A 71,917-nucleotide genomic window follows, 5' to 3' on the forward strand; every position below is an offset into this window, starting at 1 on the left:
GGAAGTTTCAATAATGTGACTTCTCATGGTGTGAGACTTTAGAGAATACAGGCCCAATCTCCTCACTGTCCCACACAGAGACACAAATAAAGCTGCATCAAGGAATGTCTCTCCACAGACTAATCTCTTCAAACTCAGCGAACAAGAGGTCGCGACTTGGCCTAGGGAACTTGTATTTACTGAATCAATAAGCCAGCCAACATAATTATCAAGGAAGATGTCAGAGAGCAGAGCAGAGTGACCTGAGCTCTGTAAATGTCTGCTTTTCATAACTCCACCCATACACCAAGCCCACATGAGATCTGACCCACAAAGGACTTACAACATTCACATTGAATTTTATTTAAAATCTCAGGTGGTTCAAATCCCCTCAGTAAAAAGGTATTTTGAGAGAGACACGTCAAACTCTGTATTGTACTAATTCTTTCTATAATTTCCAGGGAGAATCTGTCTCCAAATCTTTTAATTCCCCTATAACTTTGATCCTTGCTCCATCCCATCAGGAATTATAATACTCACATTCTATACAAAGTTCCTTTCTATGGTCTTAATGAATGTCTTAAATAAGCAACAACGCCCAATTCTATGGGTCTTAGCAGGTGCAATGTTTAACTTTTCCCTGCGCCTCCTTTCTAGCCCAGGGGCACCGAGATCAATGAAAGAAACCTCTTACCAGCTTTTTATATTTACTGAAAGCAGAGATACTTCCTTTGAACCTGGATTAGATTGTACTGATGATTGCGTTGATGTAAAGCTCACTGTAATCTGTTACACTCAGTGAATGTATTCATTAACTGAGAAGCAGTTATTGGGTGGATTTTTATCAGAGAATTCTAGCATTATAAAACACAGAAAAAGGCCATTCGGCCTATCATATCTATGTCAGCCTTTTAGCAGAGCTGTGAAATTAAACTCACTCACTGATCTTTCCCCACAGGCCCTGCACATGTTTCCCTTAAAATATTGATTGAATTCTCTCTTGAAAGATACTAATTAATCTGTTTCCACTGCCCTTCCAGGCACAACAACATAGTACGATAAAAAAAAGGGACTTCCTGTCATCTTGTTTTTTTTGTGTCAGTCAGCTTAAATTTCCATCATCTCCTTAATGACCCATCCAGGCACCAGGAAAACACTCTCTGAAACACACTCTTTCTCTGTTAAGGGGGTCAGTTTGCTGGACAGTTGGTTCGCTGATGCAGAGTGATGCCAACAGAGTGGGTTCGGTTCTTGCACTGACTGAGGTTATAGAGTCATAGAGATGTACAGCATGGAAACAGACCCTTTGGTCCAACCCGTCCATACCGACCAGATATCCCAACCCAATCTAGTCCCACCTGCCAGCACCCGGCCCATATCCCTCCAAACCCTTCCTATTCATATACCCATCCAAATGCCTCTTAAATGTTGCAATTGTACCAGCCTCCACCACATCCTTTGGCAGCTCATTCCATACACGTACCACCCTCTGCGTGAAAAAGTTGCCCCTTAGGTCTCTTTTATATCTTTCCCCTCTCACCCTAAACCTATGCCCTCTAGTTCTGGACTCCCCAACCCCAGGGAAAAGACTTTGCCTATTTATCCTATCCATGCCCCTCATGATTTTATAAACCTCTATAAGGTCACCCCTCAGCCTCTGATGCTCCAGGGAAAACAGCCCCAGCCTGTTCAGCCTCTCCCTGTAGCTCAGATCCTCCAATCCTGGCAACATCCTTGTAAATCTTTTCTGAACCCTTTCAAGTTTCACAACTTCTTTCCGATAGGAAGGAGACCAGAATTGCACGCAATATTCCAACAGTGGCCTAACCAATGTCCTGTACAGCTGCAACATAACCTCCCAACTCCTGTACTCAATAATATGACCAATAAAGGAAAGCATACCAAACACCTTCTTCACTATCCTATCTACCTATGACTCCACTTTCAAGGAGCTATGAACCTGCACTCCAAGGTCTCTTTGTTCAACAACACTCCCTAGGACCTTACCATTAAGTGTATAAGTCCTGCTAAAATTTGCCTTCCCAAAATGCAGCACCTCACATTTATCTGAATTAAATTCCATCTGCCACTTCTCAGCCCATTGACCCATCTGGTCCAGATCCTGTTGTAATCTGAGGTAACCCTCTTCGCTGTCCACTACACCTCCAATTTTGGTGTCATCTGCAAATTTACTAACAGTCCCTCTTATGCTCGCATCCAAATCATTTATGTAAATGACAAAAAGTAGAGGGCCCAGCACCAATCCTTGTGGCACTCCACTGGTCACAGGCCTCCAGTCTGAAAAGCAACCCTCCACTACCACCCTCTGTCTTCTACCTTTGAGCAAGTTCTGTATCCAAATGGCTAGTTCCCCCTGTATTCCACGAGATCTAACCTTGATAATCAGTCTCCCATGGGGAACCTTGTCGAATGCCTTACTGAAGTCCATATAAATCACATCTACTGCTCTGCCCTCATCAATCTTCTTTGTTACTTCTTCAAAAAACTCAATCAAGTTTGTGAGACATGATTTCCCACGCACCATGTTGACTATCCTGAATCAGTCCTTGCCTTTCCAAATACATGTACATCCTGTCCCTCAGGATTCCCTCCAACAACTTGCCCATCACCGAGGTCAGGCTCACTGGTCTATAGTTCCCTGACTTGTCTTTACCGCCCTTCTTAAACAGTGGCACCACGATTGCCAACCTCCAGTCTTCTGGCACCTCACCTGTGACTATCGATGACACAAATATCTCAGCAAGACGCCCAGCAATCACTTCTCTAGCTTCCCACAGAGTTCTTGGGTACACCTGATCAGGTCCTGGGGATTTATCCTCCTTCTCCTCCTCAACCTTTCAGCTTCAACCACCACCAGTCACCCCTCTCTCTCTCTCTTTTTGTAATGAGTTTGGTATGCTTGCCTTCATTGGTCAGAGCATTGAGTAAAGGAGTTGGGATGTCATGTTGCGGATGTGTAGGACATTAGTGAGGCCATATTTGTAGTACTACATACAATTCTGGTGGCCCTGCTATAGGAAGGATTTTATTAAACTGGAAAAGGTGCAAAAAAAGATTTACAAGATTGTTACTGAGTCTAGAAAATTTGAGTTATAAGGACAGGCTGGATAGGCTGGGACTCTCTTCCGTGGAGTGTTGGAGGCTGCAGGGTGACCTTATCAAGGCTTATAAATCATTAGGGGCATAGGTAAGGTGACTGGCCAAGATCTTTTGCATAGGGTAGGAGAGTCCAAAGCTAGAGGGCATAATTTTAAAGTGAGAGAGTAAAAAATGTAAAAGGGGCCAGAGGGTCAACATTTTCACACAGAGGATGGTTTGTAAATGGAATGAATTACCAGAACAAGTGCTGGAGATGGGTACAATCACAACATTTAAAAGACATTTGGATAGATACATAGATAGGAAAGATTTGGGGAGATACGGGCCTAACACAGGCAAATGGGACGAGTTCAGTTTAGGAAACCTGGTTGGCATGGAAGGGTTGGGCTGAAGGACCTGATTATGACTGTATGAGAGTAGCCCTGTGATCTTGTGTGATTATGATGACTTTACCTTTTCTCTCAAAACTAGTCATTTGCTTGCACAGAGCCTGTGTATTGCTGAAAGAAAGGTCACATTTTGTCAAAGATTTGCATCTTGCACTCATCAGGACATTCACAAGAAATACAAACACCGAAATGTTTGACAAAATGTGTCCAAAAAAACCATTCACAATTCTAAATATCTGTTAAAATTCTCAACCTTTTCTGCTCCAAGGGAAACAATTCCAGTTTCTCCAGTGTTCCCACATTCACTGAAATCCCACAGCCCAGAGACCATTCCTATAAACCTAGCTCGGTTTGACTCTGTTAATCTTGCACTTTATTCCTCGGATTATAAAATCAAGGATCCCATCCATTTATTTACCTATCCTGTCAACCTACCCTTCCACCTCCAATGATTTCTGATACATTCACTAAGACCATGGATCATTTTCTACATCATGGGAATTTGTCTATTCTATATCTGAGCCATCTTTTCTTTGAAGGGGCCTAGTTGTTTTGATTAGATTAGATTTCTTACAGTGTGGAAACAGGCCCTTTGGCCCAACAAGTCCACACCGACCCTCCGAAGAGCAACCCACCCAGACCCATTCCCCTACATTTATCACTTCACCTTACACTACGGGCAATTTAGCACGGCCAATTCACCTGACCTGCACATTTTTGGACTGTGGGAGGAAACTGGAGCACCCGGAGGAAACCCACGCAGACACGGGGAGAATGTGCAAACTCTACACAGAAAGTTGCCTGAGGCTGGAATTGAACCCGGGTCCCTGGCTCTGTGAGGCAGCAGTGCTAAATTACAGTTAAATTGTTAAATTACAGTTTGGCCCATATCAACTTTTGACCCCAATCCCATTGAAATTATCTGTTTTCCAGTTAATTATTTTTATGATTATAATTACTATTTCTTAATGCCACCCCAACGAAATACTTATCCCAATTTATTCCCAATAGCTAGATCCAATACTGCTTCCTTCTATACTAAGGAAAGTACTGCTAAAGAGAGATACTTATTTCAGGAATACCTGTCCTTCTCTGCTGTTACTACTCCAGCCTAGACTGGGATCATGTTAGGTAAAAACAATGACTGCAGATGCTGGAAACCAGATTCTGGATTAGTGGTGCTGGAAGAGCACAGCAGTTCAGGCAGCATCCAACGAGCAGCGAAATCAACGTTTCGGGCAAAAGCCCTTCATCAGGAATAAAAGCAGTGAGCCTGAAGCATGGAGATCATGTTAATTTGATCTCTGAAGTACACTATTGTTCTCAGTTATTGAGGTAGTTTATTTGATTAGTACTACTACCCTAGGCCTCCTTTTCCTTATCATTCTTTCCTGAACATTTCATGCCCAGGAATATGAAGTCTCCAGTAATCTCCTCCTTTGAGCCAGATCTCCATTATTGCTGTTATGTCATACCCCAAAGTGGTGACTTGTGTCTGCAGCTCATTAACCTATTTGCTGATCAGTGCCTTTACATACGAGGTAAAAACAATGACTGCAGATGCTGGAAACCAGATTCTGGATTAGTGGTGCTGGAAGAGCACAGCAGTTCAGGCAGCATCCAAGGAGCTTTGAAATCAACGTTTCGGGCAAAAGCTCTTCATCAGGAATAAAGGCAGTGAGCCTGAAGCGTGCCTTTACATACATTGACTCCAAATCAAACTTCAACTGAATTGAATTGAATTGTTTTGAATTGAATTGAATTGATTGTCACGTGTACTGAGGCACAGTGAAAAGCTTTATCTTGCGAGCAATACAGGAGGATCCCAGAGTTAAGTAACATAAGCTGCTTTACATTTCCTCCTGATGACCCTTCCTATTTCTGAACTGTACTTTTGCACTATTTACCTCTCCCAGCCCTGGCATTTCTTATCTCCCTTCTCTCTAAGTTCTTTAACCTCCCTCACTGCATGAGTGAACCTTTATTTAACTCTAGAGTTGATGGAGTCATAGGGTCATAATCACGGAAACAGACCTTTTGGTCCATCTCATCCATGCTGACCGTGTTGAGAGAAAGTGAGGACTGCAGATGCTGGAGAGTCAGGGTTGAAAAGTGTGGCTCTAGAAAAGCACAGCAGGTCAGGCAGTGCCTGAGGAGCATCTGAAGCCAATGTTGATGCTGTGCGCTTGAAGATGAGGTGTTCTTCCTGCAGGCGTTGGGTGGCTTGGATTTGGTGGTGGAAGAGGCCCAGGATTTTCATGTCCTTGGTGGAGTCGGGGTGTGGGGTTTAGAATGGTCAGCCACAGGGCGCTGGGGTTGTTTGGTGTGTGTGTCTCAGAAATGTTCCTGGAAATGCCGTATGAGTTGGTTTCCTGTCTCCGCGATGTAGAGGAGACTTGATGCTGCCTGACCTGCTGTGCTTTTCCAGTGCCACACTTTTCCACACTGACCATGTTCCCAAATAAACTAGTTCCACTTGCTTACATTTGGCTTTTATCTCTCCAATGTTTTCGTATTCATGTACCTGTCCAAAAGTCTTTTAAATGTTGTAACTGTACCTGCATCTACCACTTCCTCTGGCAGTTTATTCCATACATGAATCATCCTCTGTGTGAAAACGTTGCCCCTCATGTATTTTCAAAATCTTTCTTCCCTCACCTTTAAAAGATCCTTTAAAAGTTTTGAACTCCCTCACGCTAGGAAATAAATCTTTGCCAGTTACCTTCTCTATACCCCTTGTGATTTTATTAACCTCTATAAGGTCACCTATCAACCTCCTACACTCCAGGGAACAATGTTCCAGCCTATCCAGCCTTTCTTTATAACTCAAACTCTCCATCCTCAACAACATCCAATAAATCATTTCTGAACCCTCTCTACAGAACCTAATCCCGATGAAACCTGCCTGTACACGGTGTTCCCCAAGGTTCTCCTTCTAGGAGCACTATCATTCTCAATCTTTCAGCACAAATCCCAGTTTGAGGGTTACCTTGTCTTCCTTGCACTAATTCTCTGGATAGTTGGTTGTAGAATCATAGAATGGAATCCCTACAGAATGGAAGCAAGCCATTTGACCATCGAGTCTACACCAACCCTCAGAAAAAGCATCCTGTCCCACCAGGTCCCCCCCTCCTCCCCCCCCCCCGGCCCCCCCCCTCTCCTCCCCCACCCCGGCCCCCCTCCTCTCCACCCCCCCCCGGCCCCCCCTCCTCTCCACCCCCCCCCGGCCCCCCCTCCTCTCCTCCCTCCCCCCGGCCCCCCCTCCTCTCCTCCCCCCCCCCCCCGGCCCCCCCTCCTCCCCCCTGGCCCCCCCTCCTCCTCCCCCCCCCACCCGGTCCCCCCTCCCGGTCCCCCCTCCTCCCCGCCCGGTCCCCCCTCCTTCCCCCCCCCCGCCCGGTCCCCCCTCTTCCCTCCTCCCTCCTCCCCCCCCATTGCCCATGTCTAATCTACCTAACTTGTACATCTCTGTAACTGTGGAAGGAAACCAGAGTCCCCAGACAACTGGGATCCAACGTGGCTCCCCAACTCTGAGGTGGTAGTGCTAACCACTGAGCCACCATGCTCCTTATCATCTCCTCACCTCCCCGATTCTCTGTACCTATTGGCTGATCAGTTCCTGGAATGTATGGTCCAAGAAATTCACTGATGGAGAAATGTGTTCTCCCCAGCTTAGTCTGAGAAATCTGCTGAGAGGTATACTGAATGTACTCATGTATTCACCTGGGTGTGGCATTGATATGACTGTCAGTGTTCAATTCATTTTCAAACCTGATTTTCAAAAAAAAATTAGGGGACTAAAAGGAACAGGAATCCTCAGAAGTTTAGCAGTTTTTTCCATTTTCTGATCCTTTACTGAAACGAAGAAAAAAAAAATTCTGGGATTTCATTAGCGGTTTGATGCGATTCTTTCTGATGAAACATGAGAACGTGGGATTGAGCGAATCTCACTTTATCTCCAAATCAGACACTTTGATGTTCAAATCGAGCGAGTGTTGATAAAGAACGTGGAAATAAACCCTTCTTTTAATCACTGGATTCCCAGTGGTATTTGAGAGCGTGGTGCTGGAAAAGCACAGCAGGTCAGGCAGCATCCGAGGAGCAGGAGAGTCGACCTTTCAGGGATAATCCCTGATTAACCTGATGAAGGGCTCCAGCCCGAAACATCGATTCTCCTGCCCCGCTGAGCTTTTCCAGCACCAGACTCTCCCCAGTCTGATCTGCAGACCTCACTCTCTCCCGGTGATATTCCCAACATCCGTTTCCCGGTGGGAAATGCTGCGGGTTTTGTCTTTGGGGTGGGGAAGACAGAGCGAGTTCTCTAAACCTGGGCCAGAGGGTGGGGGAGTCTCGGTGTTAAACACAGCAGCTTCCAGGTTGCACCCCCCCCCCCCCCCCCCCCGCTCCTGGAATGGGGTGGGGGGGGCAACATTGAGGGATGGGGGTGAGGGCAGCGGTTCAAGGCGGGAGTCAGTGCCAGGGTCAGGAGAGACTCACCCCCACCCCCGGGGGAGGGGAGTGTCGGGGCCAGCCCCAGGGTCAGGAGAGACTCACCCCCACCCCCGGGGGAGGGGAGTGTCGGGGCCAGCCCCAGGGTCAGGAGGTTCCTCTCCCCCTCCCCCGGCAGCCCCAGGGTGGGGAGGCTGTGTCCCTCCCCGGGCAGGAGGCGTGTCTCCGGCCGGTTATAAAGCTGCAGCCGGCGGCTGCTCCGCGGACACCGAGCTCCCCCCCCCCCCCAGCCCCCGGTCCCGGAGATCCCCCTCCTCTCCCCCCCGGTGCCCATGGCCCGGTGCCCGGTGCTGCTGCTGGCGGCCGCCGGCTGGGCTCTGCTGACGGTGACCGTGTGTGAGGCTCCTGTCCTGGAGCGGCCTGTCCGCTGTGCCCCGTGCTCCGAGGAGAGGCGGGCTGGCTGTAAGGTCCCTGCCGGCTGCCAGGAGCTGGTCCGGGAGCCGGGCTGCGGCTGTTGTGGGACCTGTGCCCTGGCCAAGGGTCGCCGCTGTGGGGTATATACCCCCCGCTGTGGCTCCGGGCTCCGCTGCTTCCCCCGGAGGGGCTGCGAGAGACCCCTGCACTCCCTCCTGCACGGTGACGGAGTGTGTATGGAACCGGCAGAGATCGAGAAAATCCAGGGCAGCCTCCCCCGCACAGGTACGTACCCCCTCCCCCCGGGGGGTGGGGGTGAAGGTGGGGGGTCTCTGGGAGGGGGAGAGAACGGTCAGTGTCTGGGGTCTGGATGGGGCAGGTGGTAGAGGGAGGGGGGTCTGGGAGGGAAGGGTTCCGTGGGGGATTGGGGAGAGGGGGCTGCGGAGAACATGGGGCGTTGGGGAGGGGTCTGCGATCTTAAGGTGGTTGGGGGGGGGAATGGTGGTGGGTGTTGTGGAGAAATGGGTCCAGGCTTAATGGATCTGTGAGGGTTAGAGACACCTCCAAGAATTTGATGGAGGTGTTTGAGTGTGAATGGTATTTGAGATTTCCTTGTTTGTCTTCAGTGATTTTTCATGTGGATTTTCGCAGACTGACTGAAATGTGAGTGCACTGTTTCGGGTTTATTTTGGAGTCGATGAAGTCTGGCTATTTGAGAGTGGATCAGGGTGGGGTTGTACAGTGTCTGTCATTAGGAGTATGCCCCGAGGGTCCCAATTTTGAGATTAATGGAACTCACTGAATCAAATTCCTTGCATAATATTTAACTCCACACCTCATCCATTTGGAAAGTTTTACAATTTATTTAAATTGTGAAGAGAGTTAATCATTGAAATGCTTATTTTGGTGCAACCTCAGCACCAGAGCTCTGATTCCAATCTTCTGTTTCCCTTATCAGAACCTTGTTAATATTTTCTTCCACTTCAAATATTTATCTAATTTCCCCTCGTCCAAACAAACTCAATTTCATAATCGCTGTGTGTCCCTTTCCAAGCAGGTACACCTGTCATCCAGCTTGCCCCATGTGAGCAATTTACACTTGGAGGGGAAATGATCTGGAGTGAGCTGATGTCTCTTCCAGATTCCAAGACCTACACTCAGGGTGATGTGCTGTGCCAGGTGTCAAACTTCCCAATAGAATCACTGGTATTTCACAGATCTGTCTCTCTGATGGTGCAAATGTTAGTCCTCAGTTAGTGAGCTCACCACAGAGGCACTGTGACAGGGTAGGGACTGCAGAGCCCAGTAGTAAGCTCAGATCCTATTACACCTGAGGACAGAGTGCTGATCATTGTTTGGAGGTGTTTGCAAAGGTACAGTTCAAGCAAAATCTCCAGCAGATGTCAATTGCACCACCTCCATCCTGAAGGGGAGTTGAGAAGATTAAGAAATTTTAAAAATATATGGAAAGAAATTCTTCCTTTTTTGTCTGCTGCATTTGAAGCAAAGTGAAGCCTATCTGAAAGTGCATCACACTGTGGGGATTCTGACACTGACTGGTTGTTAAAAATCACACAATGCCAGGTTATAGTCCAACAGGTTTATTTGGAAGCACTGGCTCCTTCATCAGGTACCACAACCACCAACGCTCCGAAAGCTAGTGCTTCCAATTAAACCTGTTGGACTATAACCTGGTCTTGTGTGATTTTTAACTTTGTCCAGCCTAGTCCAACGTGGGCTCCTCCAGATCATGATTGATGTTGGTGCTTGTTACGATTATTAGCTTAGCTTAGTGCAGTCACCAAGGGCAGACATGTGAGGCTGCTGCCCTTGTTAAACTTGCTTCCAGCTACACCCTGTTGCTATGCCAAATAACAGAGAAAAACACAAACCAATGCCAGAATGTTATTGACAATTTAAAATTAATTGGTTGCAAGTTTTAAACTTTATTTTCTCAATCATAGTGTAAGCGGAACTATTCTAGGTCCTATTGAAAGAATGCTTACTTATCATTTGTCATGGTCTTCATATGGAGAGGTGTATGACTAAAATATATGAAAATTATTCAGCATTGTCAATGCAAGCTGGATCATATTAGTAACAGGTGCTGTGTTAGTAACTATCTGGCAGGGTCAGTAATAGTTTGTACTGTATTAGTAATAATTTAGGCAGGGTCAGTAATGGGGTAATGCTGTATTAGTAACAATCTTACAGGTTACTAATTGGTTGTATTGTGTTAGTAACAATATGGACAGGATTGGTAATGGGTCATGATGTTTTAGAGAAATATTTTCATATTCCCTCAACTTTGTATTTTGAAGGAAATAAGTGGAGACTTGGTCAGCGCACACTAATCCTGACTGATCACTCATGCACAGAGCTATAAGCCTTTTGGTTGTGGTCATTTCAGTCTGCATGTTTGAATTCTCTTTTTCAATGCAGCCTCTTTCACTGTGTGACTGTTGACTGCTTGCAGGATGCTGTAAAAATGCCACAAAGGTTTCAAGCCTGTAAGGTAGTTGCCTCCATCCAGCTTGCTCTTCATTCTCTGAAAGGAGACTTCACCAAGATGCTAAACATTCCACATCTCTTCGTGACCTCCACCTTTTCACGTGGCTTCTCATTCCTCTTCCTGGGCTGTTGTTCTACTGCACTTCAATATTGCTGTCAGCAGCCTCCCCCCTCAAAGAAATCATAGTGACCTCTTCCTCCTTGCAGACTGTTGGATCTCCTCCTCTATCTCCAAGCTCTACTATTTATCTATCCATCTCTCTCTGATCTTTCCCTCTATCTCTCACTCTAACTTCACTCTCCAACATGTCTCTCTCTCTCTCTGTCTCTGATATTGAATTATTTGACTCAAATTTGTTTTTGAATGTCTTGCTGCTAACCAAAGTATTTTCTGGAACTCTGAAGCTCTGCAATCAAGTGTTTCTCCTGCTGTGTTACCAATCGGATGTTGTCAGAGTCACTAATCACCTTCTTTGTGACTGTGACGAGGGGAAACTTTCTCACCTTCTTGATCTGTCTGTTCTCTGTCACACTGTAACCACATTGTCCTTTTCCAATGTCTCTCTGAGTTGCGGGGTTCAGCTGCTAACACCTTGTTCCTTTTCTTTCTGTCTAATTATAGTCAGAGAATCCCTGGCATTGGCTTCTCTTGCTGCTCTCACAATATTCCTTCTGCATTCTCTAAGGATCAATCCTTGGCACGTCCTATTGCTCCTCTGAATGCTATCCCTTGCCAACATCAACAACGTCTCCTCCAAGACCAGCATTTCCTGCCCATCTCCAATTGCTTTTGAAAAGATGGGTGACTGCCCTAACCACTTCCCTGGTTGGGGTGAACCGTAATGTTCACAATCTCAGCACTGGATTTGATTGTGAAGCGAGCTTACAACACAGTGACCCTTTCCACCACACCCTGCTGTCCCTTGAGTTTCTACTGGAGTTTAGTGGAGGTCGTGGGTATAGGGGGCAGGCTGAGGTGTTCAGCAAAGCTGGAAAATGTTCTGACTCTCAGCACCATGCGGTTTAGGTGATCTCAGTGTGTACATTATACAGCAGGAAACACAACATCCAGTGGAATACAATTCACAAACACTTCATTGTGAAGTTCACTGGGACAGAGGTTTGCAAAGGGGCTGTAGGATGGAGACCTAGCTGTAACATTGCAAGTTGAAGACGTTATGATGCTGTGACATGGAGGTGGGTAGTGGGGACAGATTGGAACCTGGTGAACAGATGGACTGGCACATGGTCCTCACTGGTGTTGGGGGGAGTGGTTGTGAGTGGGAGGGTCTCTCACTCCCTTTGTGTGTTTGTCATTGTGTGTGAGAGAGAGCTCCGTTGGGTGTAGTCACACTCAGTAACTTCCTCAGACAGAAAGGGTCACCTTAACTGCTTTTGTCAAAACCTGAGCATTAGTCTCAACATCATGTGCCTGAATCTCTGCACGCTGTTTACAAGATGATAAAAGGGTTATTGTTTTATTGTTTTTGTGTTGCATTTCAATATATTTCCTGTTTTAATCTACAATATCAGGCATACACTCCCTGAATGTGATGTAGTTATGTTGGCACAGGGTGACCCAGAGAAATATTAAGTCAGGCAGTTACTGCTGGCTGCCTTGCCTTGTCACTGCCTCCCTGCGTTCCCCCACCCCTCAACCTGCGACGTGAGCCTGTCTCCCTGCTGGCTGTCCGTATTCCTTACAAAGTTGTCTTTGTTTCAAACAAGAGGAAACTATTTCTTCTATTCTTCAGGCCTGACAAGACATTGCAGAGAGTTGGGTAGAAAGCTGGTTGAAGAAGTTAATAATTGTTTCAGCTTTATAAACACAGGATGCATTGAGTGAGAATGATTAATTTACACTGAGCTGCCTTCCCAGTGTGATTTTAATTTTGTAAACTTTGGGGAAAGTAAAATTCTGAAGTTGATCTTTTGATGGTTGTTCCATTTTTGAGGCTTTGTTCGAATTCAGGGTCATGGCCCTTTCTCAAAATAAAAGTTATTTTCCAACAGCTCCCTGACAAGGCCAAGTGTTTGAAGTAACATCGAAAATCACGACATCTGGAGTTTGATATTTTTTGGGTTCAGAGTTGAAAGTCACTGTTATCCCACAGATGTAGCCTCAGACTGGATTCCAGTTTGGGACCTGGATTCTGTTAAATATTTGACACTTGGACACTTGTGTAAACCTGCACAGCATTGCTGATGCTGGTTAGAACAATGCTCAGAGATTTGGGAATACAAGGTGATGCATGATTCAGGGAGGGGATGCTATCAGTGGAGCTGGAAGCTGACTGTGTGGTAGTACAAATAACCATCAGTGTTTTATTAGGTGTATGCTGTGAAAGCCCGTGTCACTGTGTTCCATTGTTGAAGTGAATTTACCCAAAAATGCACTATGTCACAAAATATTTCAACTTGTATATTACGGAATTTGGAATAAGTTTCAACTTATCTCCAGGCAGCATGTTCCACTTAATAAGATTGCAAGTTTTAATGTTTACAATAAGCACACTTCATGTCAGGATACAGACCAGGACAAAACATTTCAAATGAAAAATGACCAACCGTGCAATAAACATTTGCGTATTTGCTGCATTCCATTCTGTGCCTTCATACGTTTTTAATAATTTTGATTTGCATCATACGTTCCTTACTGGGTTTTGCACAGTCTCAGCCTCTCTGTACTCTGGCTGATGGGCCTCAGACAGTGACCTTTCCCCACTGCCCCTCTGAAGCAGATGCCTCAAGCTTTAGAGAGTTCCTCAGCGGGTAATCCTGGACCTTTGGAAGGTGCCAGTCTGTAACACTCGGGTGAGGACAACTGTCTGCACAAGAAGACCAACACGTTTCAGGCAGACCGAGGGACATCTTTCACTGTGTCGATGGTTCTCCAGGCACGGTCACTGGTGGTCTCTGTGTTTCCCAGGGAATAGCCTTTGGAGCAGAGAGTTATATGTCATGGGACTGCTCAGAATGAACTTTGACAAAACCCACTGCATCATATTTTGGAGCTTCATTACAAAAGCACATTCCACAAGGAAGTGGATAATTGTCTCTTCCCCATCACAGTCCCCTCCAGGGCAGGATGTGGAGGCTGAGACTCTGGGCATATAGAAAGAATCTGACGGGTAGTGCCCTTCTCAGGACCAGCCAAGTTCCATCTTGGCGCTTGTTGGAATGTTCTGGTGATGAGACATTCTGCTAAATGACTTTGACAGTCTGCTCAGGGAACCATGTGACAGGACACCCGACACCAAACCCACCCCCAACCCCCCCAACCGAGGATCTCGGTCACTACATGCTGACCACTTCCTGATGGACCTATTCTCAAAGGGGATTTCCTGCAGAAACATCTCTGTGTGGGCCTGATGGTACTGTCCAGTCTAACTCCTGGAGTATATCCTCACAACCTGCAGACCCATCCATCATCATTCCTCACCTGGACATGCAGCAGGGAGTGACACTCAGTGTTTGTGTACTGAGGGTCTAAACACTGTTTAATCCAACAATGCACACACAGGGTGAGGGTGATGTCAAGTACTTCTTAATTCTCCTTGATTGAAAGGGCTGTCCATCATGTCCCCATTAAGACAGGCCATCTTCAACAAGCACACCCCCCACCACCCCCAATCCCTGAGATGGCATAAAATAGTTCAGGTGATTTGCCCCGTGCAGGACTGAGGAATGGGTCAGATCCTTCCCCATGTGCAGGAACACTGAGAGGTCCTCACCCCTGACCAGGACTGTCGCCACAATAGGAGTGAGTGGTGCCTCCAAACACTGTCTTTGTTGGACAACAGCCAGTCCTTCCACATTTAACACACTCCCCAGCCTTTCCAAACCATATTCCCAGCACCTATCCTAATGGTGAAGGGCATAAAGGATCAAGTGGCCCAGTTCCCAATGAATATGGCCTTGATCTTGCCTTCAATTACCTTGGCTCCTGAAGCCAATTTGAACTGGTCACTTGAGGCATATGAGTCAGTGCACTGACAGAGTGTCCACACCGAGCAGCTGCCTCAGTCTCCCCCCGGTCTCCCTGTGTGGCCCTCGCTCTCCTCCTCGGTTTTTGTCGTGTTGTGTTCTGGGGAAGTTTGAGGAACCAGGTTGTTGATTACAATCTGGCAGCTGTCGATTCAGGTGACAAGATCCAGATCCAGGACCTCTTAAAATCAGTTGACGATGAAACGACACAAACAGAGGGGCAGAGCATTCAGCCTGTCTGCCCTCCTGTCTGTTCAGCACGGCCCTGATTGATCACAAGATGCTGAGGACCATCAACATGCGTTAGTTTGACTTTGCACCCATCATTTGTGACCCTGTTAACTTTAACACAGCCTAATTCCATCATCAAAATCTAGACCTTGATTCCATCCCCTGAACTGGCACTGCTATAAAAATGCCATCAGTGAGTCTGCCCTGGTCATTAAGTCACTACAACTGAGTTTGCATTAAACTCTGACTGAAAATGGAACAAAAGTCTAATGTAAACTTAGACAATGAGCATCTCCAACAAGTGAGTATTTAACCAGCTTCCTCTGCGTTTGTAGCTTTACCTTCATTTTACTGATGGGTGGGAGATTACCAAGGCCTGGATCAAACAGACAGACAGACAGGCTGAGGGTGAGATCCTCCTGACCCTGAATGGTGTGTGTGTCTGTGTGTGTGTCTGTGTGTGTGTCTGTGTGTGTGTCTGTGTGTGTGTCTGTGTGTGTCTGTGTGTGTGTGTGTCTGTGTCTGTGTGTGTGTGTGTGTGTGTGTGTGTAGAGTGGAAGGCGGGTATGGGTGGGTTGGGGAAGGGTGTGTGTGGAAGGGGGGATAGTGTGGGTGTATGGGTGGGTGTGGGTGTGGGGGAGGGGGAAGGGTGTATGTTTAGGTGTGTAGATTTTTTTAAATTTCAAAAATATACTTTATTCATAAAATTATTTGGATCTCTATACAATTGGTCATGACATTCTTGTGCACACATCAGATTGCTTTACATACAGACATCGAAATGTATTTTTCCTATATACAAGGCTGTACATTTACTATCCAGCTCCTCTGCTGAGGCATCAGCAGAGCCCAAATGACTGCGTGGGCCCCCTGTTCTTCTTTAGGCAGGCCGATCTTACACGGTAGTCTTTCCCCACCGCGCCTTGGCGGCAGCTGCCCCAAGCTTCGTCGCGTCCCTCAATACGTAGTCCTGGACCTTGGAATGTGCCAGTCTGCAACACTCAGTCGGGGTCAACTCCTTCAGCTGGAAGATCAACAGGTTTCAGACCGCCCAGAGAGCGGTCCTTCACCGAGGTGATGATCCTCCAGGCACAGTTAATGTTCGTCTCGGTGTGAGTCCCGGGGAACAGGTCGTAGAGCACGGAGTCCCGCGTCACGGCGCTGCTTGGGACGAACCTCGACAAGCACCACTGCATTCCTCTCCAGACTTCCTCTGCATAGGCACATTCCAGAAGGAGGTGTGTGACAGTCTCGTTCCCCCCTGCAGCCACTTCGAGGGCAGCGTGCGGTGCGGCAGAGAGTCCGGGCGTGCATAAAGGATCTCACAGGCAGAGCCCTTCTCACCATCAGCTAAGCCACGTCTTGGTGCTTGTTGGAAAGTTCTGGCGATGAGGCATTCTGCCAAATGGCTTTGAGAGTCTGCTCAGGGAACCGCTGGATAGGATCCGCCCTCTCCTTTTCCCAAAGGGTCTCAAGGACGCTATGTGCTGACCACTTCCTGATGGACTTGTGGTCAAAGGTGTTTTTCTTCATAAACTTCTCCACGAAGGACAGGTGATACGGAACGGTCCAACTACTCAGAGCGTTCCGCGGCAGCGAGGCCAGGCCCATCCTTCGCAACACTGAGGACAGGTAGAACCTCAGTACGTAGTGACACTTGGTGTTAGCGTATCGGGGATCCACGCACAACTTGATGCAGCAACACACAAAGGTGGCCATCAGGGTGAGGGTGACATTGGGTGTACTTTTCCCCCCGATGCCCAGATCTTTGTACAGTGAGTCCCTTCAGACCTGGTCCATCTTTGACCTCCATATAAACTAGAAGATGGCCCGGGTGATTGCAGCGGCACAGGTCCTGGGGATAGGCCAGGACCTGTGCCACGTATAACAGCAATGACAGTGCCTCACACCTGATGACCAGGTTTTTTCCCGCGATGGAAAGCGACTGTAGCTTCCATCTGCCCAGTTTCTGCCTCACTTTGCTGATACGCTCCTCCCAAGACTTGGCGCACGCCCCAGCCCCCCCGAACCAAATACCCAGCACCTTCAGGTGGTCAGTCCTGACGGTGAAGGGGATTGAGGATTGGTCAGCCCAGTTCCCGAAGAGCATGGCCTCGCTCTTGCCTCGGTTTACCTTGGCCCCCGAGGCCCGTTCGAACTGGTCACATATGCCCATGAGTCTGTGCACGGACAGCGGATCAGAGCAGAAAACGGTGACGTCATCCACGTACAGGGAGGCCTTAACCTGCAGGCCCCACTGCCAGGAATAGTCACCCCTCTCGGGCTCTCATCCTTCCTGATGGACTCGGCAAATGGCTCTATACAGCACACATACAAGGCAGGAGAGAGAGGGCAGCCCTGTCTGACTCCAGATCTGACTGGGAAGCTCTCTGATTCCCACCCATTGATTGAGACTGCACTGACAATGTTGGTGTGTGGATGGGTGAGGAGAGGGTGGGTGCGTGGGTGGGGTGTGTGGATGGGTGTGGGTATGTGGGTGGGGTGTGTGGATGGGTGTGGGTGGGTGGGTGGGGTGTGTGGATGGGTGTGGGTGGGTGGGTGGGTGGGGTGTGTGGATAGGTGTGGGTATGTGGGTGGGGTGTGTGGATGGGTGTGGGTGTGTGGGTGGGGTGGGGTGTTTGTTTAGGTGTGGGTGTGTGGGTGGGAGGGAGAATTGGGTGGGGTGGGAGTAGATTGTGAAAAGTTAGGTGGAGTTATGTCTCTGAGATTTTCCTCAAGATGGGCTTTGATGATGCAGAAAGCCCAATCAAAATATTTAAAAGCATAATTAGCCCTTAATTATGTGCAACCGAGCAATCCTCCTGATCTGAAACAATGCCAGGAGCTCACTGAGGGCTCCCAGATTGCTGTCTGTCATGTGGCAACATGACCAGCTGCTGCCAAGACCTGTCTTACGCTGGGAATTTCCTGTCTCCATCCAACAGCAACTCATATGGTCACCTTTAAAATTTCACTCACTCCACTCACCGTTCCTTCACTGTCGCTGGGTCAAAATCCTGGAATTCCCTCCCTAAGGGTATTGTGGGTAAACCTACAGCACATGGACTGCAGCGGTTCAAGAGAGCAGCTCACCCCCACCTTCTCAAGGGGCAATAAATGCTGGGGTCAGCCAGTGACACCCATATGCCCCAAGTGAATAAACGATAAGGGAAGTCTTGTATGAGGTCAAAATAATGTGCACTATTACACATTCCTGGGACCTGGAATCCTGACAAATGCAGAGGTTATACCACTTTAACACAACTTGGTGAGTGAATGCAACAAACTGGGAACAGCTGGTGATTTGTTGGTGATAACCAATCTTTGACTTAAACCAACATTTCATCGCCAGGAGATAGACTGTCGTTTCAGAGAAAGATTCAGGAGATGATTTATCATGTTTTCAAAGCCATCTATTTATAATCGGAGAAAGGATTATAAAGGATCGTTAATGTGAAACAATGTCAGGACGTGTGGCACGATTGCAATCTGAAGCCAGAAAAGCAAGTTCAGTTGGACAGAGCGACAATAGCAGGCGAATGGAGTGTGTGTGTGGAGCCTGAGCTCCTGACACTGAATCAAGAGGAACAGAACCAGCAGCCAGCTGCAATCGGAGAGAATGCAGAGCCGAGATGCCAGGAAAGGCAATAGAATTTGAGGATAGCTGAGCTCTGAGCCAAGCCTCCTCACAGTGATATGTTTATCCAGTGTTTTGATGGTTCAATGAACACTCTGTGCTCTCTCCTGTTGGGAAGATCAATTCAAAACCAGGCGCACCCTTCAGTTGCTGACGTTTTCACAATCTTCCTCATCAAATTACCGTTTTTCTATTCCATGACTTTGTCTGCCAGGCCATTGTTTTACTGTTGATCGTTGTATCAAATCATTGTTCCAAAAACTGGCCCTTCAGCCCAATTACTCTGTGCTGCTCCACCTGAGTATTCTCCTTTTCGCACTCACCCAGTCAGTAAATCTGTGTCTCTGTCATGAACCAGCTTTTTCCCAGGAATCTGAGGATGTTGAACACTGGGAACACAGGAAGTTGACTTGAATGCAGTCTTTGTTTCTTATGCTGCCTCTTCCAGGCATTACCTGCTGCTGGTGCAGTGTTGAACCAAGATGACAGGTGTGGGGCTGAGCGAGGTTCGCATCAGATGGCGAAGGACAATATTTCTGTGATTGAACACTGGGTGGAGATCTGATTGGAGTATTCCGAGCCATTAGAAGTCAGGGGAGGGTGAAAAGGAAGAAAATGTTTCCATTTGTGTGAGGGTGGAAAGTGTAAAAGGTACAGGTCAATCGACAGTGAGAAGAGGAACACCTTTTAAAGTAAGAAGTTGGCTCTGGGGGGGGTGAGGCTGCCTGCAAAGGGTAGAGGAAACAGGTTAAACTGCAACACTTGGGCGAATCAGCTAACAATTTGAACAGGAATAATGTGCAGGGATAGAGTTTATAAGAGAGTGGTACCAGGTGAGAAGCTAATGGGAGAGCTGGTGCAGAAGTGATGGGCTCCTTCTGATCTCTAATACTCCAACAACTTGGTGAAACCCTGTGGGATTACTCCCAATCCATGGAGCAAGGCCATTCTCCAGAATTTCTGACTTTATTAATGACTGGCTTGTACCTATGGTCCCCTCATTCTGGATTTGCCAAACCTGAAATATCATCTGAATAGATAACTGCATCAAAAGCCTTTCACAATTTTAAGAATCTTTTAACAGGTCACCCCTGAGTCTTTTCTCTTCCAGAGATAAGTGTTTCAGCCCATTTTATCCTTTCTGATAGTCAGAACCTGTCTGTTTCAATCATCCTCTGTCAGTCTCTCTGTTTTTAAACAACTTCTCCAGTGTTTAGTGCGGTTATCAGTTGGGGCAAAGATAGCATTTTAACAAGAAGAGAATGGATATGAACAGGATCTAAAAGAACCTACAGAACCTCAGGGGTTAAATACAAGATTGCCTAATGAGCTCTCAGTTTCCAATAACATTTTCACATCTGGTTCCCATTTTGTTTTATATTTCCAATTCTGTTTGAGCTGCTGAAGGTCACAGTGGATCCTGGTAATGAACAATGGAACATGCTTCCTCCCAAAACTCAGCAATAATCAGCTCTCCCAGAAGTAGGGCATTCCTGTATATTAATGGGACCCTCGATGCAGACACACATCCTGCAGGTCTCCCTTTGTGAGGAAATGGGACTGTGTTTGTTCTCTTGTCCGTTTTCCTGTGTCCCCCTTCAAGTACTCCAAGGACTGGTACATTGTGGGTTTAGATACAGAGTGTAGCTGCATTTACTCTTTTCAACAGAAAATAAAGTTGTTCTATACTGTCCCTTGCACTCCCCATGATAGGTATAGCACGGGCTTCGATACAGAGTGATCTTTCTACTGATTAATTACATGGACTGTAATAATGAAGGGGGAGAATAATAGTCTGGTCTCATGGAGATTCTGGAAAGATCCATCAGACCTGGGTGAAGATTAAAGACCAAGCAGCTTTTCTTCTCCCATTGGATGGTTGTATGATCGAGTGAGGATGGCGCTACAACCAATCACTGCAATTGATTTCTGATCAGGGGAGGAAACCCCTGGTGATTGAGAGAGTTGGGAGCCTGAGGAACTCCCATGTTTGTCCCACATGCAGGCCACTGAGTGCCCCTTCTATCCCAAATTTCTCAAGCCTTTAGTGAAAAATGTTCAAGAGCTTGACTCTTGAACCATATTCACCAACACCCACTTCCTCCACCATTGACGCTCAGTGGCAACAATGTGTACCGTTTACTCGATGCACTGCAGAAACTCATCAAAAATCCTCAGACAACACCTTCCAAAACCATGACCACTTCCACCGAGAAGGACAAGGGCAGTGGATACATGGAACACCACCCCCTGCAATTTCCCTCCAAGCCCCTCACCATTTTGACTTGGAAGTGTATCATCGTTCCTTCACTGTCACTGGGTCAAAAGTCCAATTCTAATGACATTGTGGGTCAACCTACAGCACATGGACTGCAGCAGGTCAAGAAGGCAGCTCACCCCCACTTTCTCAAGGGGGCAACTAGGGATGGGCAAAAAATGCTGCACCAGCAAGTGATGCCCATATCTCACAACTGAATAATAAAAAAGCAACCAGTTGGACTGCAGACCAGGTGAGGCAGGGTACGACTCTGAGTTCAGCCTCCAGTCCTATTGTTTGTTTCATTGCCCTTCTGCTCCTGACCTAACCAGCAGCACCCACATCCTATGATTTTTTTTTGTTTAGAATTGTGAATAATGGAAGTTTAGGCAAAAGTGGCCTAACCAATGTCCTGTACAGCCACAACATGACCTCCCAACTCCTGTACTCAATACTCTGACCAATAAAGGAAAGCATACCAAACGCCTTCTTCACTATCCTATCGACCTGTGACTCCACTTTCAAGGAGCTATGAACCTGCACTCCAAGGTCTCTTTGTTCAGCAACACTCCTCAGGACCTTACCATTAAGTATATCAGTCCTGCTAAGATTTGCTTTCCCAAAATGCAGCACCTCACATTTATCTGAATTAAAGTCCATCTGCCACTCCTCAGCTGATTGGCTTGTTTGATCAAGATCCTGTTGTAATCTGAGGTAACCCTCTTCGCTGTCCACTACACCTCCAATTTTGGTGTCATCTGTAAACTTACTAACTATATACCTCTTATGTTCACATCCAAATCATTTATATAAACGATGAAAAGTAGTGGACCCATCGCCGATCCTTGTGGCACTCCATTGGTCACAGGTCTCCAGTCTGAAAAACAACCCTTCACCACCACCCTCTGTCTTCTACCTTTTGAGCTAGTTCTGTATCCTAATGGCTAGTTCTCCCTGTATTCCATGAGATCTAACCTTGCTAATCAGTCTCCCATGGGGAACCTTGTCGAACGCCTTACTGAAGTCCATATAGATCATATCTACTGCTCTGCCCTCATCAATCTTCTTTGTTACTTCTTCAAAAAACTCAATCAAGTTTGTGAGACATGATTTCCCACGCACAAAGCCTGTCACTCAGGGGTTTCCTCCAACAACTTGCCCACCACTGAGGTCAGGCTCACCGGTCTATAGTTCCCTGGCTTGTCTTTCCCGCCCTTCTTAAACAGTGGCACCATGTTTGCCAACCTCCAGTCTTCCGGCACCTCACCTGTGACTATTGATGATACAAATATCTCAGCAAGAGGCCCAGCAATCACTTCTCTAGCTTCCCACAGAGTTCTAGGGTACACCTGATCAGATCCTGGGGATTTATCCAATTTTATGCATTTCAAGACATCCAGCACTTCCTCCTCTATAATATGGGCATTTTTCAAGATGTCACCATCTACTTCCCTTCATTCTCTATCTTATATGCTTTTCTACAGTAAACACTGATGCAAAATACTCATTTGATATCTCCCCCATCTCCTGTGACTCCTGCTGACCTTTGAGGGGTCCTATTCTCTCCCTAGTTACCCTTTTGTCCTTAATGTATTTGTAAAAACCCTTTGGATTCTCCTGAACCCTATTTGCCAAAGCTATCTCATGCCCCCTTTCTGCCCTCCTGATTTCCCTCTTAAGTATACACCTACTGTCTTTATACTCTTCTTGGGATTCACTGGATCTCTGCTCTCTGTACCTGACATCTGCTGCCTTCTTTTTCTTCACTAAAACCTCAGTTGCAGAGGGATCTGGGTGAGCAGGTCCACAGATCATTGAAGGTGGCAGTGCAGGTAGATAAGGGAGTAACAAAGGCCTATGGCAAGCTTGCCTTCATTGGAAAGGGGCATTGAGTATAAGGATAGACACGTTATGCTGCAGCTTTATAGAACTTCAGTTAGGCCACATTTGGAATATTGTGTACAGTTCTGGTTACCACATACTAGAAGGATGTGGATGTTTTGGAGAGGGTACAGAAAGGGTTTACCAGGATGTTGCCTGGTCTGGAGGATTTTAGTTATGAAGAAAGGTTGGATAGACTGGGTTTGCTTTCACTGGAATGCAGGAGGTTGTGGGGATGGCCTGACGGAAGTTTATAAGATTGTGAATAGCGAGGATAGAGTGGGAAGTATGAGGCTTTTTCCTTGGGGGGGTGGGACACACGTTTGAGGTGCGGGGGGTGGGGGGGGCGTGGGTAGAGTTTAAAAGAGGTGTGCGAAGCAAGGTTTTCACACAAAGGGTGGGGAGTGCCTGGAACGCACTGCCAGAGGAGGGGGGGGGAGCAGACACAACAGCAGCATTCAAGAAGCACCTGGATAAATACAGGAATAGGAAAGGGAATAGAAGGATATGGATCCTGTAAGTGAAGACAGTTTTAGTACGGACGGGCGACATGTGTCAGCGACATGTGACATCATGAGCACGTCTCTAAGATATGTTGATGTATGGACCCAGAAACCTAAAACAACCCCCTTTTTCCAAAGGTTAAATTTAAACTCAAACAGATATAGACATTTCTCAATTTGATAATGATACAAACAGATGAAGCAGAGTTTGCAATTCAAACATTTTAAGCTTCAGTATAACACTTTGGAATTTTGATAACGTAATGCGATCTCATGATTGGGAGAAAGTGAGGACTGCAGATGCTGGAGACCAGAGTTGACAAATGTGGTGCTGGAAAAACACAACAGGTCAGGCAGCATCCGAGGAGCAGGAGAATTGACGTTTCGGGCATAAGCCCTTCTTCAGGAATGAGGTTGGTGTGCCAAGTGGGCTGAGATAAAAGGTAGGGGGGAGGGGAGTTGGGAATACATCTGATCTGATCTGTATTCCCAGTGCCCCTCCCCCAAATTCCCTCCCCCCTACCTTTTATCTCAGCCCACTTGGCACACCAACCTCATTCCTGGAGAAGGGCTTATGCCCGAAACGTCGATTCTCCTGCTCCTCGGATGCTGCCTGGCCTGCTGTGTTTTTCCAGCACCACATATATCAACTCTGATCTCATGATTGTACAATCATCTTCAGAGAAACACGTTGTTCTCTGCTGCTCTTGTTGACAAGTTGGTTGTCTTGCTGCTGCTTGTGATCACTCAATAGTACTACCTTATCATGATCACTAGAGTGGTCTTTTTCACTCTGTGTGCACGATAAGTGCACTGTAACTGGGTCTGAGCTGGTTTCTGTTCCATGTACTGTCGCCCCATGATCGGTGGTGACTGTATGTAGGCTGGCCCACATGAATGTTTGAGAAATCTTTGCTGTTGGCCATGTTTCTGTAACTGACTTTCTAACTTGTACTCTGTACCCATTACGTGGTGTTTGTTGTTCTCTTCTTGTTAGTTTATCATTTACTTCACTCATTCTTCACTGCCTCTGGAGAAAAGTCTCCTCTATGTAACCTTGCACTTGCCTTCTAGCCATGAGTTGTGCTGGGTGTGGTAATAGGTGGAGCAATACGATGTGAAAAGGGTGTTGCTTGACACTTGCTGAGCATTGATTTGATGGAACGTAGTGTCTGATCTGACCTGCTTCAGCAAGAACCGTGGAATGACAATGTGAAGTGTGTCATTCCCCACTGAATGGATATGTATCACAATGGTTTGCTACTGAGCTGTGATCCATTGTCTGAGAGACTCTGGTCTGTAAAGCATGTTTAGTGCTTATGCTGCTGAGTCAGTGAAGATTGGGGAATTGAGGGAACTGAACTTTTATTGTGCTGCATGAGATGATGAAGGGATGGTTCAGAAGGGTCAGTTACAAGGGGCATAATTTTAAGGTGAGAGGCAGCAGGTTTAGAGGAGATTTGAGAGGGGTGGAGGTCTGGATTTCAGGAAACCTCACCACCTTTAAAGAGGACTTGGATAAGCACTTGGAGTAACATTCTGGGCAAAGTGGAATTAGTGTAGATAGGTTGGTGCAGACTGACTGGGCTGAGGTGCCTTCTCTGTGCTGTCTGATTATAAACCATTACAACGATGGAATCTTCCCCTTACATTGTCAGTAAGTCCACTGCTACTTTCATCCACAGAATGTGGGCACAGGTGCTCCCTCACAAGCAATCACACGTCTTTGAATACTCTGATTCATCTCTGGCCAGGGCACAGATTCACAGACAGCTCCTGGTCAATTCTTGTGTCCCTGATGTAAAATGGACTGAGATCTTGCTGGAATGTTTTCCGGGACTGGTTGCCATTGGCATTTACTTGTCCTGATGTACTGTGTTGTCTCTGCGTGGCCACAGGGAGTTACTTCATAAAACTTAACTGTCTCCACTCTTAACACTGTTAGGCCGTCCCTGGGAAAAGTACCCTTTGTAACTCTGAGATGTCCAACTTTTGGCAGTTACTGACAGTGTCAAAAGGTGTGGTGCTGGAAAAGCACAGCAAGGCAGGCAACATCCGAGGAGCAGGAGAGTCAACATTTCAGGCCAAAGCCCTTCATCAGGAGTGAGGGGGTGGGGAGAAAGGGGCTGAGAGATACACAGGAGGGATTGGGGCTGTGGGCAAGGTAGCTGGGAAGGCGATAGGTGGAGGCAGGTGTGGGGTGATGTTGATTGGTTAGAGTGGAGGGTGGAGCGGATGGGTGGGAAGGAAAATGGACAAGTAGGACAGTTCAAGAGGGTGGTGTTGGGTTGGAGGGTTGGGTCGGGGGTTGGGGGAGATGAGGAAACTGGTGAAGTCAATGTTGATGCCATGTGGTTGGAGGGTGCCAAGGCGGAAGATGAGGCGTTCTTCCTCCAGGCATTGGGTGGCTAGGATTTGGTGGTGGTAAAAACAATGACTGCAGATGCTGAAAACCAGATTCTGGATTAGTGGTGCTAGAAGAGCACAGCAGTTCAGGCAGCATCCAACGAGCTTCGAAATCGATGTTTCGGGCTTTTGCCCGAAACGTCGATTTCAATGCTCCTTGGATGCTGCCTGAACAGCTGTGCTCTTCCAGCATCACTGATCTAGGATTTGGTGGTGGAGGAGGCCCAGGACCTGCATGTCCTTGGTGGGAGGAGGGAGTTGAAGTGTTCAGCCACAGGGCGGTGGGGTTGGTTGGTGCAGAGATGTTTCCTGAAACACTTTGTGAGTTGGCATCCTATCTTCCCAATGTAGAGGTTTCACAAATCAAGCACCTGTTGGTGTATTTGCACAGCAGTCTGATTCTGCCGGTACATGGAATTGAAGATCTGTTATATGCTGTAGATGGTGTCTCATAAAAACTGTAGAAGAAAACAACTAGAAGCAGGAGTATGCCATTCAGCCCATCGCAGTCCTCACTTTCTCCTCCATTCAGCCCATCAAGCCTACTGTCCCATTTCATATGATCCCAGGCTGATCTCATCTCTGCCTCAATTCCACTTTCCTGCCCTTACCCAGAACCCTTCAACTTGTTATTAATTAAAGATCTGTCTATCTCCTCCTTAAATTTACCCAATGTCCCAGCATCCAGTGTTCCCTGGTTGAGCGAATTCCATGGATTTACAACTCTGAGTCATTTCTGCTCATCTGTGTTAAATTTGCTCCCCCTTATCCTAAAATGAGGATAACCACTTATACCACAGGAGACAGAGAGTAGTAATGGAAGGGAGGTCCTCAAAATGGAGACCTGTGACCAGTGGGTGTTCCACAGGGATCCGTGCTGGGACCACTGTTGGTTATGATATACTTAAATGATTTGGAGGAAGGTGTAGATTGCCTCATTAGCAAGTTTGCAGATGACGCTAAGATTTTTGGAGTAGCAGATAGTGAAAAGGACTGTCAGAGAATACAGCAGAATATAGACAGATTGGAGAGGTAGGCAGAGAAATGGCAGATAGAGTTTAGTCCAGACAAATGTGAAGTGATGCATTTTGGAAGATGCAATTCCAGAGCAAACTATACAGTAAATGGAAAGGTCCTGAGGAAAATTGATATACAGAGAGATCTGGGTGTTTAGGTCAATTGTTCCCTGAAGGTGGCAATGCAGGTCAGTAGAATGGTCATGAAGGCATTCAGCATGCTTTCCTCTATCAGACGGGGTATTGAGTACAAGAGTTGGCAGGTCATGTTACAGGTGTATAGGACTTTGGTTCGGCCACATTTGGAACACTGCGGACAGTTCTGGTCACCACATTACCCTTTGGAGAGGGTGCAGGGGAGGTTCACCAGGATGTTGCCTGAGATGGAGGGTGCTAGCTATGAGGAGAGATTGAGTACATCAGGATTATTTTCCTTGGAAAGACTAAGTTGAGGGGGGGGACCTGATGTTAGGCCTGCAAAATCGTGAGAGGTGTAGACAGGGTGGATAGCAAGAACCTTTTTCCCAGAGTGAGGGACTGAATTACTAGGGGGTCATGTGTTCAAAGTGAGATTGGAAAACTTTAGGGGGGATATGCGTGGAAAGTTCTTTACGCAGAGGGTGGTGGGTGCCAGGAACGCGTAGCCAGTGGAGGCAATGGGGGCAGGAACGATAACGTCATTGAAGGTGTATCTAGACAGGGACATGAATGAGCAGGGAGCAGAGGGATACAGATCCTTAAAAAGATAGGCGACAGGTTTAGATCGAGGATCTGGATCAGCGCAGGCTTGGAGGGCCGAAGGGCCTGTTCCTGTCCTGTAAGTTCTTTGTTCTTTTTGTTCTAGACTGGCCCACATGAGGAAACATCCTCTCTGTCTACTTTGTCAATTAGATCTCGTCTCATTCTTCTAAACTCCAGAATGTTTTGGTGCAAATTGCTCAACCTGTCGTTATAAATCAAACCCAAACCTCTGGGATCAATCCTGGGCTGTATCATGGAGTGACACTTGCTGAGCAAAATGTCCTTCAAGATGTGTAAGGATAATATTTGGGCACTAGCTCCCATGTCAATTTTAGCTTTATGAAAATACTACCCTGCCTTTTCAGGACATATGGTGTCAATAGGGTTGAGAGAGTGTGGGATGTGAACAATATGGAAATTCAGAAACTGGCCTTTCACTTGTTTGAGCCAGAATGTGATTGATGTGTCTGTGCCTGTGCACCTTCTCAACCCACTCTCAGCTGTCAGTACTGTAAGGCTTCGTTGGGCTGTTTTGGGATCTGACTTTGCCTTTGAAAACAGGTTTCCTGCACATGAACCAGAGCTGGATAGTGTTGGAGTAGTTGTGACAAACTGCAGCAGTTTCAGATCATGCTGTTTTGCTGCAGTTGCTGACTGTCCCTAAAACATGGGATTGTCATTGGGCTACCCCATACCTTCAAATTTGACTCTGTTTAAGTGTTGCACCAATGGTCTGGCCTTTTTCTTGCCCAAAGATCCTTCCTTAAAGCTTTAATTGGTGGGCCAGTAATGACCAACACATTGAATCTCTCTGACAGTTCCTCCTTGCTCTTTACAGCAATATTTTCTGATAATCTGGTCAATAGACCCTTGGGATTGCTGCCTGTATGATATGAGTTAGAACATCGAACAGTACAGCACAGAGACAGGCCTTTGGGCCCACCATGTTGTACCAAACATGACACCAAATTAAACTAATCCCTTCTGCCTACACTTGGTCCATATCCCTCCATTCCTTACATATTCATGTACTTATCTAAAAGCCCCTAAAATACCCCTTATCATATTTGCCTCCACCACCAGCTCTGGAGTCTGAAGTTTATTTGTACCTTGATCTAGTGTTTGTGAGCTTTCTGGAGCTTTCCTGAACCTTTTCTGATCATCCACAGGAAGAGCAGGTCAGAGACCTCTGTGCCGATGACAAGCAAGAGTTCAAGAGTTTTGTTTTGCTCTGGATCTTAGACCATTTGAATGGAAAATACAACAGTAGTGTCAGTTGTCATTTGTAAGGGTTTTTTACTGACAAAACAGAAATTGCTGGAGAAACTCAGCAGTTTTGGCAGTGTCTATGGAAAGAAAGTTGAGTGAGTGTCTCAGATTCAGTGACCCTTCTCCAGGACATCATTCCATAATGAGGCAGAGGTGAGGATTGCAGATGCTGGAGATTAGACGTCAAGATCAGAGTGGTGCTAAGAAAGCATAGCAGGTCAGGCAGCAGCCAAGGAGCAGGAACATCGATGTTTCGGCAGCTTTTACCTGAAACATTGATTTTCCTGCTCCTCAGATGTTGCCTTACCAGCTATGCTTTTCCAGCACCACTCTGACCTTGACAATATTCTATAACGAGGTTTCTGCTTTCTATGATTCTGCCTTAAAATGTTAGACATAAAGTCAGTGTAAATTCAAAAATAAAGCTCTTTGACTTTGTGTCAATTGTGAAAGAGCTTACATTTCTATCCTAAAATGTTGATAGTTAATGTGCTATCTACAGATCAGTACAGCTGTCTGTATTCCCTGAAACAATGTCCCTTTGTCAGAATTTGCTATGGCTGACGCCACAAATAGTGTCAGTTTGGTTTTTCAATTTAGTTTTCCTTGCACCTACCATCTGGATGTGGAAGAATTTTGTCGATGGTTTCTGTTGATTCCATGAGGTGAACACCCAGCCGTTTCCCTTTCCTCTTGCCCTCTCATTGCCCAGGCACAGGTTCGAGCTGCTCCACCCTGATGTGAACATGACTGCTTTATATCTTACCTCTGTTTATTCACCATGATTCCAGAATCATTGAGATCCCCTGACCAAAAATAAGTTATTCTCAGTCATTGACCCCCACCCTCAGCTGCTGTCTGCTCTCTCTGTGTCTCTTGTAGATACCGTGATCTTTTTCAGCCCTCTCCTTTTTTAGTTTTACTTTAAATACTAAGCCACCCCTCTGTAGATTCTCTACAGTGCAGGTAGCGGCTGTTTGGCCCATCAAATCTGCACAGACTCTCCAAAGAGTATCCCATGCTATCCCTGTAATCCTGCATTTCCCATGGTTAATCCACCTAACCTGCACATCTTTGGACTGTGGGATGAAATCAGAGCACCCACAGGAAACTCACACAGACACTGAGAGAATGTGCAAGATCTACACAGACAGTCCCCCAAGGCTGGGATCGAATCTGGGTCCCTGGCGCTCTGAGGTAACAGTGCTAACCACTGAACCACCATGCTGGTGTGTACAATGAAGCTGATTATTGGGGAGGTGGATGGAGGGAAGGGAGTTGGGGAGTACTGTTTTGTGCTGTTACACTGAGCGGGGTTTCTGTGAAGCCTGAGGTGAGTAGGAATCCTGTGCACGGCAGGTCATAATGACCGAGATTCACAAAGTGTGAGGCAGTTTGCTTCCCCAGACAGTGCAGGTTTGGGGGCAGAGGGAGGGGGAGGAATGCTGCTTGGAATTGCTGCTCTTGCTGATCTGATTGTAGTTTGACTGAGGCTTGAGATTTTCTCGGACTCTCTCCTAAAGCCATGCCAGTGCCTCACACATGAACCCTGACTCAGTGCCTGGTCCTAAGGAGCTGATTTGAAACAGGAGGTTGCTGAAGGTGTGCAGACTGGAACAGGGATCAGTGCACCTTGGGGTGAGTGTGCCTCAGCACCCCAGCAGACCGTGAGACAATGAGAGCTTCTCTCTGTCAGTTCACAGCTGCTGGAAAGGCATCCAACCCATCTGTAGCTCATTAGCTGCAATAACAATGAAGACGCTAAATGTAGCCTGTGAGCCTCAGGATAGGCACAGGAAAGTCAGCCAGGCGCCAATCTGATCATTATCCAGTTAGCCCCTGCTGGAAATGTGCCTCTCTGTGTTTGCAGTCTCTCTCTCTCTCTCTCTCTCTCTCTCTCTCTGTCTCTCTCTCGCTCTCTCGCTCTCTCTCTCTATCTCCTGCTCCCTCCCTCATCCTTCTCTCCCTTCTCCCCTCTCTCTCCTCCTTCCTTCTCTGACTCTCTGTCTGTCTCTGTCTCTCTCTCTCTCATTGGTTTGCTTGCTGTCCAGATACCTACCTTATGTAGGTGCATCAGGGTAATAGAACAGAATGTAGAATAGTGTTACAGCTACAGAGAAAGATCAACTCTAATATACGAAAGATCCATTCATAAGTCTGACAACAGTGGGGAAGAAGCTGTTCTTAAATCTGTTGTTAAAGTTTTCAAACGTTTATATCTTCTACCTGATGGAAGTGGGAGGAAGAGAGTATAACTGGGGTGGGAGGGCTCTTTGATGATGTTGACTGCTTTCCTGAGGCAGCTGGAAGTGTAGACAGAGGTAATGGAAGGAAGGCTGGTTTGTGTGATGGACTGGGCCGCGTTCGCAACTCTCTGTAATTTCTTGTAGTCTCGGGTAGTGGAGTTGCCATACTGAGCTGTGATGCATCCGGAGAGAATGTTTTCTGTGGTGCATCAATAAAAATTGGTCAGAGTCATTGTGGTCATAAGGAATTTCCTTAGCCTCCTGAGGAAGTAGAGATGTCAGTGTACTTTCTGGTTGGTGATGTTTCCTCCCAGGAACTTGAAACTCTTGACCATCTCCAACTGAGCACCACTGATACAGGTAGAGGTGTCCCTTACTCTGCTCCCTGAAGTCAATGATGTTGAGGGAGAGATTGTCTTTCCGCCATGTCACTAAGCTCTGTCTCTTTCCTATACTCTTATCTTGTCGTTGTTTGAGATCCAACTCACTACAGTGGTATCATCAGCAAATTTGTCAATGGAGTTAGAGCTGAATTTGCCCACACAGTCTTGAGTGTATAAGGAGTACAGCAAAAGGATGAGTTTGTGGCCTTGCTGGGGAACCTGTTGAGGATTATCATGGAGGAGGTGCTGTTGCTTATCTTTACTGATTGTGGTCTGTGGGTCATGAAGTCGAGGGTCCAGTAGCAGAGGGGGGAGTAGAGGCGGAGGTCTCGGAGTTTAGAGATCAGTTTGATTGGAATTATGGTGTTGAAGACGGAGCTAAAATGGATTTCCTGATGGCTGTTCAGTTTCATCCAGCAAAAAAACTGGAAGTTCCATTTTGTTCTGGATTTAAAAAATGCTGTGACAAATTACTTAAAGAAATTAAGTGCCATTAATTGGGGCCACGTGGTTTTTCTGAGGGTTAGTGGAGCAGGAGTGACTAGAAACAAAGACCTTCTCCACCTCCCTGTCCCGTGCCCCTCTCTGTCTCACTCACCACACCGGCTGGAGTGAGGATGGAATTGGGTTCAACCGTTCAACAGGCCCAGAGCAGCAGCAGAGCTCCATGTGGAGACAGTGCTGATCTTAAATGGACCCTATTGCTTGGTCTGAGAGGAAATTAAATCTCCGGGAACAAACCTTTTGAAGAGTGACTTTGTAATGGAGAAAGTACAAAGTTTCAACATGAAAAGCCAGTGTTTGAAGGTTGCTTTTTCCTCTCTGCTCTCACTCTCCCAGCGTCTTGGTAACCGATGTGACAGACCCAAACAGCCAGGTCAGTACCAATCCAAAATAAAACTGGACTTGCAACACATGAGGCAGGTTGAAAGTGAAGCGTGTCAAGGCTAACAGAGGCTCTGGGTGGCAGTAGGTAGAGGGTTTCCAGCTATTTCCTTTTGTCTTAGTTACTTCTCCTGATGAGGTTAGTTTAATCACTCCTGCTCCACATGAACAAGCAAAGACATGTATTGACCTCTCAGTAACTGCTTTGTTCAATCTTACTCCCTGCCAGCCAGCTCACTGTTTATCTGTTAATGTTTAACTTGAGAGCAATCTCCAGAGATAAGGGAATTGAAATCCGAGATCCCTGCTAGTGGGAATTACTGGAATTCCATTGTACCTTTGGCTTATTTCCTGATAAAGTGTGAGAACTATAAAGCTGGTTAGGAAGTAAGCTTCCTGACAGACTGAAGCCAGCCTGAACATTTCCTAGATACAGCTGAATTCGACACCATCTGTGATGTAAAGAAGTGACAGTCTTAGAGTGTACATGTCAGGGTGTACCCAATAGGGTGTACGAACATGGTGTAGAATTAGGCCATTCAGCCCATTGAGTCTGCTCCACCATTTGAGCGTGACAAGAAAACCGCAGATGCTGGAATCCAAAATCCACAAGCAGGAGTCTAGAAGAACACAGGGAGCCAGCCAGGAGCAGGAGGTGTGGACGTCGACGCTTCAGGTGTAACCCTTCTTCAGGACCAGTCGGTTACACCCGAGACATCGATGTCTCCACCTCCTGATACTGTCTGGCCCACCATTTGATTGTGGCTTTTACGTTTCTCAACCCCATTCTCCTGCCTTCTCCCTGTAACTCTTGACCCTCTTACTAATCAAGAACCTCCCCTATCTATCTATCTCGGTCTTAAATATACTCAATGACTTGCCGTCCACAGCCCTCTTGGGCATTGAGTTCCACAGATTCACCACTCTCTGGCTGAAAAAATTCCTCCTCATTTCACTACATCAAGGTCATCCCTTCACCCTGAGGCTGCACCCTTGGGTCCTGGTCTCTCCTCCTATTACAAACATAGAAAATAGGTGCAGGAGTAGGCCATTTGGCCCTTGAAGCCCACTGGAAACATTCTCCATGTTCACTCTATCCAGACCCTTCAGTATTTTGCACCACTCCCCACCCCCCTCCCAACACAGATCCCTGTGGAACTCCACTAGTCACCAGCTGCCATCCTGAAAAGACTCTCTTTCTCCCCACTCCCTGCCTTCTGTCAGTCAGCTGATCCTCTGTCCATGCTAGTACTTTGCCCCTAACCCCATCAACTCTTCCTTTATTTTGCAGTCTCCTGTGCAGCAGCTTGCCAAGGCCCTTCTGGAGATCCAAGTAGATCCCATTCACTGGATCTCCTTTGTCGAACTTGCTTGTTACCTCCTCAAATAATTCCAACAGCTTTGTCAGGTATAACTTCTCCATGACAAGCTGCGCTGACTCTATTTTACCGTGCATGTCCTGTTCTTTCAACCCTTTCTCCATGAAAGAGTGTTGATACATTGAATATGGGGAGTGGGGGTGGTGGGGGGAGGGTAGCCGCATAAACACGTGATGGAGAAAGGAATAGAAGGAGATGCTGATTGGTAAGAGGCTGAGTAAACATTCATGTACAGCAGAACGCCCAGCATGGTGCTGAAGGGCCAAATGGCCCACTCCTGCTGGAAATACTCTGCAAAGTACTTTGTCACTGAGTCCCAGTGAACAGCGCCATGTGTAGCTGATCCAGACACTGAATGCATCTTGTCAAGAGAAGTGGAGGGTAATTTTTCTGGTTCCATTGGTACGTGCACTGAAACGTTTTACAAGATAAAGTGTACAAAGTTAAAGATCACACAACACCAGGTTATAGTCCAACAGGTTTAATTGGAAGCACTAGCGTTCGGAGCACTGCTCCTTCATCAGGTGGTTGTCACTATAACCTGGTGTTGTGTGATTTTTAACTTTGTACACCCCAGTCCAACACCAGCATTTCGTGATAAAGTGTGTGTTTGTCAAGGCAATGGGTTATGGTGTGGGGCACCTTCCATCCCAAACCCTGTTCACTGTACCATGCATGCACTGTGCTTTTCACTGTTAAACCCACATCGACACTGTGTTTAAGTGGGGTGTGTTTCTACAGTATGTTATGGCTGGTACAAGAGACCTGTTCTGATAATTGAGCTCCCACAACTCCAGCAGTCAACACTGTTTTATAAACTTGTTGGTGAAATCAGCCAGTGCAGAGGTCAGGACACCTTGCCAGGGCTGGGGAAGGTGAGCTTAGAGTTAGTTGGGGGGAGGACGGTGGGTTGGAATCTAATTGTTGTCATCCACATCGGCAGCAAAGCATTGGGTAGGATGAGAAAGGAGATTTTGTTGAAAGAGTTTGAACAGTTAGAAGCTAAACTAAAACACAGAACCAAGAGGTAATAATCTCTGAACTACTACCTGAGCCATGGACAAACTGACCCAGGGTAAATAATGTCAAGGAGTTAAACATGTGGCACAGTGATTGGGTGGGGCACTGACACCCAAGCTGGAGTCGAAAGGCAGTACCTGGATTCTGGAGGATTTGAACCATACTGGGACCAGTGTCCTCATAAATCAAATAACTAGGGCTGTAGAGACAACTTTAAACTAGGTCGAGGGAGAGTTTCTGGAGAGGGATATATAGGCCTAGAAAGCAAGAAAGTAAGGTGGGATACAAGGCATCCCTGTGGATGATAGTATCCAGTGTGGGACAGGAAGGGACAGCGTCCATAAACAGATAGGGTCAGAGTGGAGAGAAAAAAACTGATTGAATAGCATGCAGAGTTAAAGGGGGACTGTATTGTGGGCATTATGGAAACAAGGACATCAAAGCTGGGAACAAATTATTCAGGGTATGTGATTTTTTTGAAAAACTATGCAGCAAGGAAAGGCTGGTGGGGTAGATCTATCACTGCAGAGCAGATTGAGTATGAAAGCAAGAAATTATCTTGGATTGGAAAATATACAGTTCATAAGGGCGGAGGCAACAAATTCAGCTGTAGATGTACAGCTCCAACAACACTCTTAAGATCAACACCATCCAGGACAAAGCAGCCACTTGACTGGCACCACATCCCCCACCTTCAGCAGCCCCTCCGTCCACCACTCACACTCTGTAGCAGCAGTGATGCTCTGCAGAAATTCACCAAAGATCCTTAGACAGCACCTTCCAAACCCACAACCACTTCCATCCAGAAGGACAAGGGCAGCAGATACATGGGAACACCACCCCCTGCAAGCTCCCCTCCAAGCTACTCACCATCTTGACTTGGAAATATATCGCTGTTCCTTCATTGTCGCTGGGTCAGAATCCTGGAATTCCCTCCCTCAGGGCATTGTGGGTCTACCTACAGCACATGGACTACAGCAGTTCTGGAAGGTAGCTCACCCCCACCTTCTCAAGGGGCACCTAGGGACGGGCAATAAATACTGAGCCCAGTCAGCAACTCCTGGGTCTAATGATTGGATATTAAAAATGAAAAGAGGGGGAGACTCACTGCTGGCAACAACCCCCTCCCCCCTCCCCCCTCCCCAAAACAACAATGCTGTAGGACAGAGAATAAATCAAGAGGTAAGGAGGGCATATAAAAAAGGCAGTACAGTAACCATCATGTAGTTTAGAAAAATCAATTGGCAGAGATATTCATAAAGAAGAATTCATAGAGTGCACTCGGGACAGTTTCCCAGAACTAGTTTGATTAAATCCAACCAGGACTCGGGTGATTTTGATTCTGGGAATGTGTAATGAGTCAAGTTTAATAAATGATCTCGGAGTGAAATTTCACTGGGAAACAGTGACCATATCAAGCTAGCATTTAGCATTCAGAATGAGAGCAGCGGTAGCTGGAATGGACTAGGAAAGGAGTTTATCAAAATCAGGTTGATTAATAATGGCAGATGTGTAGGAAAATAGTTGAAGAATCATAACAAAGATATACCCCAATGAGGATGGATGATCCTAGGAAGGAGTTAAACAGCCAAAGAAGTTAAAGATAATATTAAATTGAAAGAAAAACCACATACAATGTGGTAAATATTAGTGGTAAACCAGAGGTTTGGGTAAGTTTTAAAAGTCAAAATATTCTAAAAAAAGCAAGAAGATAAATAATGCAAATAAACAGAGTTGAGGAGAAACCTCTTCACCCAGAGAGGGGTGGCAGTGTGGGATGCTCTGCCCCAGAGGGCAGTGGAGGCCCAGTCTCTGGATACTTTCAAGAAAGAGTTGGATAGAGCTCTGAAGGATAGTGGAATCAAGGGTTATGGGGATAAGGCAGGAACAAGATACTGATCGAGGATGATCAGCCATGATCATAATGAATGGTGGTGCTGGCTCGAAGGGCAGAATGGCCTACTCCTGCACCTATTGTCCATTGTCTAAACTAGCAAGTGATATAAAAAGACAGTACAAGCTTCTTTCGATACACCAAAAGGAGGCACAAGGCCAAAGTGAACATGAGCTGTTGGAGAATGAGGCTGGGGAATTAATAATGGAGAACCAGGAAATGGTAGAGGAGTTTAATAAATACTTTGCATCAGTCTTTAAGGTAGAGAATGTTACTGGTATTCCAAAATTACTAAATATTCAAGAGAAGGAAATAAATACTATAACTATAGAAATAGTAATAAGGAAACTACTCTGCTACAGACCAATGAGTCCCCAAGATCTGATGGGATCCATCCTTGGAACTTAAAAGAAGTAGCTACCAAGATCAAGGATCCACTGGTAGTAATCTACTTTTCCTTGGTAATAATCTTCCAAGAATTCTTAGATTCAGGAGTTCCAGATTGGAAAACTGCCAATGTAATGCTTTATTCAAAAGTAGAGTCAGACGAAAGCAGGTAACTATAGGTCAGGTAGCTTAATGTTTGTTATTGGGAAATGGTAGCATCTATTCTGAAGGATGTAATAGCAGAACATTTAGAAATGTATAATATGATCAAGCAGGGTTAGCACAGCTTCAGGAAGGGGAAACCATGCCTGGAAAAATATATTGGAATTCTTTGAGGGGGCAACAAGTAGGATGGATAAAGGGGAATCAGCAGATGTAATATATTTGGATTTTCAAAGACATTTAACAAGATACCACATATTAGCTGACTTAACAAGATACAACCCCATGCTTCTGGAGATAGAGGATTGGCTAATTAACAGAAGAGTTTGGATCAAGGGGACATTTTTCCAGATGGCAATGTCCAGTTATATCCCCCTTGTGGGAGAGTCTGGAAGCAGAGGGCATTATCTCAGAATAAGGGGTTGCCCATTTCGGGAAGATGAGTTTTTTTTCCTCTCAGGGTAATGAATTTGTGGAATTCTTTCCCACAGAGGATTGTTGAGGCTGGGTCGTTTAGTATCTTCAAGGCTGAGGTAGATATTGAAACAGTAAAAAGGGAATCAAGGATCCTGGGAAAAAAAACAGGCAAGTGGAGTTGAGGATTATTCACGATCTTATTGAATGATGAAGCGTATTCAATGGGCTGAATGGCCTGTTCTGCCCCTAGGTCCTGAGAAGTGGTTTTGAGAAGCATTGATCAACTCTTGCTGTGTTGACTTTAGATAAATAACTAATGACTAACGCATTGAATGAGTTTTGAGAAGATTTATGGATCAGGTTGAGGTTCTGGATGTAGGTTTGCTCGCTGAGCTGGAAAGGTTCATTTCCAGACCTTTCATCACCCCACTAGGTAACATCTTCAGTGGGCTTCCGAGCAAAGCACTACTGAAAATTCCTGCTTTCTATTTATATGTTTGGGTTTCTTTGGGTTGGTGATGTCATTTCCTGTGGTGACATCATTTCCTGTGGTGATGTCATTTCTTGTTCTTTCTCTCAGGGATGGTAGATGGGGTCTAACTCGATGTGTTTGTTGATAGAGTTCCGGTTGGAATGCCATGCTTCTAGGAATTCTTGTTTGTGTCTCTGTTTGGCTTGTCCTAGAATGGATGTGTTGCCCTAGGATGGATGTGTTGTCCCAGTCGAAGTGGTGTCCTTCCTCCTCCGTGTGTAAGGATACTAGTGAGAGGGTCATGTCTTGTTGTGGCTAGTTGGTGTTCACATATCCTGGTGACCCTCTCTCACTAGTATCCTTATATCTCAGTTAGACCCCATCTACCACCACCTGAGAAAAAGAACAGGAAATGACGTCACCGCCGGAAGTGATGTCACCACAGGAAATGTAATCACCAACCCAAAGAAACCCAAAAACGTCGGAGGCCCACTGAAGATGTTAACAGAAACCTACATCCAGAATTACTGCATTGACTTCAGAGGATGTACTGCATTGGGACTTTGTTACTAATGAGTGTGCCTGTAATCTGCAGCCTGACATTTGCAAGAACAGTGTAACCCCAACAGTTTAGACCATTACGGTGACTTCAATTTACCATTCAGAGCAGTGGCCTGAAAGGGACAGGGTTTCCACTGAACAGTGCGATCTGGACCTGATTCCATGACGATTTGGACCCAATCAAACAAACCTTGACTTTGTTCTGAAGTTGCTATTGGTGGTTTTTCTGTCCCTCTGGGTTTGTTGCTGTCCTGAGCTCTCACTCTCTGATGTTCTGGCAGACACATATTTTGGCCATTCTGAAAGCCAGATAGTGGTGCTGTCAGTGTGTGTCCGGCCATCCCTGTGGGCCATTGATGTCTAGTCAGTCTGATGTTTGTTGGCCTTTCTAATACCGAATACAAATGCAGCCATTCAGGAACCTTTTTAAAGCCAAGGAATTCTGGAGAAACTGTTGAAATGATTGTCTGGTGTAATTAGCTCACCTGGCTGCTTGCATTAGAGGATCAGAAACAGTCTGTCAGCCAACGCAGGGTTCATATTGTTAATTATCCCCTTGTGAGCTGTGTAATGAGAACCGTGTGTTTGAGGCTTTTGAATAATGATTCAGTCTTTGCGGTTGTACCAGAGCTATTAGAATGGTTATAAAAATGCTTTCTTTAACTATCTATTTGATATAAAATTGCCAGTTGGACCCACTGGAGAGAATCAAAATTACTGAAAAGGAAAGTTTTTAAAAACCCAGTCATTTCCTGCTTTCCCCTGACCTCCGGCCAGGATGGGAGGAACGATCTCACACATTGACCTTGGGATCTGAGGCTCTCGGATGCGGACAGTGCTTTCACAGGCAGTGCCTACACATAGAGACAGAGAGGCTTAAGCAAGACAATCCAGTCACTCAGCCACACACGAGACTCCTGAATTGCGCTGCACTGGAGATACACTAGTTTAATAAAATAACCTGTAGGAAGTGGAGAAATTAGCAGGGATAATAGGGAGTTGGAGAAACTCAGCAGGTGTTTCAGCGTCTGTGAAGAGAGAGAGAAACAAGAGTTATTGTTTTAAGCCCATTCACCCTTCTTACACAAACATTGTTACAAATGGATCCATTATGATCTGGGAAACACAACGCTGTCAAAGCTGATCCAATGGCAACTTCTAAAAGGCATGTAGAGAACTGCATAAACAAAACCATTGTATGAATAAGGGCAGAGGAATGGGATTCATTAAATTGATAGCAGGGGCCAACACAGGGAGAATGGATCAAATGGCCACCTCCTCAGTATACTCCCCTGCGATGAGAACAACAGGAGACTCTGCCTCCTTCAGCCTGTTCCTTCCCCTTGGGTCAGGGCTGATGTGGCGTTCTCTGTGGTTCCAAAGCCTGAGAGAGTAGCTCCTTCCATTGTCCCCCCCATCCCCTCCCCTGTCAGCCAGGAGCCTTCACAGAGCAAATGGGATTGATGTTTGTGTGTGGGGGGGGAGGCACAGTTTGGATCATGTGTGAGGGGGTGCTTTTTAATATAAAACCCTTCAGAGTGTGAACCAACAAACAGTTAAATCTTGGTGAGGGACTGTGAGCTGCTGAAGGAGAAAGTGAGGACTGCAGATGCTGGAGATCAGAGCTGAAAATGTGTTGCTGGAAAAGCACAGCAGGTCAGGCAGCATCAAAGGAACAGGAGAATCGACGTTTCGGGGATAAGCCCTTCTTCGGGTTTGTGCCCGAAACATCGATTCTCCTGTTCCTTTGATGCTGCCTGACCTGCTGCGCTTTTCCAGCAACACATTTTTAAGCTGCGAGCTGCTGAAGTCTGTTGACTTGGGCAAGGATAAGAATTGCTTTTGCAAAAGCAATTCCTGAAAGAATTTCCTGGCGAGGGTCGGATGCAGAAGAGATTCCCTCAATGCCTTTAACTCTGTGTATTTTTGGAATTAGAATCTGATTGGCTGCAGTTAGAACTGGCACCAAGGGAAGTGTTTCCTTAACTCTTCAATTCTCTGTAGAATGCAGAACGAGAGAGAAAGAAAGAGGGGGAGAGGAGTGGGGGGGGGGGGGGCGAGGTGATGAAAGGAGGTGAAGGGAAATGGGGGAGAGTTAGAGGGAGGAAAATGAGGGACGGAGGGAGAGGCAGAGAGGGGTGAGAGAGAGAGAGGAATGAGAGAGAGTGGGGGTGGGGGGAGGGAGACTGCGATTTTGGAATCTGGAGATTCTGAAGTGGGAAAAGTGGCAGCAGAGTGGCCCAAGTGAGATTCCATCGCCAAGGTGTGTCTGTATGGTTTGACATTGTGTTACATTTGTCCCAGAGCAATGATGAAGTTACTCCAAAACCAAGTGGCCCCAATCCTAACACTGCAGCAGCTGAATCAGACCACATGTGAAAACGAGTGGTTTAATCATGAGGAAGGGTTCAGCAAGGATTTACAGAGATGTTGCCAGGGTTGGAGGATTTGAGCTGTAGAGAGAGGCTGAACAGGCTGGGACTGTTTTCCCCTGGAGCGTTGGAGGATGAGGGGTGACCTTCTAGGAGAAAGTGAGGACTGCAGATGCTGGAGAGTCAGTGTCAAAAGGTATGGTGCTGGAAAAGCCCAGCAGGTCAGGCAGCGTCCGAGGGGCAGGAGAATTGATGTTTCAGGCATAAGCTCTTCTTCAAGAATCTGCTCCTCGGACGCTGCCTGACCTGCTGGGCTTTTCCAGCACCATGCTTTTTGACGGTGACCATATTGAGGTTTACAAAATCATGAGGGGCATGGATAGGATAACTAGACAAGGTCTTTTCCCTGGGGTCGGGGAGTCCAGAACTAGAGGGTTTAGGGTGAGAGGGGAAAGATATAAAAGGGGCAACCTTTTCACACAGAGGGTGGTACATGTATGGAATGAGCTGCCAGAGGAAGTGGTGGAGGCTGGTACAATTGCAACATTTAAGAGGCATCTGGATGGGTATATGAATTGGAAGGGTTGGAGGGATATGGGCCAAGTGCTGGCAAATGGGACTGGATTACTTTAGTATATCTGGTCGGCATGGACGGGTTGGACCAAAGGGTAAATCTCTCTGACTCTACTACTGAATGACTTACTGAGGAGCTGCTGCTATTTGTCTCCAGATTCCACCCCAGCCTGTAGCATATGGATATACCAGCAAGGAGTGGGAGGAAGCCTTTCAGCCCCTTGAGTCTGCTCTGCCAATCAGTAAGACCATGGCTGTTCCAGGAGGAACCCACCGTCCACATTAACACCTACCCCTGGAAACCTTCCACCTCCTAGCTGAATACAAATCGATTCACCTCCAACATAAAAATATTTCTATTCTGCTTCCACCAGCTTTTCAGGAAGAGAGGCCTAAAGACTCACAATCCTCTGTCAGATAAAGAGTCCCTCTTGTCTGGTGTAAATGGAAGATCTCTGATTCTGAGCAGTGATCCCTCATTCTAGATTCATCCACATCCAGCATAAACGCAGAATACTTCAAAGACTCAGCAGCGTGTGTAGAGAGAGAAGCAGCGCTAACATTTTGAGGCTGATATGACTCTTCCTCAGAATCCTTCAGCAGTCTCCACATCCACCCCATCAAGACCCCTCAAGATTGGATGTCATAGAGTCATGGAGATGTACAGCATGGAAACAGACCCTTCGGTCCAACCCATCCATGCCGACCAGATATCCCAACCCAATCTAGTCCCACCTGCCAGCACCCGGCCCATATCCCCCCAAACCCTTCCTATTCATATACCCATCCAAATGCCTCTTAAATGTTGCAATTGTACCAGCCTCCACCACTTCCTCTGGCAGCTCATTCCATACACGTACCACCCTCTGTGTGAAAAAGTTGCCCCTTAGGTCTCTTTTATATCTTTCCCCTTTCACCCTAAACCTATGTCCTCTAGTTCTGGAATCCCCGACCCCAGGGAAAAGACTTTGCCTATTTATCCTATCCATGCCCCTCATAATTTTGTAAACCTCTATAAGGTCATCCCTCAGCCTCCGACACTCCAGGGAAAACAGCCCCAGCCTGTTCAGCCTCTCCCTATATCTCAGATCCTCCAACCCTAGCAACATCCTTGTAAATCTTTTCTGAACCCTTTCAAGTTTCACAACATCTTTCTGATTGGAAGGAGACCAGAATTGCATGCAATATTCCAACAGTGGCCTAACCAATGTCCTGTACAGCCGTAACATGACCTCCGAACTCCTGTGCTCAATACTCTGACCAATAAAGGAAAGCATACCAAACGTCTTCTTCACTATCCTATCTACCTGCGACTCCACTTTCAAGGAGCTATGAACCTGCACTCCAAGGTCTCTTTGTTCAGCAACACTCTCTAGGACCTTACCATTCAGTGTATAAGTCCTGCTAAGATTTGCTTTCCCAAAATACAGCACCTCGCATTTATCTGAATTAAACTCCATCTGCCACTTCTCAGCCCATTGGCCCATCTGGTCCAGATCCTGTTGTAATCTGAGATAACCCTCTTCACTGTCCACTACACCTCCAATTTTGGTGTCATCTCAAACTTACTAACTGTCCCTCTTATGCTCGCATCCAAATCATTTATGTAAATGACAAAACGTAGAGGGCCCAGCACCAATCCTTGTGGCACTCCACTGGTCACAGGCCTCCAGTTTGAAAAACAACCCTCCACCACCACCCTCTGTCTTCTACCTTTGAGCCAGTTCTGTATCCAAATGGCTAGTTCTCCCTGTATTCCATGAGATCTAACCTTGTTAATCAGTCTCCCATGGGGAACCTTGTCGAACGCCTTACTGAAGTCCATATAGATCACATCTACTGCTCTACCCTCATCAATCCTCTTTGTTGCTTCTTTAAAAAACTCAAATCAAGTTTGTGAGACATGATTTCCCCACGCACAAAGCCATGTTGACTATCCCGAATCAGCCCTTGCCTTTCCAAATACATATACATCCTGTCCCTCAGGATTCCCTCCAACAACTTGCCCACCACTGAGGTCAGGCTCACCGGTCTATAGTTCCCTGGCTTGTCCTTACAACCCTTCTTAAACAGTGGCACTATGTTTGCCAACCTCCAGTCTTCCAGGACCTCACCTGTGACTATCGCTTATTCTTTCAAATCCTTGTCTGAGGGAGTGCCGCACTGTCGGAGGGTCAGTACTGAGGGAGCGCTGCTCTGTTGGAGGGGCAGTGCTGGTGGAGTGCCGCACTGTCGGAAAGTTGGTGCTGAGAGAGTGCCGCACTGTCTGAGGATCAGTGCTGAGGGCGTGTTGCACTGTCGGGGGGTTGTACTGATGGTAAAATACGTCTTACAACTGAAGTGTAGATTTCTTTAGAATGTTCAGCTAGTGTTTCTGTTGTTGTGCCTGTGTGTGTCTGTATTGACGAGTGAGGCACAGAGGTTTGTTACAGACTGCTACCTGTTAACTGGGAGAAAGTGAGGACTGCAGATGCTGGAGATCAGAGTCGAAAAGTGTGGTGCTGGAAAAGCACAGCAGGTCAGGCAGCATCCGAGGAGCAGATTCCTGATGAAGAGTTTATGCCCGAAACATCGACTCTCCTGCTCCTGAGATGCTGCCTGACCTGCTGTGCCTCTCCAGCACCACACTCTTTGACTTCGCCTCCTGTTAACTGTGTGGGTGGCTCCAGGAGTGAAGTGATTTGGCTGTGAGGTTTTGGAAACGTTCGTGTTTTTGCTTTCCCACTGAAGTTTCAAGCTGTCGTTATTGCTGCAGAATTGGAGGATTACTGGGAACTGGAACACCCAGACAGCAGTCACATCCCTTGCCACTCCTATGACAAGAAGTGCATTGCCAAACACTACGCTCGGATTCGCGAGAAAACTCACAACAATGGGAGGTCAAAGAACAACCACATCCGTGATGAACCACGAATAATGGCAAGTTTGGTATCAGTATTGTACCATTTTGGTATCAGTATAGTACCATTTCCACCTTGAGTCTCTGTCTGTGTGTGTGTCTCTGGCACTCTCTCTCTCTCATGTCTAATGTTCACTCACTCTATGTCTATCTGTCTCTCCATGTCACTGTTTGTCTCTCTCTGCCTGTCTCTCACTCATTCTGTCTGTCTTCATTTCTGTTTTTCGCTCCAGCTCTCTCTCCCTCTCCGGCGCTCTCTTTCTCTTTCTCTCTCACCCTTTGTCTCTGTTACACTCGTTGTCTCTCCCTTTTGTCTTTCTCTCCCCCTCTCCTTCTCCCCCGTCTCTCTCACTTTCTTGCTCTCCCCACTGCGTCTCTCTCTCCCCCCATCTATATCTCTATCTCACTTCTCTCTCTCTCTCTCTTCCCCCCTCCCCGTCTCTCTTTCTTTCTCTCTCTCTTTCCCCCTGTGTCTCTCTCTCTCTTTCCCTCTGTTTCGCTCTCTTTCTCTCTCACTCCTATTGTGCTCCTGTCAGAGCAGACGGTGAGAGAGCCCCATGCTCCCTCAATGAGAGTGTTTTTTTGAGTGAGTTGCTAAGTGCAGTGCTGTCTGTCTGTCTGTCTGTCTGCTCTCACAGGCAGCTGGGAATGATCCTGTGGCTACTGTCTTGTAGGTGAACAGGGATTTCTCATTTTTGACATGAACAATATTTATCCCTCAACAAACATCACCGACATAAAGATCTGATGCTTACCATCCTGCTGTTTGTGTGAGCTTGCAGTTTATAAACTACATTACAATAGTGGCTGCTTTGTTTATGACTCTATGATTCTGTAGATGTGAAGTGTTTTGCAAAGTGTTGATAAACCCAGTTGTTTCAGTGTCGCTGGGGAATGGCTGGCTCTGGTGGTGGATCAGTGCAGCATTGACCATGTTTGAAGTTGCTTTAAACTTGGCTTGACATCTGAGGAACCAGGGGAATAATGTACAAACAGCAAGTCAGTCACCACACTGCCTTGTGCAGCTGTCTCTGTTAAATGGCTGAAGCTATTAATGCACTCCATTACTCCTCAGCAAGTTTCACCTCTACTTCTTACCCTCCTCTCAGCTCTTTGTTTAGTAGCAGCCATTTTCTCCTGACTTCAGTGCCTTGGCCATGTGCTTTAGGCCTGGGTGCAGTGCTGCTATGGAGCTGCTCCGTGGCTCCACTCTCTCATTCTCCATGGAGCAGGCTGCCTGAGAACAAACCTGCCCGATGTCCGGGAAGAAAACAAAATAAACTTTGGAAACACAGCCAGTCTGAGCTCCTGCTAGAAAACACTAACTCCTCTTTCACCAGACCCAGCAGAAGCTCAAATCCAAACTGTTTAACTCTTGCTGCTAACTCTCCGAGTGGATTAGTAATTGGGTTGGATCCAATCTAATGGATTGAGTTTCCAACTGAAACATCAATAATGTTCCTTCATTTCGCCACCCGCAGTGTGATTAATATTTTTTGTAAATATTTCTGTGTGAAGAAATTTCATCAATATTATCCCATTGAAGCCCTCCCTCTCACACTTTTAATTTCCTACATCTCACTATATTCTGAAACAGTATAATGTTTTTATTTGTGAACTTAACCTGTCAATTCTTCGGAATATCTCCCCTTCAATTACCAATTTGGTCTTTCTGTTTCAAATTGCTCTCCATCAGTTTGAATTTCTCTGCTTTGGTTCCACTCTCCCAGATTATGATTCTCCAGTATTGTTGATCCGAATTAATATTAGAATTCCCTGATTGAGTTTCTTCTGAAGGTTTTCATTTCTAACTGCAGACTTCAACCTTCTCTCTCCCTCCTACCAGTGCCATCCTTTCAGAGGACATTGTCACATTTTCTCCAATCAACAATTATAGTTTTTGAATTTCATTTTATTCAGAAATTTTCTGGATATGATTATTATCAGCCATGATGCGGGTGAAGTGAATTAATCAACACCTTCTCGATGTTCCTGTTCACAGGGACCTTGTCACGGACAGCTGCAGCGAGCACTTGAGAGGTTTGCGATGTCACTGAGTCAGACACATGAAAACCTGTACCATATTCCCATCCCAAACTGTGACAGGAAAGGATTTTATCATCCAAAGCAGGTTTGTGTTTCATTGGCAATGATCACTAAATGCACCAGCAGAGCTGCTTCTTCACTTCCAGGATAACAGTCAGCTCTCCTCGATACCACCCAGGAAATTCTCCCCACAGAGACACCGACAATTGGAGGCATGCCTATTACTGCTATGATTGTACACGTCTCGCTGGCCAAACACCAGCACAGAGACAGCGCGGGGTTAGATACAGAGTACAGCTCCCTCAACACTGTCCCCTATCAAACACTCCCAGGACAGAGACAGCACGGGGTTAGATACAGAGTACAGCTCCCTCGGCACTGTCCCCTATCAAACACTCCCAGGACAGGGACAGCACGGGGTTAGATACAGAGTAAAGCTCCCTCAACACGGTCCCCTATCAAACACTCCCAGGACAGAGACAGCGCGGGGTTAGATACAGAGTAAAGCTCCCTCAACACGGTCCCCTATCAAACACTCCCAGGACAGGGACAGCACGGGGTTAGATACAGAGTAAAGCTCCCTCAACACGGTCCCCTATCAAACACTCCCAGGACAGGGACAGCGCGGGGTTAGATACAGAGTACAGCTCCCTCAACACTGTCCCCTATCAAACACTCCCAGGACAGAGACAGCGCGGGGTTAGATACAGAGTACAGCTCCCTCAACACTGTCCCCTATCAAACACTCCCAGGACAGAGACAGCGCGGGGTTAGATGCAGAGTACAGCTCCCTCGGCACTGTCCCCTATCAAACACTCCCAGGACAGAGACAGCGCGGGGTTAGATACAGAGTACAGCTCCCTCAACACTGTCCCCTATCAAACACTCCCAGGGTAGGGACAGCACGGCGTTAGATACAGAGTACAGCTCCCTCAACACTGTCCTCTATCAAACACTCCCAGGACAGGGACAGCGCGGGGTTAGATACAGAGTACAGCTCCCTCTACACTGTCCCCCATCTAACACTCCCAGGACAGGGACAGCACGGGGTTAGATACAGAGTAAAGCTCCCTCTACACTGTCCCCCATCTAACACTCCCAGGACAGGGACAGCACGGGGTTAGATACAGAGTACAGCTCCCTCAACACTGTCCCCTATCAAACACTCCCAGGGTAGGGACAGCACGGCGTTAGATACAGAGTACAGCTCCCTCGACACAGTCCCCTATCAAAAACTCCCAGGACAGAGACAGCGCGGGGTTAGATACAGAGTACAGCTCCCTCGACACAGTCCCCTATCAAACACTCCCAGGACAGAGACAGCGCGGGGTTAGATACAGAGTAAAGCTCCCTCAACACTGTCCCCTATCAAACACTCCCAGGACAGAGACAGCGCGGGGTTAGATACAGAGTACAGCTCCCTCGACACAGTCCCCTATCAAACACTCCCAGGACAGGGACAGCGCGGGGTTAGATACAGAGTAAAGCTGACTGGCCTTTCTGATTTGGAGCTTTATAAATTAATATCAATGATGTCAAATGGAAGGGTTTGTTATGTATTTGAATTGATTCCTGACTGGATTGTGTTGTGCAGTCGTACAGCACAGAAACAGACGCAAAAACAGAAATTGCTGGAAAAGCTCAGCAGGGTCTGGCAGAATCTGTGGAGAGAAATCAGAGTTAACGTTTCAGGTCTGGCGACCCTTCCTCAGAAACGGGCCCTGTGGCCCAACTTGTCTGTGATGGTCAGGCTTCCCAAACTGACCTAGTCCCATTTGCCTGCATTTAGCCAAATCCACCTAAACGTTTCCTATTCATGTATCATGTCTTTTTAAATGGTGTAATTGTCCCAACCTGTATCATCTACTTTGGCAGCTCATTCCACACACTCACCACCTCTGTGTGACCATTTTAAATCTTTCCCCTTTCACCCTAAACCTATGCCCTCTATTTGTGGACTCTTTCCCACCTTCCCCCCCCCCCCCACCCCACCCCAGGAAAAACACCTCAAGCCCCTCATGATTTTATAAACTCCTTTAAGGTCACCCCTCAACCCCCGACGCTCCAGGGAAATAAAGTCCCAGCCTAACCAGCCATGTGTAGACAACTTCGGGTTGAATTTGAAAGTGATGTTATTGAGCTGCTGATTGTGGAATCAATGTTTCTGATGACTCTGTTTCCCGTCTCCTCCCACCTCCCCCTCCTCACAGTGTCACCCCTCGCTGGATGGAGAAAGGGGCAAGTGCTGGTGTGTCGAACCGAAAACAGGGGTGAAGCTGATTGGCTCTCCAGAGGTGAAGGGAGACATTGACTGTCAGCAGTTTCTCCTGGAGCAGGAGAAGGACTGAGCTGATGCTTCCAACAGAAAGATGCTTCACTGTTCTTTCCAAAAAAATCCACTGTTCTTTCTGATGTTATCTTTGTAAGATGGAGAGGGAACTCCCACAAGTTGAGTCAGTGTGTTCTGTGAGATGCAGGAGTGTGCAGTCATTGCTCATTCAAACCTCACTGAATCAGTGCTCAGTTACATTGACAATCACAGAATCCTTTTAAGCTTTTGTCTGCTCCTTATAGAAGTGTTTCTGTTGTCTAACGTCTTCCAATTTTGATATCTTTCTGATGTTCCTGTTGCCTGTTCCTGTGGGTTTGCCACATTCTCCAATCTCTCACTCCAAGTAGGTCCCATTGTGAGCACCCACAGCAAGTGGCCCTTCTCCCCTGTGGCCTGTGGTCAGACTGTAGTCAGATAATTAGTGAGTGTCAGGTCACAGGGAGTAAGGACCATGAGGGAAAGTCCATGTTCACCTGTGTGCCATTCTAGCCTAAAGGTGTTAAAGGTCTTTCAGTCTAACTCTCCGAGCAGACTGAACCAAACTCTTTAACTTACAACAACCAAACAAACTAGTTGTGTCCTTCCAGTGCACCTGGTGCTAAACAGTCTCACCCTAGCCCGTGAGAAAGGGTATTGAAATATTGGGGATAGGGGAGAAATGCATGAATCAGTATTAAATCCTACAAGGTGCCAATAGGGCACTGACACTCCAAAATAAAATGCTTCCGCATCTCACTTAGTGCCTCATTCTGTCTCGATGAGAAGCCCAGAAACCTGTTTCTTGCAGGAGTCTGTTTGATATTCACTCATGGCCAATGGAAGTTTGATCCAATGTTGAAGGGGTTTGTGTTGTCCGTTGATATTTGGGATGGGATGACCACCAGGTGACCCTTAAAGACCCTTCCTTCCTTCCTTCCTTACGACTCTCCTTTTGGCTATTATTCTCCACCTAACCTTAGTCCTTCTAATGGCACCCAATGGGTTACTTGGACAGGACCTCCCAAAGACATGAATACCTCACTCACTCAGCCTCTGTCCACTTGCAGCTCCATTCAGCCCTGTGGCTTCTCAATCGAGTTTTATAAATCTCTTGGGAAAGGTGGCAGATGGGATATTGAGGGGGTAGTCATTGAGCCGTTGGGGCAGATTGCTGGAGGAAGATAGTTGGCTGTTATCGCTGCTGCAGAGATCACTAATTCCTGAGCAACAGGGAGAGGAGGAATTTTAAATTGTGCAAAGGTGCACCGTGAATGCTTCTGTGCCTTCAGAAGTCACTGATAATGTCACTGAACAAATCAACTAGAGACCCAGAGAATGGTTTGACAACATAGGTTCAAATCCCACCACAGAAACTCGTAGAATTTTAATTCATTTAAAATCAGGAATTGAAAGCTAGTCTCAATCCTACTGGCCCTAAAGCAATCACTAATTGTCAGAAAAACCCATCTAATTCACTAATCTCCTTTAGGGATGAAAATCTGCCATCCTTACCTGGTCTGGCCTACATATGACTCCAGAGCCACAGCAATGTGATTGATGTGTAACTGCCATTTGGGAGAACAATCAGAGAGAGCGTGTAGACACAGTCAGGGGCTGTGAGAGACCGCCTCACCAATAGTGATCCGTCCCATGGAAGAATGAAAGGAGTAATCTCTGTGTTTGCAATCTCTTTTCAGGAAGTGAGGGTCTGCCAGTGAGACATGAGGCAGCTTTAGCATCATTGGGGTGGGTGGTCTTCTCCTGCCCCTGAGTGAGTCCCCAGGCTGTCTGGGTGACTACTGGCTAGGAACACAAAATGTGGCATCTGTTTGAAGGCTTGTGGCCTGAGAGAGACGATCAAACTCTCCATGTTCCACACTCACCATGGATTATTCAATGTTCCATTAATTCTACTGGTGCCGATACATTTCAGTATTGGAAGTATCAATCATTGAGATTGATTATTTACATTTCCCCATTTATTAGAGCTACCTTTCCGTCTGGCCAACTGGCAGATACTAACCAAAGTCAAGATTAGAGTGGTGCTGGAAAAGCACAGCAGGTCAGGGAGCATCTGAGGAGCAGGAAAATTGACGTTTTGGGCAAAAGCCCTTCACCAGTGTGCTTTTCCAGCACCACTCTAAGCTTGACTCTGATCTCCAGCATCTGCAGTCCTCACTTTCACCAAGATACTAACCAAAGCCCAGGCTGGAATGGTTGAAGCAGAGAGCAGGAGACGAGTGGGAAAAGATATTCTGGTCTGATTATAAACAGCAGCATTTGGGACTGTTCCTATACCATTGTAATTGTTAGAGTTAGTGGATAATAAAGCCTCCTCTGCCCCAAACTGGGACATTGAACCATTCCCTTCACTTGGGTGATTGGATCAGTTTGTCTTCAGCTGATCAACTGGGACAGTCCAGACTCAATCCCTCCCCAGGGTTTGGGTTCAGTGTTTCTGTTCCTGAAGCAGGGAGGAGGTTGGTTCAGCCAAAGAATGCATTTTCTGGGTTGTATTATTTCCCCAGAATGAGGTTGGATCTCTGTTGTGAGACCCTCTGCTTATATTGTTATGTCAGACAGTAGGACAGTTTAGAATGTCCGCTGGACAGTTGGACGTTGAGTTTGTTTTGTTAAAAGGGAGAGGTACTGCTTCCTATGCAACGGCAGCCAATAACCTGAAGCTGTCCGATAATGCAGGGGAAAGACTCGTGTCACAGGTCAGAAACCAAGCCAGATCCAACCTCAGCCTAACTTGTGATGGAGGATGTCAATCTGTTTAGTGACTCGATCACCTAGAAACTGTTGGCGAGATTGGGCTTTGAACCAACCACAGAAAGAAAGGGAGAGCGAGCGATGGAGCTGCAGGAGTAACTATCCTCTCAGTCCCAGTTACAACAGCACTTCACCGGGAAATGGAGAGCTCCCCTCAAATTGATTGCAGCTGATGCTTTCAATGGTAGACATTGAGGGCCCCTCTTGTGATGCAGTCGTAGTGTCCCTACCCCTGGAGCAGGAGGCCTGGGTTCAAGTCCCACCTGCTGCAGTGGTGTGTAAGACCATCTCTCAATTGGTCACTTAGAAAAAGAGAATGATGGTGAACTTAGGAGCAGGAATAATTCTCCCCGAGCTCTTTCCACTCTGCCTGTCAATGTCTGGGCTCCCCTTGGTTTCAAAACATGAACACCACTCTGAGAGACTGAGTCCAGAACTGAAACCGCTGTCACTATGCAAGGCTACATGAGTAGGAAGGCTTTAGAGGGACATGGACTAAATGTAGGCAAATGTGACCAGGTCAGATTGGGAGAACAAGCACGTGCAGCATCAGGGAGGCCCAGGTTGTCTGGGCTGGTCATACGAAGATGCACTATAGCTGCCTGCTGGAGCATTCAGTGAGAATGGTTCACCTTCCAGCCACCTGCTCCCTGTCACGTGCTTCATTTAATGTCACTCTGTTGCAGTAGGGAGCCTCCTCATTGGTCATTGCTCAGAGCTGGGTGACCTGTGACCTCAGTTACGTGGAGGTCACCAGTGGGAAAGCAGACACTGGCCATTGGGGGCAGATTCCCAGCTGAGGTCTGCCCTGGTTCACATTGTGCCCTTTCAGATGCAGACTCTTCAGGGACTGTAACGTTAATGTAGTGCCCATCCATCTCCCTCCTCAACAACTTCCTCATGCTGAGACCCAGGTCAGACTGTAGCAGGAACCATCAGCCAATGTTCAACCAGAGGAAGGTACTGTCACTATCGGAGCTGACAATGATTCCAGATTCCGTTGAAGTTGAAGTTTACCTGAAAATTCCTGAGGAGCAGTGAGCATTGTCACCTTAGAATTCCTACAGCACGGGAAGGGTCCAGTCTGCACAGACCCCCTGAAGACCATTCTGCCCTTTCACCATAATCCCACATTTAACATGGCCACTCCACCCTGATCTGCACGTCCTTGGACTGTGGGTGGAAACCGGAGCACCTGGAGGAAACCCTCACAGACACAGGGAAAACATGCAAACTCCACACAGACAGTCACCTAAGGGTAAGAATTGAACCGGGGTCCCTGGCGCTGTGAGGCAGCAGTGCTAACCACTGAGCCACCATAATGCCAGACTGGGTGCCAAGTTTTTAGGACCCCAGTAGAACAGGGCTCTGCTCACTCCTGGAGAGATTATTTTTATTGAAAAATATACTTTGTTCATAAAAAGTCGATGTACATGCACAGATATTAAAGCAGTTCAGTACAGGTTTTGCATTTCAGGAAAAGCAAACATTGAAATCTGACACTCCCTGTGAAAACCAAAGGCATTTCTTCCTTATGCAGGACTATACTGACATACATTTACATTGGAGGCGCCGGGAGGGTCTGGTAACTGAACGGACCCTCATTATACTCTGACGGGAAGACCATGGTCTTTCCCCAATGCCCCTTGGCAGCAGCTGGCCCAGTTTTAGTGTGTCCCAAAGCATGTAGCCCTGAGCCTTGGAATGTGCCAGTCTGGAACACTGGATCAGGGTCAACTCCTTGCTCTGCAAGACCCACAAGTTTCGGGCAGACCAAAAAAGTGTCTCTCATTGAGGTGATGGTCCTCCAGGCGCAGTCCAATTTTGTCTCAGTGTGCGTCCTGGGGACCAGACAGTAGAGCACAGAGTCCCGTGTCACGGAGCTGCTCAGGACGAACCTCAACACAAACCACTGCATCTTCCTCCAGACCCTCCTTTGCTAAGGCACATTCAGATGGAGATGTGTGACAGCCTCTATACTGCTTCCCCCAACCCCACAGCTGCTTTGAGGGTGGTGTGTGGTGGTACAGACCAACTGGGCATACATGAAGGATCTGACAGACCACCAGCCAGGCGATGACTTGGTGCTTGTTGGAAAGTTCTGGTGATGAGGCATTCTGACTTTGATAGTTTGTCAGGAAGCAACCCGACAGGATCCATCCTCTCCTTTTCCCACTACGTGTAGACCACTTCCTGATGGACTGGTGGTCAAAGGTGTTTTCCTTCACGGGTTTTTCCCCAAGGATGGGTGCCATGGAATGGTCCAACTACTTGCAGTGTTCCACAGCAATGAGGCCAGTCCCAACTCCGGGGACAGATGGAACCATCATACACACTGACACTTGGTGTTGGTATACTGAGGGTCTCTGCACAGCTTGACACTGCCACACAAAGGGGGCCGTCAGGAGAATTGAGTTAACTGCCTTTGTAACAAGATTAGACCCTGAATGGATGCCATTCCTTCCACCTCTGCTCCTCTGCTCTTTCAATCTCACCTCATGCTTGGTGTAATGAAAGTGTGAACAGAAATTCAGTTTGTTTGGTATCATTGGATGGGGGACAGGCTCAATAGTGACCTGTTTGGGACAGGAACTGGTGTGAGAAACAGGAAGGGCGTTCACAGGGCCCTGTGACTGTGAGCAAAGGGAGGAATCCAAATGTGATGATGTGACTTTCACTGGTACAGATCCTGGAGACAGGTGACTACCAACACAGTTGACCTATATATGATATTTACTGGTAACAATCTTTAACACCCTGTGATATTCAGAATCTTTTTTTAAAATACTATGTTAGAGTGTGTTTTTTTGCAAAATATTGGAATGTAATAAATGCAAATTCCATTGGTGCTGCTGTGTCCAGTTTTTTCAGGATCTCCTGTCTATCATGTTGTTGCTGTGTTGTTTGTGGGATCTTTCTGTGCATGAATTGATTGCTGTGTTTTTGACATTGAGACACTTTTAATCCAGTTTAAAGAGACAGTTCATTTTGATGACTTAAGGTCACAATAATGACCCAGTCCTCAGTGCTTCACAGGCCCCTCCCTACGTTAACTCCTTCCCTGATCAGATGTAAACACATGCACAGCTCAGGCAGAAAACCAGCTTGATGGACCATACTTTACAGCCACTGTGCCATTGCTGTCTTGCCAGACCCCCAGCTTCCCCCCCCCTCCCCCCCCACAACTTCCTAGTTGTTTTGTCAGTGAATTGGGGCAGTAACAGGTGGCTCACTGCCTGTGGGACCAGTGAGACCTTATGGTGGGTCAGTCGTGTCCAGTTAAGGCCCTTTACCCCACACTTGGAATAAGTCAGCAACAGAGTGACCAGGTTTCATTGAAGTGACACGAGGGAGAAATCTCCTTATGAGACTCTGGGGGTCACTGCCGGACACCCTTAGGTGTAACCCCTTCCCCATCCCATTTTCCCTGTTCCTATGTGGCTTCACAACAACTTTCCAGGGCTGCACCAGCCAACTGACCCCACCAACACTGGAGAAGGCTGGGGGGGAGGGGGGGGCGCGGCTCCAGCCCCTTCAGGGAAGGCAATTCCACCTCCAGTAGCTGAATTCTATTGGCCAGAGGCTGGAATTAGGTGTCCATATAATTCAGCTTCTCTACATCCTCCCCATCAAACACTCTATTGATTTCAGAGAGGACTAGACTGTCTAGAATTCCCTCTTCTGGACTCTCTACTGGACATTGGGCCCATTGTAAGAGGAGTTTAGTTCTTGTCTTAATGTCCCTGTAATAACCTCAGGATATCCTCGCTGTAGATGGAATCCTGGGATGATTGGCGTTGTTCAATGAGCAGATATTGAGACTTGTTTCTGATGTTTAGAGCAAGAAATGATCCAATTGAAACAAATAAGATTCTGAGAGGGTTTGACTGGGTAGAGGCTGTGAATGTGTTAAACTGTCAACCCTCTACACCCCCACCCAACCCCAGCTACTAACATGGGGGGAACTGGATACTACCAGGAGTGGCTGAGATGTGTATAAGGAGACCCCAGAGAAATATGTGAGTGAAAAGGGGCTGGAGGGTTTGCTAGTTGGGTGAGACCAAGGAGGAGACTTATGGGATCACTAACACCAGAAGGGCTGAATGGCCTGTCACTCTGGCAGCTCCCCTGTACATAAGTTTTGGCTTCAAGACTGTCTGGAAATGTGAGGAGTGCCAACCCACGTCACACATTCTCAGAGAATCTGCCACATTTCCAGGAAGCTTTGGAAACTTGACATTACAAAGTAGGAGGTATTCAACAACTTACATCGAAATGGTGACATAAATACAGAATTGACAACATGACAAAGCAGGAGGTATTCAGAAAGGTGATCAAAGTGTTTCGTTGAAGAGGTCAGCTTTAAAGTAGCCAGAGAGAGTTGTTCAGGAAAGTCCAGAGTTTAGGCCCCAGGCTTCTTTAGCACAAATAGGATGGACAAGGGGAGTGAGGGATCCACAAAATGTCACTGTTGGAGAGAAGCAGCATTCCTGCAGGATTGTTTTTACAGGTGGCAGAAGCTACAGAGGTCATGGAGGGATTTGAGGATAAGAATTTTTTATTAAAGATTTTTGTGGATGAGATATAAACATCTGCCAAAACGCTGACATTTTCAGCACAGGTGAGGCTGGTCCTTTTCAGTCAATCACCACATTAGACAAAGTAACCCCCAAATAACATCCAGGTCAGATTTCCAAGGTGAGATACACAGTTGCTTGAAAAACCAGCCTTCGTTTCCAATGTCCAGATTAATCTTTGTTCCTGTTGCTTCTGCAGAAAGACAAAACACTGTCACGTTGGCAATCATTAATTAACATACACCCCAATACTCACAAACTCAAAAGTGTAAAAATACCTGGACTCAGAAAGCCCCGTAGTCAAGGAGTTCTGATCTCCTGAGATTCCAGCTGTGGGGGGAGGGAATAGATAGAGTTAAGATACAAATCAAGCATCAGCTGATTGAAAGATAGAACAGGTTTGAGGGACTGAATGGCCTGGACCCGGTCTTCTAGTTAACAGCTGAGGCAGTGTCTGCTAGAAATGCCAGGAATAACTGTAACCTTTCACAGTTAAACAGACTCTTTGCTGTTTGAATCTCCTGCAGCATTTGATTTAGAACCAAAAATTGTCCAAAAACGTTCGTTTAGTTTGAGCAATCTAATCCAGAACTGTCGCAGTAATTTTATATCAAGGCTGACTGATGCTAAAGGACATAGTGAGCAATTCACTGCAAACAAGGACCAGTTGCTGGTTATTTCTTTTCATAGCTGACATTGCCAGTTCCATGTCTTTTGTCCGCTATTGCTCACGCACTCGGGATTAGGATTGGAGGAGGGCTGAGCCAACGATGAAATATCACAGCTGCTTTAGAATAATAGAGAGAGGGAACTATGGAGAAATTCCTATAAAGAATCAGACTGACCAAACAGTGCTGGTGGCAGTCTGAACAGAACAGAAGTGTGGCTCTGGCATCAGAGCAGCACCTACAGCTAGGATTATCCTCAGGATATCAGGAAAACAAAATCCAACTCAAACAACATTCCACTGCAGCTCAGTTGACATTCGAAGGCTGGAACACAAAGGGAACACGATGAACTCCAATCACGGTCTCATGACAGAAGGCCGATTAATTTAGAATGAGTTGAGGAGGAATTGCCTCAATCTAAGGTTGTAAATCTTTGGAAATCTCCAGCTCAAAAGGTAGTGTTGAGGTCACAAATCAGTCATGATCTAATTGTCAGACACAGCCAAATTACTTGGATGAATGACCACCATCTGTTCACATTGCTTAGGCAATTAAATTTACACAAACACACTGACCCTCACTGGGGTACAGTCCCCCCCACACACTGACTCTCACTGGGGTACAGTCCCACACACACTGACTCTGACTGGGTACAGTCCCACACACACCGACTCTCACTAGGGTACAGTCCCCCCCACACACAGACTCTCACTGGGGTACAGTCCCACACACACCGACTCTCACTAGGGTACAGTCCCCCCCACACACTGACTCTGACTGGGTACAGTCCCACACACACTGACTCTGACTGGGTACAGTCCCACACACACCGACTCTCACTGGGTACAGTCCCACACACACTGACTCTCACTGGGGCACAGTCCCCCACACACACTGACTCTCACTGGGGTACAGTCCCACACACACTGACTCTTACTGGGGTACCATCCCACACACACTGACTCTCACTGGGGTACCATCCCACACACACACTGACTGTCACTGGGATGCAGTCCCACACACACTGACTCTCACTGGGGTACCATCCCACACACACACTGACTGTCACTGGGATACAGTCCCACACACACTGACTCTCACTGGGGTACCATCCCACACACACTGACTCTCACTGGGGTACCATCCCACACACACACTGACTGTCACTGGGATACAGTCCCACACACACTGACTCTCACTGGGGTACAGTCCCACACACACACTGACTCTTACTGGGGTCCAGTCCCACACACACTGACTCTCACTGGGGTACAGTCCCACACACTGACCCTCACTGGGGTACAGTCCCATACACACACTGACTCTCACTGGGGTACAGTCCCAAACACACACTGACTCTGACTGGGTACAGTCCCACACACACCGACTCTCACTAGGGTACAGTCCCCCCCACACACTGACTCTGACTGGGTACAGTCCCACACACACTGACTCTGACTGGGTACAGTCCCACACACACCGACTCTCACTGGGTACAGTCCCACACACACTGACTCTCACTGGGGCACAGTCCCCCACACACACTGACTCTCACTGGGGTACAGTCCCACACACACTGACTCTCACTAGGGTACAGTCCCACACACACTGACTCTCACTAGGGTACAGTCCCCCCCACACACTGACTCTGACTGGGTACAGTCCCACACACACCGACTCTCACTAGGGTACAGTCCCCCCCACACACTGACTCTCACTGGGGTACAGTCCCACACACACCGACTCTCACGAGGGTACAGTCCCCCCCACACACTGACTCTGACTGGGTACAGTCCCACACACACTGACTCTGACTGGGTACAGTCCCACACACACCGACTCTCACTGGGTACAGTCCCACACACACTGACTCTCACTGGGGCACAGTCCCCCACACACACTGACTCTCACTGGGGTACAGTCCCACACACACTGACTCTCACTGGGGTACAGTCCCACACACACTGACTCTCACTGGGGTACAGTCCCACACACACTGACTCTCACTGGGATACAGTCCCACACATACTGACTCTTACTGGGGTACAGTCCCACACACACTGACTCTCACTGGGATACAGTCCCACACACACTGACTCTCACTGGGGTACAGTCCCACACACTGACCCTCACTGGGGTACAGTCCCATACACACACTGACTCTCACTGGGGTACAGTCCCACACACACTGACTCTTCCTGGGGTACCATCCCACACACACTGACTCTCACTGGGGTACCATCCCACACACACACTGACTGTCACTGGGATGCAGTCCCACACACACTGACTCTCACTGGGGTACCATCCCACACACACACTGACTGTCACTGGGATACAGTCCCACACACACTGACTCTCACTGGGGTACCATCCCACACACACTGACTCTCACTGGGGTACCATCCCACACACACACTGACTGTCACTGGGATACAGTCCCACACACACTGACTCTCACTGGGATACAGTCCCATACACACACTGACTCTTACTGGGGTACAGTCCCACACACACTGACTCTCACTGGGGTACAGTCCCACACACTGACCCTCACTGGGGTACAGTCCCATACACACACTGACTCTCACTGGGGTACAGTCCCACACACACTGACTCTTACTGGGGTACCATCCCACACACACTGACTCTCACTGGGGTACCATCCCACACACACACTGACTGTCACTGGGATGCAGTCCCACACACACTGACTCTCACTGGGGTACCATCCCACACACACACTGACTGTCACTGGGATACAGTCCCACACACACTGACTCTCACTGGGATACAGTCCCATACACACACTGACTCTCACTGGGGTACAGTCCCACACACACTGACTCTTACTGGGGTACCATCCCACACACACTGACTCTCACTGGGGTACCATCCCACACACACACTGACTGTCACTGGGATGCAGTCCCACACACACTGACTCTCACTGGGGTACCATCCCACACACACACTGACTGTCACTGGGATGCAGTCCCACACACACTGACTCTCACTGGGGTACCATCCCACACACACACTGACTCCCACTGGGATACAGTCCCACACACACTGACTCTCACTGAGGTACAGTCCCACACACACACTGTCTCTCACTATGGTACAGTCCCACACACACTGACTCTCACTGGGATACAATCTCACACACATTGACTCTCACTGGGGTACAGTCCCACACACACTGACTCTCACTGAGGTACAGTCCCACACACACACTGACTCTCACTGGGGTACAGTCCCACACACACTGACTCTCACTGGGATACAGTCCCACACACACTGGGGGCGGTGGTTCCATACTTCCTGACAATAGGGCTGGAGACTCTGATTGCTTTGTGTCACTCTGTTTTCAGTGTGTTGGGGTGAGTGGTGGGGTTAATGTGTGGTCAGTATTTCAAAGCCATTCCCAGTTTCGATTCCTCATGCCAGGGTTTTGATTCTGTGGATTTTGTCTGTTCAGGGTCTGGCACTGAAACAGTTAAGAGAACAGGCTCTAGCTTTACTTTAAAATATGAAACTGAGTTTTTGAATCCGAGCATTGAAGCGGGATTTAATCCAAAGTGTTACTCAGTAAAATACCTGGGCAATGTTCAGACTGAAATCGTTGGGACCAACACAGGAATGAAGCAGTAGTGATTCTGAAGAGTTTGTGTTGCAGCACCATGTCTGTAATTATTAAAATCTATTAAAGCAACACAGAGATCAGGAATTGGAAGTTGCTCTAGCACTTTGATCCATGCAGGAACTGACTAAAAGAACTGTCTGTAAATGGACCAAAGTTCACCCTTCTGATGACCAGGAATGTTCTGTGTTAAACATACAATTGTGAGGCAGCTTGGACAATTCCCAGCCTCCTTGCAGCTGGCAAATATATTCAGAGGTTTCTTGAGCTGCTTTGAAAGTATGCAGCACTTTGCAGGCCCCAGGGCTCCAGTTGGACATCTCTCCCCCGTGTCTTGGAGACTGGGGGGCGAATCTGTTCCTGAGCTCTGGGTTGGTGCGGGGGGGGGGGGGGAGTTGGGATTTTCCCTGCCTGGTCTCTGTGGGCTCACTCAACTCAGAGGCTGTCTGGATCATTGCCAAACTGTTTAGATCATATTTCCTCCGATTGTGAGGGACCAGTTGTGTCTCCCCCCGACAGCAGCCTTTTAAAAATCTTTCACAGAACAGAGAGGAAGCCTCTCACTCTAATAAACTTGTTGATCCAGTTTTCAATATGGCAAAAATGGCAGCTATTAAATTCATTCAGGGGAAGCATTTATTGCCCATCCCTAATTACCCTGGGGAAGGTGGTACCTTCTCGAGCAGTTTGTGGTCTTTGGGACATCCACAAGATTTTGACCCCGTGATTGGGGAAGGAACAGTGACATAAGTAAGGATGACAAATTTTGGAACTGATTTCCAAAATATTGATTCTCAAATGATATTCACAATAATGACTCTGATGAAAAGGTCACTGGATGCAGAGAAAACTCTGTTTCTGTCTCTGCAGATACTGCCAGACTTGCTGAGCTTCTCCAGAAATTTCTGTTTCTCCTTGCAATAGAGGAGGTGTGTGAAACTACAGCTGTCAGCACGGCTGACACTGAGGGTGAGCACGTTCAAGAACTAAAGGAGAAGCCATCAACGCAGTAGGAGGTGGAATGTGAGAGAGAAAAAAGCATGTTGCCTGAGGAACGATGGAAACAGAGGGATGCTGCAGAGCACTGGTATGTGAAGGGAGCTGAATATGGAGTGACGTTATCAGCACCAAAGTAGATGGTGATTGAGGAAGCTCACTAATTTGGAGAGGGCACAGAGTGTACAGAACATAGAGGATCAGGCACAAGCTACTGCCCAAAGAGAATTGTCTATTGCAAAGAGATATTGATCGATGAAATGAACAGTAAATATGTTCTTAGTGTCGGATCTGTGTCAGAGAGAGGAGGATCAGTTCGCATGATGTCAACTTGGGACCTGATCTTGGATATTTTCAAAGATTAAGGGTGTTTAAATGGGCATTAGACATACACATAGATAACATTGGGACAGTGTTGATTAGCTGGGCATCAGATTAACTACACAAGTCGGCTTAACATCGAGGGCTGAAGGGCCTGTAGTGCACTGGAACATTCTATGTTCGATGTCTTCATTCAGCTGGACTGCAGACAGCACACTGGATTGAGATGCCAGGTGGAGTTTGCTGTTTGATGCCAGCACTGAGGTCCCTCTGATCTCGTGAGAACACAAAGAGCAATGATCAGAACGATTCCATCCCAGCCCTATCCTGACAAAATAACAGCATCACGATAGAGAGAGTGCGGGAAGAGAGTCGGATAACTCTTTCAGAGGGCTAGTATAGATGGAGTGGGGCAAATGGCCTGCTCCTGTGTTCTATGGTTTAACAAGTGAACATTCGACCCCATTTCTACAGAGTCCAATGCCCCAATGCAATTCTCAAGAGGTTTTAATAAAAATATTTCAACCTGGCCCACATGAAGCACCTGGTGACCAAATGTTTAAATGTAAAGATCACACAACAACAGGTTTCTGTGGAAGTGCGAGCTTTCGGAGTAGCTCCTGATGAAGGAGCAGTGATCTGAAAGCTTATATTTCCAAATGAACCTGTTGGACTATAACCTGGTGTTGTGTGATCTTTAACTTTGTCCACCCCAGTCCAACACCAGCCCCTCCATAACATGGTCAAAGTTCTATTCCCAACAGCTGGATGGCACAGGAAGAGGTCATTGAGCCAACCAAACTTCATGTAATGTAGGGGAGGTGATGACTTAGCGGTCTGATTGCTGGACTGTTAATCCAGACACCAAGCTAAATTTCTCGGGACTTGGGTTGTGGAACTTGAATTAAGAAAAATCTGGAAATTAAGTGTCTATTGGTGACCACGAATCTCATAGAGTCATAGCGTAATAGAGATGCACAGCACGGAAACAGACCCTTCAGTCCAACCTGTCCATGCCGACCAGATATCCCAACCCAATCTAGTCCCACCTGCCAGCTCCCGGCCCATATCCCTCCAAACCCTTCCTATTCATATACCCATCCAAATGCCTCTTAAATGTTGCAATTGTACCAGCCTCCACCACATCCTCTGGCAGCTCATTCCATATTTGTACCACCCTCTGCGTGAAAAAGTTGCCCCTTAGGTCTCTTTTATATCTTTCCCCTCTCACCCTAAACCCATGCCCTCTAGTTCTGGACTCCCTCACCCCAGGGAAAAGACTTTGCCTATTTATCCTATCCATGCCCCTCATAATTTTGTAAACCTCTATAAGGTCATCCCTCAGCCTCCGAAGCTCCAGGGAAAACAGCCCCAGACTGGTCAGCCTCTCCCTGTAGCTCAGATCCTCCAACCCTGGTAACATCCTTGTAAATCCTTTCTGAACCCTTTCAAGTTTCACAACATCTTTCTGATTGGAAGGAGACCAGAATTGCATGCAATATTCCAACAGTGGCCTAACCAATGTCCTGTACAGCCGCAATATGACCTCCCAACTCCTCTACTCAATACTCTGACCAATAAAGGAAAGCATACCAAACGCCTTCTTTACTATCCTATCTACCTGCTACTCCACTTTCAAGGAGCTATGAACCTGGACTCCAAGGTCTCTTTGTTCAGCAACACTCCCTAGGACCTTACCATTCAGTGTATAAGTCCTGCTAAGATTTGCTTTCCCAAAATGCAGCACCTCACATTTAGCTGAATTAAACTCCATCTGCCACTTCTCAGCCCATTGACCCATCTGGTCCAGATCCTGTTGTAATCTGAGGTAACCCTCATCGCTGTCCACTACACCTCCAATTTTGGTGTCATCTGCAAATTTACTAAATGTACCCCTTATGTTCGCATCCAAATCATTTATGTAAATGACAAAAAGTAGAGGATCCAGCACCGATCCTTGTGGCACTCCACTGGTCACAGGCCTCCAGTCTGAAAAACAACCCTCCATCACCACCCTCTGTTTTCTACCTTTGAGAAGAATCTGTTGTCAAATGGTAGAAAACTCCATCTGTGTCACTAATGTCCTTTTAAGAAGGGAAATCTGCTGATCTACAAGTGACTCCAGACCCACTGCAATGGGGTTGATTCCTAACTACCCCTGGGGCAATTAGGGATGGGCAATAAATGCTGGGTGCAGCTAGTGATCCCCACATTCCATGAATGAATTTTTAAAAAATTCTATTAATTTACCCCTCGTGTATTTGTCCAATTTCCACCAAATTGAAGGGACACATTCACCTTGACCCCTGACAGTGGGATTGAGCTCCATAGTCTCTATAAATCTCTTCCTCTGACCTCCCCCTATTGAGTTTCTTATTGATTATCAATCAATAAAACAAATTCACAAACTGAGCTCGAGCCAGGTCCTGAAAGAGCACATTGACACAAATCACCCCATCATGGGAAATGTATCTCAGTCAGTGACCTCAGGATTTGGGGAGTGAGGCTGGGGGTGGCAGACAGGTGGTGATGCAGGTAACCCTGATACTGCCCATTGTTTGGGGTAAGTGTCAGGGGGTCCAATGGGCATGGTTGGCGCTGAATGCTCTATGTCCTGCACCATCAGAGCCCAGTAGTACAGATTTGGGTATCTGACTGGCGTTGTTGGTCAACCATCCAGGGTCACTCCTTGATCTTCCTGACCCTGGGTTCACAGTTAGAGTCACAGTCTTGACTAACAGGAGAAACAGCATCTGGATCCAATTGGTTAGAGATCCTTGTCATTTAAAAATGTCTATTAGACCCTTGGTCTTCTGTTTAATCCAGAGAGCCCCTTCACTCCAATCCGGATTTATAAACATACACTTTCCTGGTGTTGTCCTTGTAAATCTCCTGTGCACCTCTCCAGTGTCTTTTTATAACCCAACAAATGGATTCAGACACAGTTGTTTCTAAGGGTGGTCCAAACACAGAGCGCCCTGAAGCCTGGTAGTAGGTGAAATGTTTATAACCCGTTAGTGTCACCTTACATTGTGTATCGGAGATCCCTTTCCTCCCACACTCACTGAGATATCCCCTTCTGTACTACAACAAGCATCTGAAGGAAGGGATGGGGTGGCAGAGTGGGAGAGTTGGAGAGCGTTGTTAGGGGAGTTAGACAGTTGGAGGGGTGGGGAAAGTTAGGGGTCGGTGAGCTGTTGGAGAGTTGGAAGGGGTTGAGGTGGGGAAAGTTAGGAGTTGGGGGGTTGTTAGAGAGTTGGAAACAATTGGGTGTGGGGAGGGTTGGGTGGTTGGGGTGGGGGGCACATTCCTAAACAGAGGCTTCAGGCAGATGAAGGTCCAGCTGTAACTAGTGCCAGTGACAACAGGGAGTCATCATGGAGAGGAGACGATGACAGGAGATTGTAGAGGGAGAGGCAGGAGAAAGGAAGCAGAGGGATTTGAAAACAAAGATGAAAAATGTGAAACTTAGTTGCATTCAGCAAAACAGAACATAAAACACACGCAAAATGGTAAAAAGAGCCCACATGGGACTCAGGGAGAAACTCCTGACCATGCCAGAGTCTTGTCTCACAGAGAGACAGAGAGAGAGATAGATAGAGAGGGAGAGAGAGAGAGAGACAGAGGGAGAGAGAGAGAGAGAGAGAGAGAGACAGAGGGAGAGAGAGAGAGAGAGACAGCTCTCAGCAATGTCAGACAACAACCAGGGCTATGGGGATAGACACATGGAATAGGCTGGGGAGCAGAGTGGGGAGTGGGGAGTGGGGAGTGAATGGGGAGTGGGGGTGGGGAGTGGGGAGTGAATGGGGAGTGGGGAGTGGGGAGTGGGAGTGGGGAGTGGCAGTGGGGAGTGGGAGTGGGGTGTGGGGATTGGGGAGTGGGGAGTGGGGAGTGGGGAGCGTGGGAGTGGGGAGTGTGGAGTGGGGAGTGGGAGAGGGGAGTGGGATTGAGGAGTGGGAGTGGGGAGTGGGAGTGGGAGTGGGAGTGGGGAGTGGGAGTGGGGAGTGGGGGTGGGGAGTGGGAGTGGGGAGTGGGGAGCGTGGGAGTGGGGAGTGTGGAGTGGGGAGTGGGAGAGGGGAGTGGGTTTGGGGAATGGGAGTGGGGAGTGGGAGTGGGGAGTGGGAGAGGGATGTAGGGAGTGGGAGTGGGGAGTGGGGAGTGGCGTGTGGGAGGGGGAGTGGGAGTGGGGAGTGGGGAGTGGGGAATGGGGAGTGGGAGCGGGGATGGGAGTAGGGAGGGTGGAACGGGGAGTGGGGAGTGTGGGAGTGGGGAGAGGGAGTGGGGAGTGGGTAGTTGGGAATGGGAGTGGGTGTGGGAGTGGGGTGTGGGGAGTGGGGAGAGGGAGTGGGAATGGGGAGTAGGGAGTGTGGGAGTGGGTAGTTGGGAATGGGAGTGGGTGTGGGAGTGGGGTGTGGGGAGTGGGGAGAGGGAGTGGGAATGGGGAGTAGGGAGTGTGGGAGTGGGTAGTTGGGAATGGGAGTGGGTGTGGGAGTGGGGTGTGGGGAGTGGGGAGAGGGAGTGGGAATGGGGAGCGGGAGTGTGGGAGTGGGGAGTGGGAGTGTGGGAGTGGGGTTGTGGGAGTGGGGTGTGGGGAGTGGGAGTGTGGGAGTGGGAATGGGGAGTGGGAGTGTGGAATTGGGTAGTGGGAGTGAGGGAGTGGGGGTGTGGGAATGGGGAATGGGAGTGGGGAGTGGAGAGTTGGAGTGGGGAGTGGGCGTGGGGAGTGGGGAGTGGGAGTGGGAGCGGGGATGGGAGTGGGGAGTGGGAGAGGGGAATGCAGAGTGGAGTGTGGGGAATGGGGAGTGGGAATGTGGGAGTGGAGAGTGGGAATGGGTAGTGGGAGTGTGGGAGTGGGGAGTGGGAGTGGGGAGTGGGAGTGGGGAGTGGGGAGTTGGAGTGGGGAGTGGGAGTGTGGGAGTGGGGAGTGTGGAGTGGGGAGTGGGGATCTGGGAGTGGGGAGTGGGGAGTGGGGAGTGGTAGTGGGGAGTGGGAGTGGGAGTGGGGACTGGGGAGTGGGATTGGGGAGTGCGGAGTGAATGGGGAACGGGGAGTGGTGAGTGGGGATTGGGGTGTGGGGAGTGGGGAGTGGGAGTGGGAGTGGGGAGTGGGGTGTGGGAGGGGGAGTGGGAGTGGGAAGTGGGGAGAGGGAGTGGGTGTGGGAGTGTGGAGTGGGAGAGGGAAGTGGGGAGTTGGAATGGGGAGTGGGAGTGGGGTATGGGAGTGGGGAGTCGGAATGGAGAGTGGGAGTGGGGAGTGGGAGTAGGGAGTGGGGAGTGGGGAGTGGGGAGTGGGAGTGGGAGTGGGGAGTGGGAGTGGGGAGTGGGGAGTGGGAGTGGGAGTGGGGAGTGGGGTGTGGGAGGGGGAGTGGGAGTGGGAAGTGGGGAGAGGGAGTGGGTGTGGGAGTGGGGAGTGGGAGAGGGAAGTGGGGAGTTGGAATGGGGAGTGGGAGTGGGGTATGGGAGTGGGGAGTCGGAATGGAGAGTGGGAGTGGGGAGTGGGAGTAGGGAGTGGGAGTGGGGAGCGGGAGTGGGAGGTGGGAGTGGGGAGTGGGAGTGTAGAGTGGGGAGTCGGAATGGGGAGTGGGAGTGGGGAGTGGGAGTGGGGAGTAGGGAGTGGGAGTGGAGAGTGGGGAGCGGGAGTGGGGAGTGGGAGTGTGGAGTGGGGAGTCAGAATGGGGAGTGGGATTGGGGAGTGGGAGTGGGGAGTGGGAGTGGGGAGTGGGAGAGGGATGTAGGGAGTGGGAGTGGGGAGTGGGGAGTGGCGTGTGGGAGGGGGAGTGGGAGTGGGAGTGGGGAGTGGGAGTGGGGAGTGGGAGAGGGATGTAGGGAGTGGGAGTGGGGAGTGGGGAGTGGCGTGTGGGAGGGGGAGTGGGAGTGGGGAGTGGGGAGTGGGGAATGGGGAGTGGGAGCGGGGATGGGAGTGGGGAGGGTGGAACGGGGAGTGGGGAGTGTGGGAGTGGGGAGAGGGAGTGGGGAGTGGGTAGTTGGGAATGGGAGTGGGTGTGGGAGTGGGGTGTGGGGAGTGGGGAGAGGGAGTGGGAGTGGGGTGTAGGGAGTGTGGGAGTGGGGAGTGGGAATGTGGAGTGGGAATGGGGAGCCGGAGTGTGGGAGTGGGGAGTGCGAATGTGGGAGTGGAGAGTGGGACTGGGGAGTGGGGAGTGAGAGTGGGGAGTGAGAATGGGGAGTGGGAGTGGGGTGTGGGCAGTGGGAGTGGGGAGTGAGAATGGGGAGTGGGAGTGGGAGCGGGAATGGGAGTGGGCAGTGTGGAGTGGGAGTGGACTGTGGGGAGTGGGGAGTGGGGAGTGGGAGAGGGGAATGCAGAGTGGAGTGTGGGGAATGGGGAGTGGGAGTGGGGAGTGGGAATGTGGGAGTGGAGTGTGGGAATGGGTAGTGGGAGTGTGCGAGTGGGGAGTGGGGAGTGGGAGTGGGGAGTGGGATGTGGGAGTGGGGAGCGTGGGAGTGGGGAGTGTGGAGTGGGGAGTGGGAGAGGGGAGTGGGATTGAGGAGTGGAAGTGGGGAGTGGGAGAGGGATGTAGGGAGTGGGAGTGGGGAGTGGGAGTGGCGTGTGGGAGGGGGAGTGGGAGTGGGGAGTGGGGAGTGGGGAATGGGGAGTGGGAGCGGGGATGGGAGTGGGGAGGGTGGAACGGAGAGTGGGGAGTGTGGGAGTGGGGAGAGGGAGTGGGGAGTGGGGAGTGGGTAGTTGGGAATGGGAGTGGGTGTGGGAGTGGGGTGTAGGGAATGTGGAGTGGGAATGGGGAGCCAGAGTGTGGGAGTGGGGAGTGGGGAGTGAGAGTGGGGTGTGGGAGTGGGAGTGGGGAGTGAGAATGGGGTGTGGGAGTGGGAGTGGGGAGTGAGAATGGGGTGTGGGAGTGGGAGTGGGGAGTGGGAGTGTGTGAGTGGGGTGTGGGAGTGGGGAATGGGAGTGTGGGAGTGGGGAGTGGGAGTGGGGATTGGGGAGTGGCATGTGGGAGGGGGAATGGGAGTGGGGAGAGGGAGTGGGGACTGGGAAGTGTGGGAGTGGGAGAGGGGAATGCAGAGTGGAGTGTGGGGAATGGGGAGTGGGAATGTGGGAGTGGAGAGTGGGAATGGGTAGTGGGATGTGGGAGTGGGAATGTGGGAGTGGGGAGTGGGAGTGGGGAGTGGGATGTGGGAGTGGGGAGCGTGGGATTGGGGAGTGTGGAGTGGGGAGTGGGAGTGGGAAGTGAGAGTGGGGAGTGGGGAGTGGGAGTGTGGGAGTGGGGAGCGGGAGTGTGGGAGTGGGGAGTGTGGAGTGGGGAGTGGGGATGTGGGAGTGGGGAGTGGGGAGTGGGGAGTGGTAGTGGGGAGTGGGAGTGGGAAGTGGGAGTGGGGAGTGGGGAGTGGGAAGTGGTAGTGGGGAGTGGGAGTGGGAGTGGGGAGTGGGGAGTGAATGGGGAGTGGGGAGTGGGAGTGGGGAGTGGGAGGTGGGGGTGGGGAGTGGGAAGTGGGAGTGGGGAGAGGGAATGTGGGAGTGGGGAATGGGAGTGGGGATTTGGGAATGCGGAGGGGAAGTCGGGTGTGGGTGTGGGGAGTGGCAGTGGGTGTGGGCAGTGGGAGTGCGGAGTGCGGAGTGGGGAGTGTGGAGTGGGAGAGGGGAGTGGGGAATGTGGAGTGGGAGTGGGGAGTGTGGAGTGAATGGGGAGTGGGGAGTGGGGAGTGTGGAGTGGGGAGTGGGGAGTGCGGAGTGGGGAGTGAATGGGGAGTGTGGAGTGGGGAGTGGGGAGTGGGAGTGGGCAGTGGGGAGTGGGGAGTGGGAGTGGGGAGTGGGAGTGGGGATTGGGAGTGGGGAGTGGGGAGTGGGAGTGGGGAGTTGGGAGTGGGAGTGGGGAGTGGGGAGTGGGGAGTGGGGAGTGGGGAGTGCGGAGTGGGAGTGGGAGTGGGAGTGGGGAGTGTGGAGTGAATGGGGAGTGGGGAGTGTGGAGTGGGGAGTGGGAGTGGGGAGTGGGGAGTGGGGAGTGAATGGGGAGTGTGGAGTGGGGAGTGGGGAGTGGGAGTGGGGAGTGGGAGTGGGGATTGGGAGTGGGGAGTGGGGAGTGGGAGTGGGGAGTTGGGAGTGGGGAGCGGGAGTGGGAGGTGGGAGTGGGGAGTGGGAGTGTGGAGTGGGGAGTCGGAATGGGGAGTGGGAGTGGGGAGTGGGAGTGGGGAGTAGGGAGTGGGAGTGGAGAGTGGGGAGCGGGAGTGGGGAGTGGGAGTGTGGAGTGGGGAGTCAGAATGGGGAGTGGGATTGGGGAGTGGGAGTGGGGAGTGGGAGTGGGGAGTGGGAGAGGGATGTAGGGAGTGGGAGTGGGGAGTGGGGAGTGGCGTGTGGGAGGGGGAGTGGGAGTGGGGAGTGGGAGTGGGGAGTGGGAGAGGGATGTAGGGAGTGGGAGTGGGGAGTGGGGAGTGGCGTGTGGGAGGGGGAGTGGGAGTGGGGAGTGGGGAGTGAATGGGGAGTGGGGAGTGTGGAGTGGGGAGTGGGAGTGGGGAGTGGGGAGTGGGGAGTGAATGGGGAGTGTGGAGTGGGGAGTGGGGAGTGGGAGTGGGGAGTGGGAGTGGGGATTGGGAGTGGGGAGTGGGGAGTGGGAGTGGGGAGTTGGGAGTGGGGAGCGGGAGTGGGAGGTGGGAGTGGGGAGTGGGAGTGTGGAGTGGGGAGTCGGAATGGGGAGTGGGAGTGGGGAGTGGGAGTGGGGAGTAGGGAGTGGGAGTGGAGAGTGGGGAGCGGGAGTGGGGAGTGGGAGTGTGGAGTGGGGAGTCAGAATGGGGAGTGGGATTGGGGAGTGGGAGTGGGGAGTGGGAGTGGGGAGTGGGAGAGGGATGTAGGGAGTGGGAGTGGGGAGTGGGGAGTGGCGTGTGGGAGGGGGAGTGGGAGTGGGGAGTGGGGAGTGGGGAATGGGAGTGGGAGCGGGGATGGGAGTGGGGAGGGTGGAACGGGGAGTGGGGAGTGTGGGAGTGGGGAGAGGGAGTGGGGAGTGGGTAGTTGGGAATGGGAGTGGGTGTGGGAGTGGGGTGTGGGGAGTGGGGAGAGGGAGTGGGAGTGGGGTGTAGGGAGTGTGGGAGTGGGGAGTGGGAATGTGGAGTGGGAATGGGGAGCCGGAGTGTGGGAGTGGGGAGTGCGAATGTGGGAGTGGAGAGTGGGACTGGGGAGTGGGGAGTGAGAGTGGGGAGTGAGAATGGGGAGTGGGAGTGGGAGCGGGAATGGGAGTGGGCAGTGTGGAGTGGGAGTGGACTGTGGGGAGTGGGGAGTGGGGAGTGGGAGAGGGGAATGCAGAGTGGAGTGTGGGGAATGGGGAGTGGGAGTGGGGAGTGGGAATGTGGGAGTGGAGTGTGGGAGTGGGTAGTGGGAGTGTGCGAGTGGGGAGTGGGGAGTGGGAGTGGGGAGTGGGATGTGGGAGTGGGGAGCGTGGGAGTGGGGAGTGTGGAGTGGGGAGTGGGAGAGGGGAGTGGGATTGAGGAGTGGAAGTGGGGAGTGGGAGAGGGATGTAGGGAGTGGGAGTGGGGAGTGGGAGTGGCGTGTGGGAGGGGGAGTGGGAGTGGGGAGTGGGGAGTGGGGAATGGGGAGTGGGAGCGGGGATGGGAGTGGGGAGGGTGGAACGGAGAGTGGGGAGTGTGGGAGTGGGGAGAGGGAGTGGGGAGTGGGGAGTGGGTAGTTGGGAATGGGAGTGGGTGTGGGAGTGGGGTGTAGGGAATGTGGAGTGGGAATGGGGAGCCAGAGTGTGGGAGTGGGGAGTGGGGAGTGAGAGTGGGGTGTGGGAGTGGGAGTGGGGAGTGAGAATGGGGTGTGGGAGTGGGAGTGGGGAGTGAGAATGGGGTGTGGGAGTGTGGGAGTGGGGAGTGGGAGTGTGTGAGTGGGGTGTGGGAGTGGGGAATGGGAGTGTGGGAGTGGGGAGTGGGAGTGGGGATTGGGGAGTGGCATGTGGGAGGGGGAATGGGAGTGGGGAGAGGGAGTGGGGACTGGGAAGTGTGGGAGTGGGAGAGGGGAATGCAGAGTGGAGTGTGGGGAATGGGGAGTGGGAATGTGGGAGTGGAGAGTGGGAATGGGTAGTGGGATGTGGGAGTGGGAATGTGGGAGTGGGGAGTGGGAGTGGGGAGTGGGATGTGGGAGTGGGGAGCGTGGGATTGGGGAGTGTGGAGTGGGGAGTGGGAGTGG

At 48.6% G+C, this 71,917-nt stretch overlaps 1 protein-coding gene across 1 annotated transcript; it reads left to right on the forward strand.

The window, feature by feature from the left end:
- The first annotated feature begins 7,927 nt into the window (after positions 1–7,927).
- LOC140465624 (insulin-like growth factor-binding protein 4) lies at positions 7,928–54,417 on the forward strand. The gene is made up of 4 exons (XM_072561179.1): positions 7,928–8,633; positions 44,294–44,457; positions 46,440–46,568; positions 48,694–54,417. The coding sequence occupies exons 1-4, from the start codon at positions 8,267–8,269 to the stop codon at positions 48,829–48,831; spliced, it is 798 nt and encodes a 265-aa protein (XP_072417280.1). The 5' UTR covers positions 7,928–8,266; the 3' UTR covers positions 48,832–54,417.
- The last annotated feature ends 17,500 nt before the right edge of the window (positions 54,418–71,917 follow it).

The sequence above is a fragment of the Chiloscyllium punctatum genome, chromosome 42 (genome assembly GCF_047496795.1).
Source record: "Chiloscyllium punctatum isolate Juve2018m chromosome 42, sChiPun1.3, whole genome shotgun sequence".
Lineage (NCBI taxonomy): Eukaryota > Metazoa > Chordata > Chondrichthyes > Orectolobiformes > Hemiscylliidae > Chiloscyllium > Chiloscyllium punctatum.

Excerpts from the sequence above, each read along its gene's own strand:
- LOC140465624 (XM_072561179.1), top strand. The coding sequence starts at position 8,267 with ATGGCCCGGTGCCCGGTGCTGCTGCTGGCGGCCGCCGGCTGGGCTCTG. Across the intron at positions 8,634-44,293 it reads GGGCAGCCTCCCCCGCACAG|AATTGGAGGATTACTGGGAA; the intron begins GTACGTACCCCC and ends TTATTGCTGCAG. Across the intron at positions 44,458-46,439 it reads GTGATGAACCACGAATAATG|GGACCTTGTCACGGACAGCT; the intron begins GCAAGTTTGGTA and ends TCCTGTTCACAG.